Source organism: Chionomys nivalis, chromosome 20 (assembly GCF_950005125.1).
Source record: "Chionomys nivalis chromosome 20, mChiNiv1.1, whole genome shotgun sequence".
In the NCBI taxonomy this organism is placed as follows: Eukaryota; Metazoa; Chordata; class Mammalia; order Rodentia; family Cricetidae; genus Chionomys; species Chionomys nivalis.
The window spans coordinates 46,168,949-46,241,037 of record NC_080105.1 but is presented as its reverse complement, the minus strand read 5'-3'; positions in this window follow the sequence as shown (position 1 = coordinate 46,241,037).

The window sequence follows — 72,089 nt, the reverse complement described above, 5'->3', positions numbered from 1 at the left end:
AGCTGGCAAGGGCAGCGGCTTGGGAGTGATGGGGGTGTGTGTGTGTGTGTTCCTGCTCCTTTTCTCCCAGACCAATGCCCTGTCACTCTGCGTCCTCCACTGGGGCTCTTCCTAGAAGGCAGCTAGGTCACTGGAAACACAAAAGTAATCAGCCATGCTGTCCAAAAGCCCGTGCTTGCCGTCCCCCCGTTAGCCAAGAGAGACAGGAGTAAGAGGGAATCCCGTCCTAAACATCCTGAGTCTGGAGCCGTGGAGACTTTTTCATCTGTCAGCATTAAGCACCCAGAACACAAACATGGCAAAATTTATGGGCCACATGCATCTAATCCCCACTTCAGACAGCCCTACCTTGCTGTGCTAGGGGCCTGAGAAGAGCCTTGGAACTGGGCAGAGCCACCTCAGAGCCCAAGGACACACACACTTGTTCTCTCTGAGTAAGACCAGTGTCAACCCAGAAATCTAGTCAATGATATCTCATAAAATAAAAGGAATTTAAAGGGTTCGAGAGAAAGAGCGGTTTCGGCCTTGACTAGACCTAAACACAACCCCACCACTCAGCTGTGTGAATGGAGGATTTTATTTCCCATCCCTGAGTCTTAGAATCCTCATTGTCAAAGTGAAGATTCCCGTGAGCAGCATATGGCAGACTCTGGTCAGCGAAGACCCCCCACAAACAGATGCACGGGATCCCGCACTTTTTGCATATAAACTGTCTCCCGTTCTTGGTGGAAGGTCAGATCGAGTGACTGACTGACTGAAATGACTTCCCTCAGTTATCACCTTGCCTGTACTCTGGGGACAGATTCCCCAGAACTTTAACCCACAAGCTGGCTTTTGTGAGTCCACAAGCTTGTGATTTAAGTGAGACTTGCTCTATACCAGAGAACCAGAGATCACGCCCCTTGCTTTGCATGTTTGCATCTCATGGAGGTGTGACTGTGGATGCTCTCTCACCTTCCACTGTCCCTGCTGTCCCAGGTTAGATCACTCCCTCCAGGATCCTTGCTGCCCCACCCCCGAGCTCAGGAGAGGGCTGGGAAACTGTCCCAGGTGAACTCCGAGGCCACCTTGGGAAGGATCCACCATATTGGTAGTCCGGGCCGTGACTTTTTCACCTGCTTGGGATGGTCCAAAGCCTGAGCTCTGGTTTCCAGTTTGTTCTTGAGCCTTTATGTCATGTTTCTGTTTCCAACATGACCTCCCTCAAGCACAGATCTGAGTATGACAAGCTCGGCGGGGGGGGGGGGGGGGGGGATTCCGTAATGACTTTCACCTCCAGTACAGAATTAGCTCATGCTCTTTAAGGGTCCTGGAGGACTCTACCATTTGTTCCCAGGTGACCTATCCAGCTCTGGCTCCGGACTCCCCCAACAGTGCCCCCAGGGCCCCAGCAGACAGATGCAAACAGCGAGCCTCCTTCACTCTTCTCAGCAGCTTGTCTGTGTAGCTGCCGGTCTACAAGCCACTGAAAGGCAGGAACCCAGAACAGCCAGAGAGAGACTGTTAGTGCATGCTCTTCAGTAGAGCCCCAGAGAGCTGAGCAGGAATCTCCTTCCCTACAGGCCTAAATGGTTTGCAGGCATGTCCAACCTTTAGATGGTGTCACCTACAAAGTTCATGCTCAAAACCCCTAAAAGTGAGTCACTGAAACAAAACAGAAAAAAACTGCAAAAAAAAAAATCTGAAAACATTTTAAGTAAGTTTATGAGTTTGTATGACACATCGTCCTTAGTTGTCCTGGGGACATGCAGCCCATGGGTCACAGGTTGGACACACCTCAAAGAAAGAACAACAGGTCTCAGAGCCACATAGGAGAATGGAAAAAGCCAAGGAGCCTGGAAGAACTTGAGGAAGCTTCCAGAAGGAGCCCAGAATTGGCCCTGAGACTCAACTCCAAGAGCAGGAAGGCCTTGAGACGCACAGGTGAATAAAATGCAGGATTTAAAAAATAAGTAATCAATAAGTAAGTAAAGCAGGTATTAGAATCAGAGTCACCCCAGACGTTCTCCGAAGAGCTGAGATTGGGCTGCACCCCCCTGCCCCCCCCCACCCTGGTTTTCTCCACAGGTGAAAAGTTCCTAAGCAGTTTGGGATCCTCCCTACCTTGACCTTAACCTCCCTCTTTCCCCAAGTCTATCCATTTCTAGGCAGCAGGCCCTTTTGTGAAGTTTGAACTTCAGGCGTTTGTCTGGGCTCATCCCATTCTGGCCGCCATTCCCTTCTAGAGCAAGCAACAGCAGCCACCAAGGCATAGGACTCTTCCGGGCCTCCTGGGTTCCGAGACTCAGGCCCTGTCTGTCTTGGGGAAAGCTGTCTTCCGCCTGTTCTTCTCCTCTTGTGCCCCTTTCCTTTCTCCCCACCCCTTCCCCCTCTCACCAAACAGATGTAACTATTTATTCCTTATGTCCTAGTTTTCCTGTAATTTCATAAAGTGCAAATTTGCTGTCCTGCTCCCAAATGCCGAGTCGGTGGTTTGTCATAACAGTCATCAGTAACTGTCGCTTTCTGCCGCGGGCTTAATTAACCCACTCTCTCATTAGCATGTCCGTGCACTTGTAGGGAATGAAAGCCTGATTATTTTCTACAACAGTCGCAGCCAATTACTGCATCCAAATGGAACCACATTAATCAAATCTTTAGTACGGTGGCAAATTCAGAGATATCAGATTGCAAAAGACTGCAAAACTAATATGTCACTGTCAGCAGGGCTGCGCAGGCATTTAGCGAATTGCATTAAATAGATAGCTTCACTGAAGCCGCATGAATTTAATATGTGACGGGATCTGGAAGCTATTAGTGTGACATGGCGAAGTAGTGGGAGCTTTGGCAGCTCTGGACTTTATCCATGAACTCGGGAAACTAATATGAAAACTTGTGTGTGTGTGTGTGTGTGTGTGTGTGTGCATACTTGCAGCCTCGAGCTTCAATGAGTACACGCATGCGCTTCCTGGGGTATGTTCAGCAAATAGGAAATCTCATAGCCTGTGGACTAGCAACCATTGTTTTATTTGCTCACACGCAGATCAAAACAGAAGACGTCTACAAACAAGGTAGACGGGAGCAAGCATAGACCTGATCAAGTGTTTTCAAACGTATCTGCAAAGTTGACTCAGAGTCCTGTGTTCCCATTTTCTGGATCCCAGGGCAAAGGCACAGTGTGGAAGTCAGAGACAGACTATGGGACCAGAATGGAACCATAGAACCTAGGGGACTGTCATGGACCACACTTGAGTTTGTTTACCTACCAAACTGAAGAAAGATGGTTTATGGGTTGTCCTACCTTGCAGATGCCAAATCTGTGGGTATTCAAATCCCTTACCAAACACGGCACAGTATTGCATCCTTCCCTCTGTAAAACATCCCTCCGTTACTTATAATACTCCTCGAGGCAATATGAGGACTCTATAAATAACTTAGAAGATAACAGTAAAGAAACAAGTCTAGCCATGCTCCCCATAGGCTCAAATAGGCCTAGTGATATGCTTGCTCCAAGACTGGTTGAATGCAGAAGCCGTGTGTGTATGGTGAACAGGTGTTGATGGATACAGTGTCTTTCTCCGGTAGCAACAACTTTCCCAAGTGCTAGCCCACGTGGATCCAGCGTCTCCGCTCCCTGCTACCTTTGCCCTCACTAGACTTTCCAGAGACAGAGCTAATGGAAGCGTTCACCCACAAACACGACCGCACGGAAGACTGTGGAGTTCTTCAAACTATGATGTCTTCCTGTAAAGGGTGGGACCTGCTAAGAAACAAGAAGTAGCTCCTAGACAGTAAAACCAAGGTAAGAGGCCAAGGCCGGCTTTTGAGAGGGTCCTACAGGAAACAGAACAGAACGGAACCATTTGTAAGTCTCTTGGCCTAACTAATAAAGAAAGTGACTTTCCTAGGAAATATACTCACTTATTTCCAAGTATTCTTGATTATTAGTGGGCTCCACTCACTCTGAGTCTTAGAGTCTAGGAGCTGAGTGTCCCCCCCACCCGAGAGTTTGCACAGTCCTAGCACTAAACACACAGTACGCATGTGCCTGCTTGCTGCCAGGGTCCCACTCCACGAATAAGACAAAGCAAGTCCCACAGTGCTGGAAGTTGAGGCCATCAGATGTTTGTCCTTCCTTCTGGTGCACTGGGTCTCCTAATGATGGTTCATCTAAGGATGCTCTGACTTTAAAAGGGTATGAAAGTGACAGCATCCAGAAGAAACTGCATTTGGGGTTTTGAATTTGGGTCTTTTCCCAGGCTACAATGTGCAGTGAGATCCACGCTGGGCAGTGGTACCCAGCATAGCCCAGCAGAGAAGGGATCTGGTCTCTATGCTGTACTACAGGGCTGCTCAGATGGGATGGTCTGCAACCCGTTTTTGACTTGTGATATTTCAACTTACATAAGCCCAACATGTGCAGGAAGTGCCCGTGTTTGTGGTTAGACACAACGTGGTGTTAAAGGTGAGTCCTCGTTGTCTTGAAACGGTTTAGAGAGGTTGGTAGTTGTTGCTTTTAAGTATAAGAAGATGGCATGGAGTTAGAAAAGTACGTGTGTGCATGCGTGCATGCGTGTGCATGTGTGTTGCCTCTCTACTCCACAGAGCATGGAAACATGGGGTCTCAGGCAGAGATTTTGGTCAATATGTTAGCCAAGAATGAGTGATTGTCAACAAAAGGTACTTGTCACTTTTGCTAGGCATACCATAATAAAAGCTCTGGGCCCCTGAAGAGTATGGAGGGTGACTTTCAAAAGGTCATGCCAGGGCACAGGACAGACAGACAGACAGAAAACCGCTGACCTTAACAGCTTTTCTCCTGACTCCCCTTCTCCAATGGGAAGCTCTGCCTCTGGGATGCAGTGAGGCAGGATTCCTGCAGAGAGAGGAAGAAGAGGAGGGAGGCAGACATGTGAGCCCAGACAGCTCACTGCTGCACAGGCAGACATGGAGAGAATGACAGAGGAGACAGATGAGCCCCGGCAGCTAGGGCCTGCTCTTACACAAAATGCCTTCATCAGCAACTCACTGCAACCATCCGTTAATCTTCCTGCAAAGGTACATTTGTAAGTTTCCTTCCCCAGTAACCTAATCTACCATCTCCTTTACGCATACATGCTCTGAGGTTTTGGGGCTTTTATTTTTTTTTTGAGGGGGGTACACCAGGGGTGGTGTACTCACCAAGAACCAATCTACCCAGCTAGGCTCTGCAGCAGAATTTAAATCCAGAGACTACATCCCATCAGATAGACTACAACGGCCCCACCAACCTATACTCCCCACCTGTAGAAAAGTGGATCCTCAAATGGCCTAAAAATTATAGACAGATGGATAGATAGATAAATCTATTATTAGAAGTAATGTGTAACTAATTAAGACAAGCAGTTTTTCTGCATCTGTGTAATTTCTAAGATAACTTACCAGAATCATTTCAGTTGCAGCAGAAATAGAACCAGAGAAATTGTGAGGTGAAAGACATCAATCTATTTATACTCTACCTCCAAATCCAGCCCAGGGCACGGACGCACGCATGCTCACCTACCCGCCTGCCCGCATGCACGCACATCTGACTAAGAGCATTTGAAATACGTCTGATCCTTTTAATTCATTTTTTTTTTTTTAGAAAACAAAAACTATTTGGTGATAATATTGTCTAATTCTGCAAACCTCTTTCTGCTTCCAGCCTACAAAGACAGATTTCTGAGCGTGACTGAGACAGGCATATTGGCAAAAACATGAACACGGCGCACATGCACACAAACACAGACCTCCGCACTCCCACTCAAACCGCCCACACATCCTCGCGTGTCCCATGTGCCCAAACAGAAACACAAAGACACAAACATTCTGACGTCACTGGGAAGCCGGGCTGTGCTTCCTGCAGCGTTAGCTGCTGTCTCCCCAAGGCTTCCAACCTGGGAAGTTTCCAGCCACGTTACAGCGATCGAGCAGAAGAAGAATTTCTACAGATACTGTGTCGGACCCAGTTGAAAGCAAGTGTGGACAAGGACAGAGGATTCTGGAATAGGGAGGGCAGACAGTATACTTCTCCCACCTCTTGTAGCCCAACTTGCCTTGTTTTCAAGTCTGACCTGATCCGGTTCCTTCCCTTCTGGTCTGTTGGCTAATTGCCAGACGGTGTTGTGTGGTTAGGCGAGATGCTGGAGAACATCTTTTCCTTCAGTCTGTGGTTTTGGCCTCATGGCTGGGCAGAGGGCTCTTCACTTCGGCTGGGTCCTATTGCCCTACTCTTGACTTGGACGTGTGGTTGGCTTCGACCTATATTGGACAGCTTGAGGGTTTCTGTTTGTGCTCCTGCTCTTTGGATCTATCCAGAAAGACAGGCCGCTGGTCCCAGGAGGAGGTGGATGGAAGAAATGGGGACCAGCACTGATGAGACCCACAGACAGCTCCCAGTTGATCTGTAAGACACTGAGAAGAAGGCACTATTAAATCACTCATTGTGGGTGGCGGCACAGGGCTTTAGGGCCTTCGGGTATCTCTTAAGACATACCACACAAGAATTCACTTTCCTATAGCTGGGACAGCTTCAAAGAGCTCATTCTGTAGGAGTCTCACAGTGGAAAGAAGTGACAGCCACCAGACCCTGGACACTCAGAGAATGACCTATATGGCAAGGAAACATTTCTGTTACACTTCCTACTACAGCGTCTCAGGCATGACTTGCATGGAGCCAGGATCTAGATGTGTGATATAGCCCATCTCTATTGCGATGGCAATAACATTTCAAAGAGATATTCTTATATAAGATCAGAAGTGGGCATCCTACCACGGATGAAACATCCCAGAGAATCAGGCCCAGATCCCCTTCTGCCAACATCTGATGAATGAGGGGGTCTTTTCAGGGAGGAGAATGCATACAGGCAAGGGGGGGGATGGGTAATCTCCAGGGACACACAGCACAGCTTTCCAAGACACCAGAGCTCCTAAGATTACGCCTGGGCCCAACTTCTCTTCTTAATACTTTCAGCACAGCTCACCCTAACAAGAGGTCAGGAACAAACCTGTACCCGGGATACCAGATATCCAAGAAGCTTTCTCTTTTCTTTGTTTTAGATGTAATTTAACACAATGGCCTCAAAAGAAAGGTAAGGGTCGGGGGGTTGGGAGGGGCAAGGCGAGAAAGCAAAGCTGGAGAAAGCCGACTCTACTTCACACTGTGCGCTCTAGAGCCTGTGTCGGTTATCCAAGCAGGCTGCAGAAGGAAGAGAAGGAAACGACTCGGGGGTACTTCAGAGGGACTGCGACCTTCCAACTGTATAAACTGGGTGCTCGAGACCTAACAAGCTAATGTTCGAAGTCTTAACCTCCAGTGCGCGTGTCTTAAGAGGCGGCATCTCTTTGGAAATAATTAAGGAAAAATGAGATTCTGAGAGTGAAGCGCTGGTGGGATTATATTAGTCTTCTCCCTGGAGACACCAGAGTGCTCTCACTCTCCCATGTGAATATACTCTAATAAGATGGCCGTCCCCAACCCAGGAAAATAGCGTCACAAGGAAACAGATTGTGCAGCGCCTTCATCATGGGCTTCTGGCCTCCAGAACTATTAGAAATGGATTTCTGTTAAGTCTATGGCACTTGTTATAGCGGCCCAGGATGATGGCGGGACCTACAGGTCCACAGTTTCAATTTCTGCCTTTTCTTGAAACCGTCTCAAGACCTGGCTCCTAAGCTTCATGTGCATGCGTGTGTGTGTGCATGCGTGTGTGTGCGTGCGTGTGTGTGTGTTTAAATGGAGCTACCCTAGTGCAGCCTACATAGCCTAAACAGCCTACACCTTCCAGTACTATGAAAGCTAGCTAGCTATCAGGGAGGATGCTTCTCAGACAGTACCGACTTGGTTTCTCTCTGCTCCTCCCAGAAGTCATAGATTGTCAAATAAAAAGTTCAATGTCAGGTGTGGGATTCCTTCCCACAAGCTATTTGTCAGGGGTAACTCTGAGACCTCCCACAACAATTAGGCCATTGCCACCGTCCTTAGTCATCTACCCAACTTGATGATGCGAGCCTGTTGCTGAAGTCACCACATGCTTTGGTCACAGGACATGGGGAAAAGGAGTTGGTACTACGCACAACGTCTCCTCTCTGTGGGTTAGCTCTCATAGGACTAGCTATGTGGGCTGCTGGTGGGAGGCTCATCCCTTATCCTGCCTGAACCCTGAGAACTACAACAAGAACAGACATTTCCGTCGGTACAATGGTAGCATGAATCTTATGGGGGTAATCAATCTGTTTCTGACTGAATTTGAGGCCCTATCCACTAGAGGAAATGCATGTCTAGTACTGTAAGTCTGGCTAAGAAGCCATAATTGGGGGGGCTTAAGGCCCCAGGAGGTGAACTCAACCACTGTTACTCTACTAGGTGGACAAGGTATTAGACTGCCCTTGACATTTGTGTGTCTATACCGTTAGAGAAGTTTAGCGATCAGGGAAATCTCCTTATGAGGAGGACAGCGGTTAAGGCAGACACCCATGACTTATGAAAGTGGAGAGAACGGGCGCCTGGCGAGCTCAGTGTGGAGCGCTCAGCCTGTTTCACTCCCTCTTCAGAAGAGTGGAAACCTGCAGGAGCCAGAGGGCAAAAACCACCAGAAAGAGAAAGAGAGTGTTTTCTAGACGTGACGGGACTGCTACGTTCATGATCTTGCAGAGATCATGGTTTGCCCACAAAAGATCAAGCTCCTAAGCATTCAGGCACAGAGGTGGGAGGGATATGTGAGTCCCTGCCCTAAGGAAACAGTGACAGTTGATGGCTTCTGGGAGAGGGAGGGCCAGTTTTAAGAGTGAAGCCCCTGGTGGCTAACCACGCTCTAGTGAATGGGCCTTACATCCAAAAAGAAATAAAGAAAGAAAAGAATAAAAGGACAGGACGATGATCAAAATACATTGCATGCATTTCTCAAAGAGTTAAAAAAAGTATTATATCAAAAACCTTTTAAAACTCCTGCTTCCTTCAGGCCTTTGAGCTCCTCATATTGATGGGTCTGGAGGAATTCCTTCAGATTCCCCAAGAACCACTTAGGGGAACAGTTCTCAACGTGTGGGTCGCAACCTCAAAGGGATCAAACAACCCTTGCACAAGGGTGGTATATCAGATACCCTGAATATCAGATATTCTAGTTGAAATTTGTAACAGTAGCAAAATTACAGCTATGAAGTAGCAACAAAATAATCTTATGGTTGGGGGTTACCCCAACATGAGGAACTGAATTAAAGGGTCTCCGCATTAGGAAGGTTGAGAACCACTGACTTAGGAACTTTGAGAAATAGCAAGATGTTTCCAATCCTGAATGACAAAGGCAGAGGAAACCCTTGAAAGTCAGGATGAGGTCCCTGAGAGGAGACCAAAGGTCTTGGTGTGAAGAGAGATTGCAATCAGTCCAAAGATCAGTCAGAGAGAACCATGTAGGGCAAAGTGCACAGCAGAGCAACCCCAAGAAGAAAAACAGGAAAACATCAACATTGCTCATATGGCCAGAAATCTACCTGCAGGCCCGTGGTCTGGCACCCCTGATTGGCAGTCACCTTCAACACACAATTTCTCTTTCTTCATGTTCAGGATACAAATGTATTCAGGGTTCTCAATCACTGGAACCGCTCCCTTTCTCCCTCAAAAATACTAGATTAGTATTTTGTGTTTTGATCTATACACTAGATTTTCTAACAACAGACACATAATTAAATATTTTAAGCCAAACTGTGTCAGCTATGGCCCATAAAGCAGATTCAACCCACTATGGATTTTTATATAGCCTATGAGCTAAAAATGGTTTTTACCTTTTTTTTAAGTAGTTGGGGAAATCAAAAGAAGAATAACCCTTTGACACATGGAAACTGTGACAGTCCTATTTCGGTGTTCACCAATAAAGGTTCATTAGAATACTGCCCAGCTGGCTCATCCAGGAATTGGCTAACACACCACCACACCATAACTGAGTGCCTGTGCCAAACACTGCCGGGTCATAAGGACTAAAGCTCTCACTCCCTGGCCATTTACAGAAAATGTTTCTTGACCTTGATTAAGATACTAGAACAAGTTGCCCAGAGTTGGGCATGGTGACACGTGTCTGGATGAGAGAGAGAGAGAGAGAGAGAGAGAGAGAGAGAGAGAGAGAGAGAGAGAGTTCAGAATCTCCCATTTCAACAGTAGAAATAAATCCTTCATTCTAGACAGGGAACAGAGAGGGGTCTCCGATGGTTGCTTACAAGGACAGAAGTTGTCAAGTGAGGTAAACTGTCTTGAGTGGCAGGTACCTGCTGAGATTTGTTTTTGGAGATTCAACGCAGAAGCAAAAGGACAGAACTGGAGGCCAGGCTCTTTTAATTTTAAGTTGTATCTCCTGTGACAGTCAGTTTAACTTCCCGAGTCTGTGTGTAAAATGAAAGCAATGCCTGGTTCTTAGAGTCAGGGTGTGGGTACCAGCACGAGATGATGCATTAGAAAGGTACACCCTGCTTAGACATTGCCTGCCCTGAGATGGTTTTAGTGGCCATGGTTGCAGTCGCTGGAGCAGATAACGAGGTTGGGTCTGCCTAGGCTGCAGTTTCTTCATTGGGAAACTATATGAACGAAGAGACCTGCTCTCAAGATTTTCTATGAGAATTCAATGAAGTCGTAAGAACTACCAAAGCTGGCTCAGGAAAAGCAGACCTCCTTAGCGACTCCATAGAAGACTATGTAGATGATCTTGGAAGACTCAGTATGGCTGAACATACTTGACAGGGTACATCACCAGGGCCAATGTAAATTTGAAGGTGTTTCCTGGAAAGCCCATGCCTCCAAGGTGGGTGTGCTGGCCTTTCAGTCTCCCTTAGCTTCCCGAGCCACAAGGTGCTAAGAGATTTTCAGCTTGGGTCTAGAGTGGGCCCCACCATCTGTTCGTGGGAATGATATCATTTGCCAGGCTAAAACAGAGATACGAAGTGCCGGGGGACACACAGAGGGATCGAGCACAATTGTCTGTAAGGGTGCAAGTTCAACTTGGATGGGCACCAGGGCTAATAGTTATGGATTAAAGCAGACAACACCATCAATTTTGCTGACTTTCTTATGCCTGCTTTGCATCTTACTCCCCGCCCTCTTCGATTGCAAAAATATTTCTAGGCTTTGGGGAATACAGACTCTTCAGCGTTTGCTTTCACACCCTGACTGGTGTGGTACTCCTTTTATTTTTGGTAAGTACCTCCCACAGAAAGTTCATTTCTGAACCGTAGCCTAAGTCATCTCTGGATGTGATGTCGGTTGGTTTTGTTTCTGTTTGTACTTCTTATTTTGGAGAGGGAGTTTTTGTTTTGTTGTTTTGTCTTAAGTGGCTTGGCTGCAGTCTGCTGCAGGGCCAGAAGGGGGAGGCTGAGCGAAGAGGATTCACAGCTCTGGAGGGAGGAGAACCAGCAAGAGAGAGAGAGAGAGAGAGAGAGAGAGAGAGAGAGAGAGAGAGAGAGAGAGAGAGAGAGAGGAGGGGAGTAAGGGGCTGTGGGGAGGAGTGAGGCAAGGGGAAGGCTGAATGAAGCAGATTCATGCAGATGTGTAAGATAAGCAGCTGGGGAGGAGTGAGGGGGGAGAACAGAGTGAGGGTAGAAGAGTGAGGGGAAGGAGAGGGGTGGGGGAGAGGGAGGAGTAGGGGGAAGTGGGAGAAGTTGGGGTGAGGCAATGAGAGGAGTGAGGTAGTTAAAAAGACAGAGGGGAAGGGGAGGAGTGGTGAAATCAAAATAATTATAATAAAATAATAATTGCAGCCATCACTTTCCTGTGCTCCGTGCTCTACATACATAGTCGCACTTAATCTTCACAGCAACCCCAGGAGGTGGGTGTTAATATCCCCATTTTTCAGATGAGGAAATCAAAATGCCAGAAAAGAAAGCCTTCAAACTTTCAATCTGTGCACTAATTTTCAGGCGGTAGGAACTGGGCTATAACCAAGTCGTTTCATAAGTAAATACTGGCAGCTTGAATTTTTTTTTCCTTTTTTTGAATTTTTAATGTTCACTATTCCAAGCCGCGGGTCAGTAACAGAATACGTGCGAAGTCTTTAAAAAAAACACCAGCGAGAGCTTTTGAAACGGCACCGCTGCAAACCGCCGCTTTCACACTGGGCTCCATTCAGAGTTCAAGGTTGTACATTTTTTCTCCCACACAAATTCAACAGAACAAGAAACCACAGGCATTGAGTGTTTTCCAAGTCTGATCTCGGGAGTATGAACTTTTAGAAACAAGCACCAGGAGAAATTTATTTGAAAGCACTTCTCTGAAAACCCTGTAAGCTCTCCGTTCCAGGCTTCCAGGCCCTTGAAGAGCTCAGGATGTTTAGCATACACTCAACTGCTGGTGGCATTCAGCAAAGACTCAACAGTATGGACGCTGTAGTCAATTTCCTGGTGGGTGTTAGGCTTGTTAGACTCTTCCAGTTCAATCAAGTGTTTCATCCAGATCGGGTGTCACAACCAACCGTCTCCAGCCCTGTTCCCCCACAAACTCCACAGATGGCTCTGATGCTCTGGGAATGTCTGGATCCTTCTATCTCTGCTACCAGGCCACATGTGCTCCCAGCATGAGTCCTATAGGGGTTTCTCTAGAGTAAGTATCCTGAAGAATAAACAGATAAATGAACCGCACAGCCCGTCTAACTCTACATTTAGGGTTTGAGGTTTTACAGGGGTGGGAGGGGATGGTATTTTTGTTCTTTTTTTGTTCCCCATTGTATTTCAATTGAGTTTGTCAAGAGGCTTGGAGTTTTATTTTTCCAACATGAATCACTGATGATCTAACGAATTAATTACCCATCCGTCTTGCCCTGTGTGAGTGAGGTCATGGGAGAATGGCTGGGCTCTGCTGACCTCCTCTGGACTGGAATGTCACAGTCCCCATTTAAGGACTCAAGTTCAATACCAAAATTGCCAGTTTAGGTTAGAATCAGACCTAAATGTATCTTATTATACACAGAGGCACACAAATGCAGTATGTCATCTTTAATGGTTCAGAACAGAGCCTAAAAAAAATAGTGTCCTAGCCTAGATGAGTTTTATAGCCTTTGATATATGGCTTTCATTATTAACAATAATTTCTGTAACTGCATCCAAATTCTGGAAGACACACGGTGAATATTAATTTTATTTTTTATTTATTTTCTGCTCCCAGTGGCTCCCTCTAGGGCAGACCTGCCGTCCCCTGTCTCCTCGGCCCTGAGATCTTGCGTTCTCCTGTGTGAAGTTCTCATGGCTCTGGGGACAGCCTGCTTGCAGGAGTACTGTGCACTGGCTTTTGCAGTTCTGCTGGAGACCAGGATCTTTGCTCGCTGGGTTTTCTTAGCTCTTTCTATTTTGCAACGATTTCCCCCCCCCTCACATACCCTTTGTCATTATATTAAAATCTAATTGCAAGACAACTCTCCTCACCTAAGTCATCAACAAAGCCCAATTATTTCTAATGCATGCAGAAGGGGGAAAGTGCCAAACAATAAAAAGGCTTGCAGTAACCTAAGCCTTTTTCACAGTCAGGCTTCAAGTTCACATGTGAATTTATGCCAGTTTTGACATTAGCCGAAAAAATTAACAGTTCTCAAAAATGAAACTCTCACAAAAGGGGTTTTGTGTTTCAAGCAGAATAAATTATAGTGTGATGTTATTAAAACACTTAGTTGTTAAGTTGCCAAGAAAATCCAGTATATTCACACAGACTCGAGGACCTGTCTCCATGCAAAGTAATTAAATTAGATTTATGGGCTGCATTACATCAGTGTTTGATAGTTCATTTTTCCTTTCTTCATATTTTGCCCTGCTTTATTAGAGCATGTGACAGATGGTAAAAATAGTGTGAAGTTTCTTGGCCCTGTGCTAAATCCCCTTTCGGTTGTATATCTCTCTCCTGTCAGTTCTCCCCAGCGATGATAAATTAACCTCTCTCGTTGTATCCCAAGTGTGGCAGTAAAGCTCTCTTTGACACAGCGCTATCACTTCATCTTCATCTGCACTGTTTCTAGAAGAGAGGAAGATGATGCAATCGCCGCCGCGGGTTTAAAAGAGGAGATTTATTATGTCAGAAAAAGGGAGGATGATTAATATAATACGCATCATTATAGTTTTCATTTGGTCTCATTTGTTGCCTTCGCCTCGTTGGAAGTCAAGAAGTTCGTGGGGTGGGCCACCTTCTAGACCACCATTAGCCTCCAGCCCTGCCTCGTGGGCTGAGCCCGGGCCCAGCAGGTAGAGGGTGACCTGCTCCCCTCGGCTCTCACCTGGCCTCTGGGGAACAGGTGATGGTTTTCTCTCTGGTGACTGGAACCAGCTTCCTGCCTTTACCAAAGAAGATCAATGGCGTGCCTATGAACAGGGGACATAAATAAGGTTGCAAGCCATTGTTTGATACGGTAGGTCAAGTCAGGGTGAACCATGAAACTAAACAAGAGGTGAGGTCATCAAGCCCCTGGAGACGCCCCTGGCAGGACCAGAAGAAACAGTGCCATAGGAATGTTTGAGCAAGAAGAAACATATTGTTGTGATTATTTCTCCTATATATAATAAAGCTATAGTCTCCTTTGAGCTGCTCCTTGGCTGTGAATTGCTTACATCTGTACACTAACTTTTTATTCTGCTCAAAAGGACACTAGGCACACAATGATGAATTGTAGAACTCTCCTGCTCTAGACAAGGGACATCCATTGGCCAACTACAGAGCCCATCTCATTTTCCCAGGAACTCCCAACATTTCGAGTACCAGATAAGGGGTTCAGCTCAAGGAGAAGCCCTGGCCCCTACAACAGGACAGTGCCTCAGCCACAGGGAACAGAAGCATTGCTGTCACTCTGCGTGCCATTAGGGGTGGGACTGGAAAGTGTCCAAAGTGGAAAGAGTTTGTGGTATATCTCCCCAAAAGTCAATAGCCTTTGGCCACAAACCAATCCTACTGAGGTACAAACTTAGGTTGTTCGGTGTTTGCTCCAATTGTGGTAACTGCCTCCCAGACAACTGAACCATTTTCATCCAGTTTTCCTCAGTGACTCTAGAAGAAACAGAGAGCAGCCTTGTCCTACACATCCTTACCTATTTCTTCCTGTCCCTACACCTCTATCCTTTCACTCAAGTAGGGCACAGCAGCCATATTTGTGGTTTGTGCTGTACTGTGTGACCTCAGCCAGTGACTGAGGGGACTAGACGTGAGTCTATCAGGTTCTTTCTGTACTAGTAATATGAAATTGAAGGAGAAAAACAACCACTGGGCACGAAAGAGAATGAAAGAATTCAAGACAAAGGGCAGCTCTAATATGCTGTTAAGGCTCCAAAATCAAGATGCTACAGCAGAGGCAGATAAAGATGTCGGTGAATGAATATGAAAGCTACAGCAAGGACTTCCTGGACCCTGACGTTCTTGAGTCCCATGACACCCCCTGAAGCTTCCAAATAAATCACCCTCCATTGTTTTGGTCTTTAAGATTTTTTTTTTTAAATTATGTGTCCATATGGACATGTGCACATGAGTGCAGGTGCCCATGGAAACCAGAAGAGGTCGTTAGATCTCCGAACTCGAGACTCACAAGCAATTATGATCAGCCATCCCACATGGGTGCTAGGAACCAAATTCAGATCCCCTGCCATCTCTCAGCCCTGCTCCTTGTTTTTAAAGTAAAGCTCATTACTTCAGTGTCTTCTGTAGCTGTCTTCAGACACCTCTGTTTCCTACAAGGCCTTAGCATAATTCTTCTTTTCCACCCAGGCTAATTTCTTTTGCATGCTGCAACCATGCCTTGGACATGTCTGTGTTCTCAATGTGCTGACGTTGGTTCCTTTACCCACAATGTTCTCTCTCCCTTTCTCAGAACCAATCCTGCCCGAATCAGGTGCTCTAGACTTTGTTAATGACCGTTCCCTTGGGTTTCTCTTAGATACTCTATGAAACAACATTTAACAACATTGTATTCTGCAATGTGTGTTACATTGTATTGTAATGTTGCCTTGTCTCCCTGCCTCCTTCACCGGGCAAGAAATTTCAAGTTCTTGAAGGTCAGCAATGAGCAACACTGGTATTGTGGTCAGTGCTAATAATATAGGGGAGTTTCCCCCAGATGTATTCCTACATATAGCAAGGCTCGGTAAAAGGACATCAAAAGCAGGAAGGTTGTAGTTTAGATGGAGCCAGAAGTGGTCTCTGTCTCTTCCTTTTCTCCCCTGCAGAACGGAGTTTCTTGTCTAAAGTGAACAGGGTGTGTGAGCACATGTTCAGAGCAAAGGCACTGCCCTGGGATATGGGAGCCCTGCTCCCATTTACAAAAGGATCTAATTTATGGCTTCGAGAAAAAAAAGTAGGGTCCCCTAGCTGCGATCTAGGGTGATATGCATCAACCCAAACTTTGGATGAACTAAGCATGATTTCAACTTAATTTCGGAAATCTAAATATATGGAATGCATTAGCTGATTTTATTTTTGGCAGCAGACTTAACCATTCTAATCATGTTTTGCTCCAGCGAATTTTAAAATTAGTTTGCATTTCCTAAGCACACATCAGCTGAGTGAGGGCCGGGAGGGAGGGAAGGAAAGAGAGGGGGATGCTAGGAGAACACTTGGTGGAGATTAAAACTTTCTTGGCAGCTGCTTCAGCAAGTGGGTGATCCACATAAGGTATGGAAGCCTACTAGAAATGACTTTTTGGGCCTGGAAGAATGTGGTTGTAAAATAAACATTGGTCCACCAACCCACCTTCTGAATGTGGTGTTGAGTCAAAGGAAGTAATGGAAAGGCATCTTTTGCTACCTGTGTTTCTTTTGGGAAAAGTTCTTAGTTAGATACAAATTCAAATTTTCTGTGTAGCAGTAAATTGCCTCTTCTTATTGTAGAGTTGCTTAATATGTTATTCTTTCTAATAAAGTGGTAGTATTAGTGATTGCAAAAATCCATTCCTTCTGAGAGCTCAATGTCTTTTAGACATTATTTCTGCATCCTCAGTTAGACCTAGGAGGTCAGGCCAAACACAAGTCTCTCGATGGCTGACACAGGTCAAAAGACACTACTACAGTAATAGCAATTACCATCTGTAGGATTGTCTACTGTGTAACAGAAACCACGTTCTATACAGGGCATCCCCATCACTATCCTGAAAGTTCTGTTGATTAGTTTCCCTCATTGTATATCGGAAGAAACTGAGTCAGGACATTCAGTACACTGGGTGTGGTCACATAGCTGGAAGTGGCATTGTGTTGCCTAAGCCAATACTAACTGGCAGTGCTCCTTCCCAAGAAATACAGGTTGTGCTTTGGCCTGAGCAGTGGAGTAATGATGTTGCAATCACAAATCCCTTTTAGGGGTTGGGGACAGAACTGAAGAAAGCAAAGGCAGAATGCTACCCAGGGCTCCTAGGATTCTTGTGCAGGCTCTTGATGGAAGCATGGGTCTTTGGGATCTAACAAAGGGTAAAGGATTCTAGAAATACACAGGACTTTGTGGCCTCTGGAGTTGCTCTGAACCAGCTCTGAGGGCAAAGAAACAATACACCAGGCAACACACTCTGTTTTGTGTCTTGAGCTTCTGCCTTGAGGGCAGCCTTTGTATGACACTGGGCCAATGGTAGGTAGAAGTTTAGATGGTAGGGGAACCTCATCACGGGAAGCATAGGAGAGCCTGTAAGCAATTGAGTGTGATTAAGCCAGCACTGTGTTAGAGACTGTCTAAAGAAGAAAAGAATAATTGAAATGTAAGTCATCTGTGTTGACCACTTTTCATCTCTGGGACAAGAAAAGAGAGTATTTGTGTGACCCAGTCTCAGCCCATGGTGGCTCCACTCATCTGGACCTGACATGAGGCAGGGACATCGTGACAGAGAGGACAGACAGGAAGCAGAGAAAAAGTCAGAAAGCCACGAGAGAAGATACAGATCCCAAGACAAGACCCAAACCTCTGAATTCTCTGTAATTTTTCAATAATACCATCAAATTCTGCATCTGTCAGGAATGTACACCCTGTATAGGTCAGCACCAGCATCATTTAACCACTTCCCAACATTTAGGATGCAAAGATTTCAACCATGAGGCTTTGAAGAGTCATTTCATTTCTAAGCCCCAAGACCGTCATTATGACTTGACTGTCTTAGGGTTTCTATCACTGTGATCAAACAGCATGTCCCAAAGCTACTTGGGGAGGAAAGTCTTATTTCATTATATAGCTTGCAGTCCATCATCCAAGAAAGTCAAGGGCAGAAACTCCAGGCAGGAACTTGGAGGCAGGAACTGAAGCAGAGGCCATGGAGGAACACTGCTTACCAGCTTTTTCTTCATGGCTTGTTCAGATAACTTTCTTAAAGTACCCAGACCCACCAGCCCAGAGGTGCACCACTCACAGGGAAATGGTACCCATACGGACCATCAATCAAGAAAACCTACAGGTTGGTGGTCATTTTTCCAGTTGAGGTTCCCCTTTTCCTGATGACTCTAACTCGTGTCAAGCTGAAAAAGAACTAGCCAGCATAGCGGCAAACCACCTAAAATGATCAATTTAATAAGGGAAAAGATTCATCTTCATTTATGTTTCTAGTGGTTTCAAATGATGGCTGCTGGGCTCTGTTGCCTTTGGGTCCACAGTGGCACAGTGCATCATGGGTACTCGGATGCTTGGCAGAACAAAAGGAGAGGAAGAGACAGACAGAGAGATATAGTCCAGGATCGCCTTATTACAACATGTTCCTAGGCATCTCCTTCTTCCCACTAGGTCCCACCATGACAGGTTTCACCTCTCCCGAGTCGTGGCCCAGCTTAGGAACCCAGTTTTTACTACATGGGTCTTCCAGGCACATTTTAGATCCAAACTGTAGGAGTCGATATTTCACAGAGAAACAGGACCACGAAAGGAATATATGCTGTGCACGTATATATAGGTAAAGAGGCTTATTGAATTGGCTGAAACTACAGAAAAGGATGGATGGACTATCTAAAGCCCAGGGCAGGCCAGTAGGCTGGAAACTTTGGTTAGGAAGTGATGCTGCTGTCTTGATGCAGAAATTCTTACCCTCCAGAAGCTCTCACTGTTTGCTCTTCCAGCCTTCTACCTTTGTGGTCCAACTATATATATTATTGAATACAACTCCTTTCATATGAAGTCAAATGATTATAGGTATTAAACAGAGCTACCAATACCTAGGTCAGTGTTTAACCAAATGACTGGGTTCTGGGGCCTGACCAAGATGATATAAAATGAACTATCACAGTTGGATTTCCCTAATACAGTTTTTTTTTCACCGTGTTCTCTTCCAATAACCATACATATTTTGCATAGTTATAAAGACTGTATTACAAGAATTTACTACTTTTATTGCACATATAACACATGTTCATTATAGAAAATTTGTATACATAAAAATTTGCTGTTCTAATTTCTTATGTAATTTGCAAACTCTTCCTCATATTTATGAGGCTATTTCTCTTGGGAATTATAGACATGAACTCCTTCATTCTTTCTTGTCTGTCGTGATTATGACGCCTGGTAATTACCAGGTGTTCATATATATTGTTCAAAAGAAATGGTTTTTGATGCCTAGTGCCAGCATTTATTATTTGTAATAACTGCATAATAGTCAGAATTGTCTGCTAAAATTATTGTGAAGCATTACTTATTATTAAACATGTAGATCGTTTTCAAATGTGCCTCTGTGGGTTTTAATCTCCGGCCCTAAAATAAGCCTTCCTTTTGGTAACTTCTGTGTCACATACATCCTTCTTCTATTTGAATAATTCAGGAAAATTTATTTCTATGTGATTTCCTGAAGGCAGTTTGCTCTTAAGTAATCACACTGGTTAGTCAAAGCACTAATTAATTTAGGGAAAGTATAGGTTTTACAGTGATTGGCAGGTCCATTGAGCCTTATAACAATATCTGGAAATCACGTGGTTGTTTATGACACTACCCCCAAACACAAGCTGAGCTTTGGCTAGCGTGTATCTTAGTCACTGTTCTGTTGCTATGAAGAGATACCATGACCACAGCAACTCTTATAAAGAAAAGCATTTAATTGGGGGCTTGCTTATAGTTTCAGAGGCTTAGTCCGTTATCATCATAGTGGGAAGTGTGGCAGTGTACAGGCTGCCATGGTAGCAGCTGGGAGTTCTACATCTGGATCTGCAGGCAGCAGGAAGAGACTCAGGACTTGGCATGGGCTTCTGAAACCTTAAAGCCCACTCCAGCAACATATTTCATCCAACAAGGCCACACCTCCTAATCCTTTGAAATAGTGCCACTCCCTGGTAACTAAGCATCAAATAATGAGCCTAGGGGTTCCAAAACTTCTCTCGATCACAATGGAACTGCAAGTCACCATGTACATTTCCCAGGTCTCTTTGGCCATTGGCTTCCCACTACATTTTCAATGAATAGCAGACCAATCCAGAGGAAAAAGAAAGAAAAGTCATGTCTTCCCCCAAGGAGCCCTGAAAGGCTCTGGTTTTCCCTCATGCATGTCTCTTACCACCCGACCCAACCCTGCTGCTTCCGCTGTGGTCCCATGTGGCAGGCAGTGACCTCTCCTCTGGCATCTGAGGGCAGCAGTCCCTTCTCAGACCCCATTCCCATTACCTCCCGTGACCACGTGACTTCACAATCCCATACCCAGGCAGCGGGTTTGTAGAGCCAGCAGCCGTGCTTCCTGAACTCCACTTCCCGTATTACTCATGCACTGAAGGATTTCAATGGGTATTTCTCAGAGACGGGTTCACGGTGCAAAGCATTCAGGAGATGCGAGACTGGAAAAAGTTCAGCTGTATGGCTGTAGGACGTCTTGGAGCCCAACATACATGAATACTAATATTAAGGCACACATTGAATCTCTAAGAGTTTTCCTACTTTTCTCAGTCATGTAGCCACGGTATGTTGTTATATTATCCAGGGACAATAATCTTCCAAGGAAATGCTTATCAATACTTTTATCAAGAAGAAGAGAACAAGAGGTTATTGATAAAGACGAAACTCTTATTTGTAGTAAAAACTAGATAGTCCCAGTACTCTGAGTTCCAATTATATTGGTATATATTGGACAGCAAAGGTTATGTCAGAGGTGGAATCCTCCTCTCCAGGGATACAGTGATTATCCACAGCCAGCACAGGGCGTGGTTTCAACCTAGGCAATGCTTCCTCCTGTTCCTCCAACCACAGCATCAGGCCACCTTCCAGAAATGTCTTCTACACTCTGACTTCCGGAGCTCACTGAGAAGAAGGTCATGTTTAAGAATGAAGTCGTCACTCTATGTAGTTTCCTTTCTTTTCTCAGGAGGTTAAACCGGGTCATTTGTAACAATACAAGCTGAGCCTTAAGCGGAATTTTCTGGAAAACAAAGGAGCTGACCAGCCCACTGGGCCAGGGCTCCTAGGAAGTGGAATAGGGAGCTGCGGAGGCCCCAGGAAGTGTGTTCCCTTTCTCCCGCCTTCTCTCCTTCTTATGCTGAACCCACTTCTCTCTCTCAGGCTGTCTATCCTCTCTCCCCAGCAACCCGACTTTCCTGAAATCCAGTGCGCATGCGCATGGCTCCTGCTGGCTAACCCGGGCTTGGCTCCTCTCCGCCAAGTTGCTTGCTCAGTCTCTCTGCTTTCCTGTGGCTCAGTTCCTGCTGGTGGTTTCATTTCCTCCTGTGCTCAACAAAATGCTGACTGTAGTATTGGGCCTCCATCCCAAACCTGAAGCCGGTATTGTTATAAAATTAATAGTAGTAGTAGTAGTGGTAATCTTAAGTGATTCAAGAATTAAGTTCTTTCACAAGATGAGTTTTTTGTTTTGTTTTAACTCCCAAAGTAGAGTTTGTTTAAAATCCAACGTAAACTACTCCCTGGCATGGTCTGTTTCGCCTCTACACTGTCCAATGGCAGCTTCTGTAATGCTCCATCTCACAGTCTCTAAAATGGCCTTCCCGGAAGTCTCGCCCTACCTCCCCATCTGCTTCCTCCCGCTCTCAGCTCTGCTGACCATTCCCCCTGGAAACGTGACCTCGTGACTCAGGACCACCCCATTGCAAGTCCTTGGGTCAGCACACTCGGCTTTAAGTCTGTTGGAGAGTTCCTCCCCTTGTTAATGCAGTGGGGGAGGCCAGAGGCCCCAGCTTGTTTCCCTATCATTGTGCCTGGTACAGCTTGCACCCATCGAAAAATTCCTGCTGCCTCCACTCAGCCCCAGCAAGCATACTGTTTATTCCTCGGCTTTCTAATGACATGCTCTTGTTTCAACACTTCGTGTTCCTACTTCATGGGTGTAATGTCCTCTTTAATTTTCTCAAGGGCATGAGATACACTGTTTTTTGTTTTAAAGGCCTGAGCTGGTGGTTCATTATAATTGTGTTTTTCCTCCTTTGTATGAACTAGCTTGTTTATACGGCTTATTTTTATGCCTTTTCTCTAACGTTTGGTATTTTTTTTATTCAGCATTCATCTTTTAAGGCAGAAGTTTCTCCCACGTTACTAGACTTGCTGTCTCGGGGGCAGGGGTAGTTGTTGACTTAACTCACGCCTAAAATTCTACAACATTTTCTTCATCCACTTCACCTGAAGTTGTTCCCAGAAGAGCTCCAGGTAGCAGGCAGAACATGCATTGTTCTTATCTGCGATTGCCCAGTGAATAAACTAAATAGCTGAGATAGTATCTTCTCTAAAAGTTTGCATTTGATAAACTAGCAAAACCAGACTCATACCTGACTGCCCAATTTCATAGCTCACATTCTTCACCACATTCAGCTGCCCTTCCCGTGGATCCGCTCAGAGATCGGCATTTCAGTAAGGACTTCCAGCTGTATGTGAGCCACCCCTCCGGCCCCGTGCCAATAGAAGCAAAGGAAACCACTTATACACCCAAAAGCCAGAACTTGACTTTGCAGCCTGACTACCACGCTCTCAGGATTCTCTTCCTACATCTCCTGCTTCTGCATGTGTTGGGCTCATCCGGTTCTACAAGTTGTGTTCTCTGCATGGAAGAGGACGTGGCCTCCAGGCGCCCAGGATACACATCCCAAGAGTTCTGCCCACCCACCCACCTACGCACATGAAGTCTGGCTGCTATCCCAAACAATCACTGTAGTCATGGAGATAAGGTATTTTCTTTGGCCTTATCTAGGCTACAGACCCACCTCTGGTACTAGAGAGCAGGGTCTGAAGGCTGTCTCACTCCCCAAATCATGAGTGACATCTCAGAAAGGCAGTTTCAGTCTGTACTGATGACAGTAGGCAATCGGGAGAGTGGATGCAAACAACCCCAGTTGCATGTTAGGAACACGGGTCATGCTATAGCTGGTGTGTGGGTGCCATGTGTCTGAGGAGACAAAGTCCAGGTTCACATCCCAGTGCTATTGTTTAAGAGTTGGATGACCCTAGATGATATATTTAACCAGACTAGAGTATTTTTTATCCACAATTTTCCATTATTTTTCTTGTAGGTGGACTTACCAACTGGCACGCGTTTAGCTACCATGTAGAAATTATTTTGCCACCGTTATCTTTCCTTTTTGCTAAACTCCAGTTGACATCAGCTGGGGTGTGTGTGCAAAACAGTGCTTGCACTTCCTCCATCAGTGACTTCTGTCACCAAGAAAGGGACATCCAGTCCCTTCCCCAGTCGCTCTGGGTCTAAGAGATCTGCTTTCTTTCCTCGGCAGCATCACCACTACCTGGGAGCCCTTTGGTTGTTTAAGCATTTAAATTCTAGAACATAAAAGCTACACCTCCTTCTGTGCCCATGCCCTCCTCTTCTTTCTTTCTTTCTTTCTTTCTTTCTTTCTTTCTTTCTTTCTTTCTTTCTTCCTCCCTCCGTCCCTCTCTCTCTCTCCCTTTCTTTCTTTCTTTCTTTCTTTCTTTCTCTTTTCTTTCTTTCTTTCTTTCTTCCTTCCTTTCTTTCTTCCTCCCTCCCTCCCTCTCTCCCTTTCTTTCTTTCTTTCTTTCTTTCTTTCTTCCTTTCTTCCTTTCTTCCTTTCTTCCTTTCTTCCTTTCTTCCTTTCTTTCTTCCTTTCTTCCTTTCTTCCTTTCTTCCTTTCTTCCTTATCTATTTATTATTTTGAGACCTGGTCTTGCTATGGAGCCCAGGGTGGGCTCAACCACCTTCCCATAGCATGGAGATAAGAAACCTAGAGCCTCTTTGCTTAGTGGATAAATAAATGAAAGATAAACCAACTGACCGGGAGATTTACTCTTTCAATCGTGCCTCCCTCACGCTCATCTGGATTCGGTTCTCTTCCTGCAGCCAGAAGTGCTCTATGCACGTGGGGATGCTCCACGTTCACGCTTGTGTGGAGGAAAATAACACATGGACCAATGGCACAAGCTGCCATTCTGCCCTTCCTGCTGGCATGCTGCATGGCAGGGGCCTGCGTGAGTCCCTGGCAGCAGTAAGAAGCAATTATCTACTTGCCTGTGGCACTGGAGTGCTATTTAGCTGTGGTTCTGGGACTGGGAGGCCTCCCTTCGTTTCTGAAAGCTGAGCTCTGACTAAGAGGGGAGGAGGAAGCCTCTGATCGCAAGGCTGGAAGACTGGCACACCAACCTCACCTTGATGTCTTTTGCTGCATCCCAGGTAAGGATGACAGCCGGGGTCAAGTTCCCTCCTGGCACACTGCTTCTGTGCCTGGAAGGAGGCGGCAAAGGGAAGGTCTTGAAGAAGTGATCCTCACTTCTAAGTCTCCCAGTGCGACCAGCTGTTGTCTCTGGTAGAACTGGAGAATTATAGGGGATGGATTTGAACCCTGACTCTGGTTTTTCCTAGACACATGACCCTGAGAGGGAGAATTCCAAACTGGGAGGCAGACACCTCCTGCTGCCTGACCAGATCCATTACTGTCTTCCCTTCTTTTCTTCAATCGCTGAGAGGGAAAGGGACACAGGCTAAGGAGGCATTGGTGAGGACTGGACACTATAGACCATGTAAAATCACCAGTCCGTCCTTCCACACATCAGGTACTCAAATGCCCAGAGTTCCTGGCATCTCTAGCTGCCCCTTATCTGACACTGAGCAAGTTCTCTGGAGAAAAGGAACGATTGGCAGTTACGGAGAAGCCCCATGTGGCAGAGCCTGCACTGGGTACTGTTCACAGACGGCATCTGCCTCCCCAGTTATGCAGGGAAGGAGCAACACATAAGCTCCTCAAGTTTAACCTCCTCCATGCAGGGAGGATAGTCAAGGACAACCCCTGTGAGAGACTTAGGGGGTTTGCTCTAAGGAGCCACAGAACTCCAGGGGTGCTCAAGATGACCTGGGACACAGACGCTGTGAGATTTTCCCAAAGGTCATGGGGTCCTCCTAACTTTGGAGGCTCCCAAAGCCCAGTGTCAGAATGTAACAGCTGCACTGGGAGCCTACAGATGTCGTATCTATTAATATGGTCTCCAAGTAGTTTTTTGTTTCTCTCAGCGTTTCTATTCCACTCCCACCTGCTACCCAGTCTTCATGGTCAAACCACGAGTCCCAGGCATGCGCACTTTTTTTTTATCTTGGTAGCATGGATAATCTGGTCGTGCCCATTTTTACCTTGGTACTATGTATGATCTTGGCATCATTCACTGGATAGGAAGCAGGCCATGAGTGGGTGACGTCATCCTATTCCAGGTCCAAAGTAGACGGCCTCCGTGAGCATCAGCCACCAGCTTGGTGACAAGCCACAAACTGAGTCCCAAGAGCACAGGAAGCCTGCTCAGCCCTGCTTTTGACATAGTTCATAACCTGGGTCAAAAAGGAGTATCTTTCGTGGACTCCCTAAATGTGCGGGCGCTGGAGGCAGGAGGGGCCACGGTCACTGACCTGAGCATCTGTGACCATGTTTGTTTTGTTTGTGGTTCTGACACAGTATCTGGATGGCCTCAGACATGATGCCCACCCTCCTCTGCCCCTACACACACACCTTTGGGCTCTGTGTCTGCGCTAATACACAGAGAATGAGCTTGTCTCCAGCTTTTAGCAGTAGTAGCAGTGATTGATGGTCACAGTGACCGTTTTCTGAAGCCCTGTATATCTTTAACGTGTTTACGTCATTCTCAGTTAGGCTTCACAACAGCCCCAGGCGCATAGGCGGAAACAGACTCTGAGAAGCACCACGGCCTAAGATTATCAAGCAAATGCACTTTGGAGCCAGAGTGGAGCCTAGGCAGCAATTCCAAAGGCTGGATTCTCTCTCCTGTGTCCCTGATGCTTCTAAAAGAGGAACGGAAAATCTTTCCGAGCTCTACCTGGTGGAGGCTGGTCTTCTCTCAGAGCCCTGTGGAGAATAGAGGGGAGCCAGACAACTCTCCCCTCAACACACACCCCCTGCTATAAGTGCTTTCTGCTGAGTCCTCAAAGAGGCCACGCCCAGGTCTACCTATGCACACAGAACCAATAGAGGTCTTCCCTCCTCTCCTGACAAAGTATTTCAGTGTTTGTGGGGTTTGGAGGAATACGTTCGGCCCAGACCCGGCCCAGCTGAACCCTTTCTTTCACTCTGCCTTTCTTTCTGGCCTCAGATGCTGTTTAGCCTCCGCAAGAGTCTTGGGAGTTTCTCTACCTGGAGACCTCCCTTCCTCCTTTCTTCCTTCCCTCCTTCCTCACAGGCTCCCTTCCCGCCCTCCCTTTGGGCAGCTTTCCCTGGTTTCTTTACCACAGGAAACTTGGGCCGGCTGGGAGTCACTCCACCTACTTTCCCCCTCCCACCTCCGCTCTTCCCAAACCTGGGGAAATTATTTTCCTCTCGCCCCTCAGGGCTTCTCCCTGCTCCACTTCCCTAGCCTTCACAGAAGAGGCTGCGGGTTGAGGGTTTTCCATTCCATTTCATTTTTCATCATTTTTACCCCTTTCGGATGGTTCGCATCTGAGGGTCTCGGTGGATTAACTGGCCAATCAGATTTCATTATGAGCCCAAGTAGTTCTTATCATTAAACCTGTAATTTATTTCTTCTGTGTTTCATAAAATGTGAAATATTACCGTTCTCCGGGAGCTTGAAGAGAGCAGGGATGCCCCATTAAGTTCGACACTGCTCCTCCGTAAGAGGCCCTAATTATATGTGAAATTTTTTTTAACAGCTAAGTTTCTACTTGCAGATGCTAACAAAAGAAATAAGCTTTTAATCCAAACATAATTAATATGAATTACCTCCCTAGCACACACTGGCTTTGCACCATTAAACTTAATTTTTGTTTTGCATGGTAATTGTGTTATCATTGCCGTTTATAGGAGAACTCGGGGACCCTTGCTTTGTTTTCAGTCAAGACCGAAGGGACTGGAAATGACTTCCTGCCCCTACGTTAGTCTGAAGTCTGCTCGCCAGCTTCCTGACTGGTCCCTTCTAGACCCTATGGCTTGAGGGACCTAGAACCACGAGCCACGCTGTTAGCCATAGGCCAGGTCTTTGCTGCCCTGGAGATGGGCTGAGCCGAGACTGATAGCGTCATTAGTGTCATTGTCATCATCACCATCATCATCATCATTGTAATTACTGTTATTGCTTCTAATAGTAATGAATACCACACAATTCCTCTGCAGCATGTGTGTTCCGGCTACCCTGCTATTGTTTGTTTCTTCCAACTATCTGGGGACTATAGACTTGAATTATTTAGTCAAAGCCCCTAGAAAATCTTAGATGGAACTCTGAAGCCCCAGGTTTTATTAAGTTCCCATTAAAGGGCCAGTGGTAAGGCAATTAATTGCCTTGTATACATAAGACTTTGGGTTCAATCCCCAGCACCTCACATACACAGACACATACACACACACAGGGAGAGAGAGACAGACAGAGACAGAGGGGGCAGAGAGACTGAGAGACAGAGAGAGGTTGGCTCCATAAAATTTTTCTTTAATAATGACTGGGATCAAAACTGATTTTTTTTTCATCTTCGACCCCTCAGCCTTGGTCTTTTTATCTCCCACTCTGATATGTATTTTTTTTTTCAGACTGAGAAGGAAAGCAAAATTGCCCTTCATTCATTAAAGAATTGTTGGAAATCTACTCTGGACTGGGTATGGTCAAAAATGACCTCTGAGATTACAGAATTTACCGTCTAGCTGGGAGAAAGAGGATGCGTCAAATTGTGGCAGCAGATGGTAAAAATGGTAATGCTGAGGATGTCAAATAGCGTGTCTGTGCACGAGGAAGTGGATGAAAAATCAAAAAGGCTCTCGGGAAGCATCCAGTTAGAACAAGAGCTTGAGCAGGCCTTTGAGTATGAACACAGGATGAGGTGACTTGGAGAAGTGAGTGGGGAAGGCTTCAGGGAGCACTACACTGATCCGTCTAGAGTGGTAGGGAACCAGGCTACGGCAAGCCAGGAAGCAGCCAGAGACAGGCTAGGAAGGTCGTCTGGAACACAGAGCATCCTGAGTGCTTGCCAAGGTGACACGACTTCACGAAATAATTTTTAAATTATTTATGTTTATTTTATGTGCTTTTCATGTGCTTTGCCATGGGTGTCAGGTACCCTGGAACTGGAATTATAGGCAGTTGTGAGTTGAACCTGGGTCCTCTGGAAGAGCAGTCAGTGCTCTTAAGCACTGAGCCATCTCTCCAGTCCCTCAAAATAGTTGTTAAACAGTAGTGAGATGGGGTGGATGTCTTAAAAAGTGGCATCTTCAGCTGGCCAGTCTATTAGCAAACCAAGGGAATCTTACATTAAAAGGCCTGGGGGCATGGAAACCAAGAAATCATGGCAGCAGCAAGGTAGAGTGGCTTAGAAATAGTATTAGAAAAAGAAAAGAAAAAATTACCTAAACGAATCCATATAGCTTGGAAAGAGATAGAGATGAGAGAGAGAGAGAGAGAGAGAGAGAGAGAGAGAGAGAGAGAGAGAGAGCACGCGCACACAGGACAGAATAGCTGGTAACTCACTTTTGTTTTCTGATTAAAAAAAACTGTCACCAGGCTCCTGCAGTGACTCAGATCTTGGCACAATTATGGTTTGCCTATCCCAGACCAGTACCTGAAGCCATTTGCTTCTGCCAGCTAGTGACCCTGTTAGCATTTACAACACCCACACAGTTGTACAGGATGCAGAACTACATATATTATACGGCTGGACCAAGGAAAGACGACACTGAGAAGTTCAGAAATATTTGGAGTATGACATTTTTTCAGTGGTCAAGAGCAACCACTGGCTTCCAGATCTTTCTCTTCACAATATTGTTTTATTTTTTTTTACTTACTTTTCTTTTTTTTTAAATTTATTTCTTTATTAAAGATTTCTGCCTCCTCCCCGCCACCACTTCCCATTTCCCTCCCCCTCCCCCATCCAAGTCCCCCTCCCTCGTCAGCCCTAAGAGCAATCAGGGTTCCCTGCCCTGTGGGAAGTCCAAGGACCACCCACCTCAATCCAGGTCTAGTAAGGTGAGCATCCAAACTGCCTAGGCTCCCACAAAGCCAGTACGTGCAGTAGGATCAAACCCAGTGCCATTGTTCTTGACTTCTCAGCAGCCCTCACTGTCCGCTATTGTTCGCGATATTGTTTTAAAAGTTATGATGGCAGGGCTGGGGCTGTAGCTCAGTCAGTGATGCGCTAGCCTTGTAAGCATGAAGACCTGAGCCCAATCCCGGGACCCCCATACAATAGGCTTCCAAGGGATGACAACACCCAGCGTTTTCCTCTGGCCTCCACATGCATATGCAAAACATGCACACACACACACACACACACACACACACACACTATGATGGTGACAATATTAAGTAGCACAAGGTAAACCTCACAAGCAGTGACAAGGCCATATGCTTCCTCAAATGCTAAAACCTTGCAGCTGCAGGGGACCCCTTCCTCTTAGCCCTCTCACTGTCCTGTGTTTGTTCAGAGCACAAAGTGGAGCCCCTGTCGGCAAGCGCACTGGACCCTAAGAGCCGAAAGGGTTTGCTGGAGCTTCTACCATGGCAGTGGCTCCTTTATTCCCCACGCTCCAGCTACAAACAATTAGATGCTCCATCCTCTAGAGAGGTTCTGACTTCAGGGATAAGCATTCTGTGAAAGCAAAGCTCATGTGTGACCCGGAGCTCTGCACAGGAATGAAGATTTAGATTAACTCAAAGACCCATCTACAAACTGTGTCCTTGCTCCAAAACAGCCCAGGGAAGCTCTGTAGTGTAGTCAATACAAAATTTTCAACCTACTAAAAAGGAGGGAAGAAAATATCGAATATGACCCATCCGTTAAATAACACAGGTAAGAATAAAAAAAATGAAAGGAGGTGAAAGGCTACAATCCAGTGGGGGAAGGGCTGCCACACACAGGGTGGACTGCACAGTGGAAATAGACTGACCAGTGGGGCAGCCCGGTTCTCCGGCCTGTGCAGTATGATGTGGAATTTCCCAGGATACCATGCATGGTGGCTGAATGAGAAACTGAGTTAAACAGCCGAGATCCAGCAAATGCCCAACCTATGACATTCTAGTCAGACACTGATAAGCCCTGCAACCACTTGGCAGTGGTCCATAATGTGGACAGGAACATGACCTGTGGAGCTAAGCACCTGCAGAACCAGAATCTAAGCGCTGAAAGCCTGGGAGGAAGGAGCAAGGGGAGCTGAGTAGACCTAATGATTGCCCTTTCTTGAGATCCCATTCCAACTGCTCTTCTCCAGGCTCCATGAAGAGTGAAGATCCAGCAGGGTTCTCCCTGAAATGTAGCAAGAATTCTTCAAGTCCAGATTTGTTTCCTTGGCAGCCTGGGTTTTTAAAGCTAATAAAAACCAGTTTTCTTCTCTGGGTTGTCTGAGGTCTTCTGCCTGTCTCTCATACCCAGGAAATAGTTTCCTTCTAGGCAGCAACTTGCTTGGGCCACACTGTTTTTGACACTTGATACCCCAGACACCTCAGGAGGTAAAGAAAGGAAGTGACCTTGAGTGTACTTTCAGCCTATCCCTCTGCCTCTGGGCATCGCAACTACGGAAAACCAGTTTCTAAACTTGGTTGGTGTGATGCTTAATTTTAATTGTCAACTTGACGGCTCAGAGTTCAGTAAAGCACACCTCTGGGTGTTTCCAGTAATGATGGGATCACGAGGACTCTGACCTAATCACCAGATGACTACCCGATGGAAAGTGTCCTGGCATGACTGGGGAGCAATAAAACAGGGGGAAGAGGTAGGGTGTAGTTGGATGAAGTAGATCACCGGAGGGCTGGATCTTGTCCTGGCATCTTCCTGTAGCTTGCTTTCTAGCTCCCATGAGCCCAAAAGTAAACAGTCTGACAATTGCTTCTGATGTCATGGTGTTCTGCCCATGCACACAGGGCCAAGCTACCACGGCTTTAACCCTCTGAGACAGCCAAAATAAACTCTTTGACCTTCATTTGTTCTCATGGGTGTCTTTGTCATCCAGGCAAGAAAAGTAACTAGTACAGTTTACTTTGCCAGTGGAGACACAGCCCACCTGGAGTGAAGCCTCTTCCAAAAATACCTTCAAACATATCCTACCTTCAACCTTGCAAAACCTCTTCTGGGCTCAGCAGGTGAAGGCATTTGCTGCCCAAGCTTGATGGTCTGAATTCAATTCCCAGGACCCACATGGTAGAAAGAGAGAACCTGGCCCGGTAAATTGTCTTCTGGCCTGTGCATGTACACACAGACACACACATAGATAGACAGATACACACACACACATGCCTATGTACACACATACACATGCATGCATATATAGACACACACGCAAGACATACACACACAGAGACAGACAGATACACTCACAGAGAGACACAGGCACACACATACACATGCATGAACACACACAGAAACACATGCATGTTCATACAAACAGACAAACACATATACACACAGATAGACACAGACACACATGAAGACACAAATGTAATGCAAAATCTGCATTTTTAAGTAACCATATTTAAAGTCCTTTTGAAGGGAAGTAAAGAAATGAGTGAAGTATAAAGAAGAGCTAAAAATAAGGAAAAGATATATCGAAAGGAGGCTACAGAAAGTCTCACCATAGTATATACAAAGAGCTAGAGAAACCAGGCTAACTCCTGGACCTTTGAGTGGGGGTTCCTATCTTCCAATCATGAAAGGTGATTTTCCAGAAGGTGGAGAATATGGCTAAAAGAAATGAAAGGTCTATTTGGCTCCAAGTTACCAACCCGAACTGTTGGTCTCTCAGGCAGGAATAGCTTTATTCAAGGTGAGAGCCTGGCTGTTGACATCTGCGAAGAAAGACTCTCTAAGCTGGAGGCATCATGGGATGAGTGTCAAGACTCCCATCCCAGCTCTGGACACAGAAGAGGCCTCGGAACGGAGGACAAGTCACCTGACCTCCCTGGCTTGTCACTCAGCTGTGAGATGAGGAGCAAACAGGTGCCAACCTATGATGAGCCGCCACGAGGATTGGTGAAGCTGCTGTGTGCAGAGATCTGGCAAGGTCCTGGCACACCCTTCGCCGTTATATAAGTATTTACTAGTTCATTTGGTTTTTGTTTGTTTTGGATTGGTATAGGAAGTAATAGGCTGTAATTATGGCATTTTTATATAATGCTGGTTTTCATTGCTCCTGCTCTTCCTCCTCCTCCTCCTTCTCCTTCTCTTCCACATCCCTCCTCTTCCCCACCCCTCATACCTGCCCATGGCCCGCGTTCTCCCTTCCATTTCATGCCACATGCATCCTGTTACCTTTCTGTCTTCCTTAGGACCACTTTTTTCTCTCATGGAGCTTTTCCAGTTGTGGGGCCTAGAGCCACACTCACACACAGAGGGATGAAAGGCTCAGAACTGTACTGAGAGGCAACAACTGGTTTCATTTTGGACGTGGAGAGCTAGGTATTTTCCAAGTTCATGTTCATACTCTGAAATTTTCATGATATTGCTAGGATTATTAGTCAGCCAGCACACTCTTCACTGATCTCATGTACCCCTGAGCTGTATGGACATCTCCCTGGTAGAAAACAAGCGCACTGGGAGCAGCGAATAAATCAAAACACAATGATGTGGGAAAATGCCATAATGAAACCCATTACTTTGCATGTTGATCATAAACATGAATTTATAAAAAGAAAAGCAAACACACTCTGGAACTTACATTATAAACTTGCTCATACAGAGATCTTCGTAAATTATTTAGTAAACTAATATATGATTATTGAAGACTTTCTGAAAAAGACACAAAATAGGAAAATATTTTACTGCCTTTGCTACTCATGGTTCCTACTTACATTTTTTTTCATTTTCATTTCTTCTACTCCTTTCTCTGTATTTTGATGGATATTTTAACCTAATAACCATTTGGTCTGTCACCATCTCCCAAAGCTGTGCCATAGAACACTAATGCCCAAGAGGACCACAGAGATGTCTCAACAGTTAAGAGCCCTGACTGCTTTTGCAGTGAATCAGTGTTCAATTTCCAGCACCCATGTGGTAACTTATAACTGCTAGTAATTCTGCTTCTGGGGGATCCGACATTCTTTTCTGGCCTCCATGGACACCGAATGCATATAGTCATTACACACATCTAATGTAGACAAAAACACTCACATACATAAAATAAAAATAAAAAGCCTTTTAAAAGGGACATTAATGCACAAGGATGGTGAAAGATGTTGAGGATGAAGGACTCCAGGTGATATGCATAGGTTAAACCCCAGAACTTTCCAGAACTTAGGTGCTGATTGCACGGGAAGCTCTTCAGGAAGCCAAGTATTTCCCATACAAACACACACTTAGAAAGTGCTGTCTGTGGCTGTGTGTGTGTGTGTGTGTGTGTGTGTGTGTGTGTGTGTGTGGAGGGATAGAGAGATAGAGATAGATGATAGAGAGATAGGTGGATGGATAGATAGAGTGAGTGAGTGAGTGAGTGAGTGAGTGAGTGAGTGAGTGAGTGAGTGAGTGAGTGAGTCAGGGTCTCACCATGTAGCCCTGGCTGGCCTGGAATTTGCTCTGTAGCCCAGGGTGGCCCCAGACTCTCTGAGATCCACCTGCCTCTGCCGCCCGAGCGCTGGTATCAAAAGCATGCACCGCATGCCTGCCTGATGATTTCAACATCCTATCGAACCTATTTCTACATCTTTCATAAGATTCTTTCATGCCCTTTTAAGCTGCTTTATAATAAACCACCAAGAAGATGTGTCCCAGAGTCCTTAACCACCCTGTTTGTATTCGATTAACTCCACTTGTGGTAATAATTTAAAAACGAAGCTTCCCTGAGCTTTCACCTTGCAGGCTGATGAGAAGTGGAAGTGTGTTCAGGTTTCCGTGTTCCCAACAGCCCCAGATGCAGCATTACTGGGTGGAAGGGCAGGAATGTTGACATTCATCAGACACAGTGCCAATTTGTTTTTCAACAGGTCTGTATCCATTGCCACTGTCCATCAGCTTGTGATAAGTGCCCGACCAGGAGAGAGGCGAAGGCCAAAGGGCTAAATGTGGGACTGCTGACGGCTTCTTTCAGCGGCCTTCGTTAGCACACCTCCAGTGGTATTCAGGGCAGCCCTGGGTCTGGTGCCAGTCCTGTTCCCCTCCCCGGCCTGCCTCTCCCTCCCCCAGCTCCTGAAGCACAGAGTCCCAGAGAGCTTGGGTTTATGCCATGCTCCTAGTATTATCACAGAGTAAAGGACAACTCACTTTCCACATTGCCACCAGAAATGTGAAGGGCTATAAAATGTTTGTCAGTGTGAAACTCCAAGGAGGAAGCCCGGGGTTTACAGCATTTGGTAGCGCTTGCCACTGGCTGTGGTATATAGACCCTTAGTTAGCAACCTGCCAATAACAATGTGACTGAAGTTGGAACTGGAAAGATATGTGTACAATAAGTTCATCCTAGAGGCCACTGTCTGCTTGTTGACATTGTCACGGGTGCTGGATTTCTCTTCTCTCTTACCTGCATGGCTTCTCAACCTTGTTCAGATTCTTCTCCTGATCTTACCGTACCTAGGAGCAAGTACAGCAGGGACCTTTCCTGGGTGCAGAACCAAGTGAACTATTAGCCTGTCCTTACCCCTCCGATACTAACGTTACATCTGGCTGGAGTCTGGACCAAGTACCTACAGATTCCTGACCTCTTATCCAGAACACTGAAGACAAGAGCTCACACAGGTTTGCAAAGGAAGCTTGCTGAGTTCAGAGCAAAGTGACAGCATAGGCTATAGGGAGAGATGCTGTCAAGATCTACAGTGGGCCACGCGAGTCACAGCAAGCAAGAGTCCCAGGCTACAACCTGGGCTCTCTTCTATGAAGTCTAAATGAAGGAGACACCGATTGCTGAGGAGTACAGCCTGTGTTTGATTGATAGATGAGGAGGTGTGATCATTTTTCCTTCTGCTCATGTCCCTTCTCATAATTAATAAAGATATAAAATGGTAATAGGTGATTTCCCCCAAAAGTTTACTTAAACAACACATTTTGCCTTACTGTTCACGCACGCCACACCAGTGTGAGTCTGGTGAGCCTTTCTATGCTTCATTCAGGATACCCTGAGAATATTCTCGACAGCCTCTCTTCTCATTCGATTGCTACTGTGGGTCGGAGAAATCTATACCGTCGTTCAGAGATGAGTTTTTGGAGCGCAATAAAACAAAAGGTCCTGGGGTTGCCATGTGCTTTGTCTGGTAAGGTGCGGGTATATAAACTGTGAAGATGAAAAACCAGACTCCCAAGAGCATTATTATGAGGGATGTGTGCATAATCAAAGTCAAATATGGTTCCAGGCCAAGCTATCTCCTTTGCTTGCCTGCCTGACCAAGATTTCTGGCTCACCCATTGCTGAAGTCAACTGGATTCGACTACCAAGTATTCTCGCCCACCTCTGTGGAACTCTGCGCCGTCAACTTACATTGATCTTGCTGTGCGGCTGGTCCCTCCCCATCCTTTCTGCTCTGGCTACAAAGCACAGGCTGTCTTGACTCATGCCCGTTCTCCCCCTTGGTATTTAGCAGACTCCTCTCCTCATGTCTAGTCTCCAATTTCCCATCCAGTAAGTACCCCAGAGGATCTAATAACAAGTACAATTTCCACATTAGTGAGCCACAGTGGATGCGATCTTGAAATCAATCCCTCCTGCTTTTCCCTTTCATGCCTTTCGCTTAACCCTCACTGAGGACTCAGGGTTCCACAACTCCCACTGGTTAGCCCTGAATGAGGCCATCCCTCCGTTCCCAGCACCAGATAATTGCTGTCCTCAGTGTGTCCTCAATGCTGTGTTGGTCAGAGACTTGAGGTTCTCAGGTTTTCGTGCCAAGCTCTTCGATGCAACGTCGTGCTGTGTACTCTAACCGTCAGACCAGATAATCCATGAGAGCCTGTTCCAAGATGACACTTGGGAGTCACATGTCCCTCGAATAACCCAGCTGCCACAAGGGACATGCACAATCTGTGTTTCCCAGTATCAGGAGTCTCAACAAGAAACACGTGCACCTGTCCAGCACACAGTCTCTCTTGGACATGCTCCCCCAGTCCCTCCCACTCGCTCTCCTTCCCAGTCAACACAGACAACCCCGTAGTCAAGTGTCAACAACTGCCAGGAAGATAAAATAGAAGAAACAGGTGAAAGGAAAAACTTAAACACACACACAGCAAAATTGCAGTATTCAATGGAAGGTACGAAGGAGGACGGAATGTTGTATTTTCCAGCATTTCATGGGGAGCTCTAGACCCTAAAAAAACTTGATCTATGGACAGAGAAATGAATGGGTTCCTTTCAAGCTCCCTACCAGGGCCCATGCACCAGTCTAAGGATGCTATTAGCCCATGCAAATGTGTATGAAATAGTTAACAGTAATATTCCTGAGCTGAAGCAGGGCGTATACTTAACAGTGTTACAAGGAAGCATATGGATCCCCATATTTTTTACCAAAGGCAATCTATTCTAAGCTTGGACTCAATCTGGAAATTGCTTTCCCCAAAATGAGCTGAGCTCAAATACCTTCACCCTCTCACACTGTGGGGCAAAATGATGAATCCGGGAGCAGCAGGCAGGGAGGAGGCAGGGAGGAGGCAGGGAGGAACATGCAAACAGAACGCCCATATTAAGTAAAGCTGGCGTTTACACTTGGCCCATCAACGTGGAGCAAGCACCCCTCCTACAGAGCATCAGCAGCAAAGATAAAGTAAACTCTGAAGATTTAAATAAGGGAGTGATGAGGATCCTCATCCAAGGAACACAAAACTCTCATCAAAAACCAAGTGCTGCACAAGCCATGGTTTGGATAGGCATCCCTGAGAACCACATACTGATGGCTAGGAACCCAGCTGGTAGCTTGAGATGCTGGAAGACCCAGTAAAAAGTCAAGTCCCTGGGGAGAATGGATTTGAAGGTGATATTGGGGCCCCCGCCACTTCCTGTTTCTCTCTCTGCTTTCTCTCCCACTGCGATACTTCATCACAGAATCAAAGCAACCCCAACAGCCGAAACACCAAAACAATGGGCCATGGCAATCCTTTCCTTTTTTAAAAGTTGGTTTACCGAAGGCATTGTTACATGTATGGAAAGCTAACTACCATAGCATAGGAGGAAAAGATATATAATCTAACAGAAGAAAAATACAAAGTAAACCATCTTAAATCATCCCCTTCACCCAACTCCAGCTACACATGGTTTGGTTAATTCTTTAATGAGGATGGATTATAATTAATATAGAACTACACAGTATAATTATTGCATATAATTATGCTTGAGCTAACAGCAGAGTAAATCACATATAGTTTGCGCTATATAGTGCGAATTTTCAGTTAATATTTTTTGAGGAGATAGGGAGGGTATTTCGTAATATCCTCCAGGAATGTGTACATCACATGCATCCCTCTGGATATTTCATTTGAGACTGTGATGCTCAGTGGTACCCAACCCAGCAGCTGCATTACCAGATTCTGCCTGGCAGACCAGCCCAGAAAAAGAGTAGCGATGGTAACATAAAAGAGACCCGTGGCTGGTCAGAGCCTGCAGAGCCAAGGGTTAGGGTAGCCTTGCCATCCTCTGGTGAGGACTCTTAGGAGAGCTCTCCAGGCTGTTTCTGGGAGGCTGCCTGTCTCTAACCTGTGCATCTCTTGTCCCACTTTCCCACTACATCCCTGGCCCCTTCCTGCTTATCCCTTTCCACTCTTTCCTGGTTCTCTGAGAACCTGTGCCCCATTGATGACCATAGGTTCATCAGAGGAAGAATTACAGGCCCCCAGCTGCTCCAAAAAATATCGCAAACAATATGGAACTGATGGAACTTAGGGCAATGCATCGCAGGCTGTGCTTTATATGAGCACACACAGGTGTGAGGAGGGTGCAGACAGATACTGGGGCAGGCTAGCAAGTCCTCAAGGTTTGGGGTTGGGAAGAGCTGGCCCACATCCTTGTTTTTCTGTCTTGCCACCAGTATCCTGCATAGGTGTTTCTTACCTAAAAACTTTGCAACCACCTTGGAACAGTAGCTTTTTCCTCTAGGCACTGTTTCCTCCCCTGGCGCTTCCCTCCCCTCTGGGCCATGTATCCTAGAGTAGCTGACAAAAATCTCTCCAGGAACGCAAGGCTTTCTCTAGGTGAGAAGACACTATTAGGGCTAAAGAAAGCAGGTAATCTTGAAGACACCTCTCTTTCCCCTCATTGACTTGGTGGGCTCCTTCTGTTAGCTTTCGATGGTGCTTTCCTCCTCCCCATTCTCTGGACTCTTGGCAATTTCCCTTCTTACCAGAAATCACTCCTGTCTTGAGTCTCACGCAGGGCTTGTGTATTAGCTTCCGTAGCCCAGTCCAGCCTTTTGCTACTTTTACCAGCAACCTCAACAGTGTGACCCTGGCCCCCCACCCCCATTGATCTTCTTAAAGAATTGCTCAAACCTCAGCCCCCCTATATCTCTAAAGGGAATGGGGGGTCTCCCTTAGCATTCAGGGTGCTGATTCACCCTCACTCAGGGTGCTGCCCCAAATACAGCCACCGGGTGCTCTGGGTTCAGAACAAGGAATCTACCCCCACCCCCAGTCTCTTGTCCCCCTCATCCCGCTTTCAAAGGCCACCCCGAGACAGAGCAAGTGACACTAAAACTAAAGAGTCTTCCCCCACCCACCCATCCGCTGCAGCCCCGCCTGCCCACTGATAATAATGGGCCAAGACACTTTTATTATCATTATTAATTAGCACTTTCAAGCAATGGAATTAAATCAATATGGTGGACTGAAACTAATTTTAACAAGCCATTGAGATCAATCATTGGGACTTTTATCTACATAAATGCCACTAAACTCAGCTCGTTAGTGTAACATTAGCTGGAAAGAAAAAGAAGGGAGACTGGCGGGGTTTTAATTAGGAAGACATAAACTGAGCCACAATTTTTCTTCTTTGATTTGCTTTTAATCTCGCCTGCAGAACTCTTCCAGGGCTGCTCTGGCTGATTTTCAGTCCCTGGCCACTGGGACGAGAAGGGGAGGGGGGGAAATGGAGAAAGGAGACATGAAGGGCAGGCAGCCAAGAACACTGCAGATGGCCCCTCCCCTGGGCCCACCCCTAGCCCAGCCACCACCCAGGGGCCTTTCCAGCTCAGCTCTCACCTTCTTTGTCATCCAACCAGAGCAGCCTCTGTATTCACCTTCACTTCTCACTTATCCGTGTCTGCGTTAGATGAAAATGATGGATGTACACATATGAATTTAGGCAAATAATCAATCAGTGGACAGCAGATGAGCACTGGCTATGAGTCAGATACCCTACTCCTAAACTAAATTTGGATGAAAAATTTAGCAATAGATGGCCTGTTCCCCAAAGCCTGCATTTGTTATTAGTCCTCCTTGGAGCCCCTGGAGGCCAAGGGCTGGAACTTATTCTCTGAGTGATCCCTTCCTATCTATCCTTATTTCTGAATCTGTAAGAACCTATAAATGTTTGGCCTGAGTGCTGATCCCTTTCCATCGATCTAAGAAAATACCCGAGATACTTAACTTATAAAGAAAAGGTGTGGGGTTGGCTTGGTGATTAAGAGTACTTCTGTTCTTCCAGAGGACCAGAGTATGAGTCCCAGCACCCACAACTGCCTGTAACTTCAGTGCCAAGGGATCTGATGCCCTCTTCTGGCTTCCACGGGTACTGCACTCATACACACATAACACATACAGAGAGATTCACACATATGCATGTAATTCAAAATAATAAAAGCAAATAAATAAAGCAAGTATTTATCTGGCTCAGAATCTTGGAGTTTCTTGTCAACGATTGCTTTGGATCTGTGTGAGGCAGGCCATCCTGGTGGACATACATGGTGGAACAAAGCTGCTTGCCTCATAGGTAGAATGCAAAAGAGAATGAAAATGGGCACACAGACCCTTTCAAGGTTGTAGCCCAATGGCCTAAAGACTTTCTGGTAGGCTCCACCTCTTGAAAAATCCCATCATCCTTCAATAACAACCAACCCTTTAACACACAGGCCTGTGGGGAACAAGTGACTAAGATATTCCTTCTTACCCATATTTTATTTCTTCCAGTACTCAGACAGGGACATCCCACTACAATGAGTCTTCCCCAATTCTGACACATAACAAGTTTACATACATACAAGGTACCTGATGGGTTTCTTTTCCCTAAGCCTCACAATAACCTTTTAGCCTCTTCAAACCAGGACAAACCATGGCTTCTTATTCTTCTGGACCCAGTTCTAAGCCGCCAGTGAATGGCAGTATCTGAGTTCGCCCAGACACTCCATTCTGTCTGTGTGACAGCCATCACCATAGAGGTCTGTACCTTCCTATCTAGCTTGCCTCCTCGACAAGTTGTAACCACTGTGAAGGCAGGGTCTGGACCTCAGTGACTCCACCATCCTCAACGCTGCCCAGCACAGGGCCAAAACCCTCTTCACAGCTGTGCACACGTGTGGTGCTAACCACTAAGGAGAGCCATGGCACCAAGAAAACTGAGCACAAGAGAGAGGCTGTGGGTGCTGCAGGTGCCAGAGCTGGAAAGAAAAACCTGTCCAAGGTCATTGGAATTCAGATCATTCCATCATGAGCCCCAGATGCCAGGCAGGAAGCTACAGAATTTGGTGTTTGCCATTTTGGGTTTCAGTCTTGCTTTGGTCTGATCTTTCCTTATTGGATATTCCCTAGTCTTCTTTTTTAGATTGTAGATGTTTATTTTTTGCCATTGTATGTTGGAAGCATGTAAACTTGTATTCTAAATTTTATATATGATCACAGTAAAGAAATTGTCTGAGTCCCAGAAAAGATACTTTTGGGTAGCATTGGAACTATTGAGCATTATGAGATGAACATAAGGATTTGGATGCCAGGGGCAGAATTGTGTGGTTTAATTGTGTTTGGTTGTCAAGTCAACAAGGGGTGAGCTTCTAATGGCTACATTTTAGTCAACTTGATTGAAATCTCCATCAAAACATACCTCTGAGTACATATACGAGGATTTCTAGAAAGGTTTGACTGAGGAGAGAAGACCCATCTTCAGTGGAGATCACACAGTCACATGGACTGGAACTATAGACCAAACAAAAAGGAGAAATCTAGCTGAACAGTAACATCCCCACCCCACCCCACCCCATCCCCCGCACACGTGACCAGCTGCCTTCCCCGTCTGGATGGACCATATCCTCAACTGGGGACCAAAATAAGCTCTTCCTTGCTTAAGTTGCTTTTGTCGGGTATTTTTTCATAACAGTAAGAAAGTAACTAACAGCATCATTGTTACCTATTACCACCAGTCGGGATGCTCTGATATCATCCTTACCCAGAAAATCATTAGAATTTGGCATTCTTGCAAGAGATCCTCCATGGCCTATTAGCAGTCTACATACCAGATATTGTTCACATTACAAATTAATAAATTAAATTTTCTGCAATGGAGTTATCTCAGAGTAAACCAATGCATGGATCCAGTCCATGCCTGCATATGCTAGAACTCAGTCTTAGGAGACAGGGGTCCTAGATCTTGGTGACTATGCTAAGGCTCCATTACCTTAGGGCACTGTATCCAGCAGGACTTAGTGAGTCCTACGGAGTTGGGTTCATTGTTTATTCCTTTATAGTGAGTTCCTTTACAATATCTAAGCGTTGAATTGCTCATCTGTGAAATGGGGCAAGTATGATGACTCCTGGAGCCCACAGGTGCTGTAATGACTGGGCGAGACGATGGATGGGACCGGGGTCTTGCACACAGAAGTTCTCAGTAATCATTAACTCCCAGAGCTTTGATTATTCTACTTCCAGGTACCTTTTTCACGTTTGCCATAATTTATAGGGCCATTTAATATGCATTATGTACTCGTGAAGACCAACAACCTCCCCATCAAACAGAGAAGACCTGCTACAGAGTCGTCTCTTGAATGGTGTTTTCCACCAGCTAGGGATTCAGGAGGTAGAAAATAAGTTGGTCAAAAGACACAACGTTTCAGTTCCACAGGGCAATGTCTGGAGAGCTGTGTCACATCTTGGCGACAACAGTTGGTAATAATGTACCCTTTTAGAAAGTGTTCTTGTAGGGGGATAAGAAGGATGCAAAGTGATAAGCATGTTAGTTAGATTGATTGTAGTGATCATTTTGCAGTAGACACATATATTAAACATCACATTGCATTCATAAATAGGTACAACTTTCATTTGTTGATTTTGTACTAGTGAAGCTGGAAAAATAAGGTCACTTTTTAAAGATTATGTTTTTTTTTTTTTTCTTATGAAGTTAGACCTCAAGCCCAGGGTGCCTAACGATCTGGTAATAAATAACAATAAAAGCTTTGCTATCTTTCATTACACATTAACACTATTTTGGAATTTTGGCCTTGCTCTTGATTTCCTCCCATGCCCTGCCACCTGCGGCTCTGTTAGTCACACAAATAAGCTGCCCAAGTCTTTTAACCCTTGCGTCATAAAATGAATCTGTGTGCTCTATGGCGACAACCCAGGATGGGCTGTGTGAGTCTGAGACCAGTGAAATTCTTTACATATTGTAAACCTAGGGACACCTTGTCCCTGGAGATCCACTTTCTGTGTTAATCAGAGGAGGAAGTTGGATTATGACAGACTATGGGTAAACATCAAAGATGCCTTCGTAATGATTGCTTACCTGTTCTGTGTCATTAGGCAAGTCTCTAAGGCACAGAGTTTTGGAGTGGGGATTGCATCATACCCTGCATCTGCAGAACTGTAGATGGTGAGGTGGCTTAAACTAAACAGTTTCCTCTCAGGAGACTCTTTATCTGAATCACCCCAAAATGTAGGAAGCCCATAGCTCTTGGGGTAGGACTCCTGAGAGGGGTGAACCAGGCTTTCTCCCAGGGGTTCAGGCCAGCAGTTCATGTGCATGAGAAGCCTTGCTACATCTTCCCCTAGAGGTTGGACATCTCGGGTTCCTTAAAGACTTCCTAAACCAAATGAATCACCATCCCCACACCCCACGGTCTCCATGCCTTCACCCCAGTCTTAACTTCCTGACAATGGCATTACTCTCTTATGGCTCCCCAGCCTCAAGGCCCTGCAGTTCTTTTTCAAGTTGTTTCCTTGGGATTCTGCGGACTCAGAGATCTAGATGTGGGTGTCCATGATGTGGTCCATCTTATGTCATCTTTGGAAATCTGTGTCAGCTCCCAAATACATCTCCATGGTGATTATCCTAATTGAGGATGTGTTAGCCTTCTGACATCGCTTACAAGAAAGGACTTGCAGTTTGGAACTTTCTAGCATCTGGTGAAGTGGGCCCATCATTTCAGGGGGTGTCAGATGGCAACAGTGGGGAGTGTGTGGTGGAGCAAGGCGATCACTGCAGAAGCCAAAAGTCAAAGAGAAAGATGGTACATGGAGACCCCTTCAGTGATGTGTCCCCAACGGCTTGAAGACCAGGCCTGCTGTTAGCTGTCATCTCCCAAAGGGCCACAACTCACCAGTAAATGCTACCCAGGGGACCAAGTCTTTAACACATGGACTACTGATGGACACTCAACATTCAAATTCAAGTAACTATAGCACATCCTGCTTCTTAAATAGAGAGTTCATTGATGTTTGCTTGTTTATTTTACCTTTAATTTACATATATGTATATTTCATTAATAAAAGGCTTTACATTTCCCTCCCAATACCTGAAGTGCACACACATTTTCAGCCCTCCCACAGCCAGGCATGCTTCCCTCTCACCCCTGCCTTGTCTGGGAATTTCCTATTGCCACCTTCCTGCTCTGCCTTACTGCCACCAAAGGCGCCCACGTTTTCAAGACGATGTTCATTACATCCCTCTCTCTGTTTGCAAATGCAAATTCTATGGCTCCTGAAACAACAGAAATGAAGCAATTTTTCAGGCATTGGGCGTGTAGCACAGAGGCTGTTCTTTCTGAGTTTACCCAACAGAGCGTGTCTCCATGTCTAGTGAACTAGGGAACTCATTTTATAGACGCATTTGGTGCTCAGTGTGAGAGACCTTTTCTCACGCTGACCAGTGAACTCACTTCAAGCCATAAGAAGCGGTTATGTCTCTTTCATCCTCTGGAGAAGGTGTGGCCTGAAATCATTGCCCACTTCTCAGGTAACAGACTCTTGCAGAGTCTAGGAACCGCCCCACCTTGCTACTCGGGCCTTTCAGTTGAATCCTACCTCACACCCCTTTCCAATTTAGCTACTTTTTCTCTCCCTGTTAATAGCTTCCTGTGACTTTTTAGCCAAACACACGTGGTCAAGATTCAAGGCAAGTCAAATCCATAATCCACAAAAGTTACGAAATTAGAACACATTGACAACCTTCAGAATTGCTCACAAGAGCCCGGCGGTGGTGGCGCACACCTGTAACCCCAGCACTCAGGAGGCAGAGGCAGGTGGATCTCTGTGAGTTCAAGGCCAGCCTGGTCTACAGAGTGAGTTCCAGGATAGGCTCCAAAAGCTACACAGAGAACCCCTGAAATGAAAAACCAAATCATCATCATCATCATCTATGAATTGCAAAGTGAAGCGAATGATTTGTAGGTCACAACCAGCTCTCTCCACAGTCAAAATGCGAAGCCAAGTTTCAGCTCTCAGGACACTGTTCTCATGGCCGTGTTCGCTCACTGGCATTGCTCAATATTGCTTCTAAATGGCTTTCCCTCCTGCGTCCTCATAAAGAAGTCTGTGATAAAGTATCAAGTATTAAAACGGGGAATGGGGCTGCAGTTCACTAGGCAGAGTGATCGCCTAGCAGGCATGAGGCCCTGGGTTTCATCTCTAACACCCTATAAACTGGATACGGTGGTGTGTGCCTGCAATCCCAACCCCTGGGAGTGGGAGAAAGGATCACAAGTTCAAGACATCCCCAGGTGTATAGAGAGTTCACAGCCAGCCTGGGCTACATGAGACCATGTCAAAAAGAAAGAAAGAGAAAGGGGGAGGGGAGGGAAAGAGAAGGGAAGGAGAACGGAAAAGGAAAAGGAAAGGAAAGAAGCTGAGTATGAAATTGAGGTAGAGAAATATCCAGAAAGCCTTTTGCAAGATCTGAGAATAAAAGTTTGGATCATCCCTATGCTAAATACGGATGCTCTTATTAGTCTATTTTGCTAGTAGACAGCTGCAAGCTGAAGGGTGTTCATTTATTCAGTAATCAAATAGATATCGAGTGTCTCCTATGTGTCAGGCTTTGTCCTTGGCACTTAGGGAAATGGCAGTGCACAAGGCAGATAAAAACCCGGCCCTGTGAGGGCTTACATTACTCATTGACAAGGAAGTAAATAGGTCAAGCGTGTTTTACATCAAAGGCGGATCTGCGCTCTGGCTACGGGTACAGACGGAAGGACATTAGAAGTGTCAGAGCTCAGGGTGGACAGAGAAGTCCACAGCCACCCTGTGCATAAAAGCAGGAATACAGAAAGAATAAAGATGAATGCAAGGCAATTTGCCAGCAGCTCCTGGGTAGCCCTCCGGGCTTGATTCCTTCAGATTTTCTGTGAACCAAGAAGATAGCAACAACAGAGAACTGGCAAGGGTCCCCTGTGAAGCACAGAAGTCACATAACCTGGCATGAGCAAGCTGCAATCAAAGCTAGCGAGTCCTGCCTTACAAGAGGTAAACAATTGGATCCGAGGCCTCAGGAGCCAGCTGGCGCTTTCAAAGGGGTCTTTTTAATTCCTTGGACTCTTTCTGCCTCACCAGTGGTTTGTATGCACATATGTGTATACAGGTCCTCAGGAACCATCCACCTTGTGTTCTGAGACCTGGAGTTTGCTGGCCTGGTTGGTGCCAGGGCTCTGCCTGCTTTCCTCGGTCCAGAGCTAGGATTACACATGCACAGCCCCAAGGGCAGCTTTTTTCCTCCAGTTCTAGGACTCCATCTCTGGTCCTCACGCTTGCATGGCAAGTGCTTTACCAACAAAGCTATTACCCCAGCCACATACACACAATTGGTATTGAACAGAATAGTGGACAAGGCAACACTTCCCTGCTGATTTTAATAGCATGGAGGCAAGTCTTAGAACTTCGGGGATTTTAACAAGTGAGGTGACTCAAGGCCAGAGACATTGGGTAGAAAGTTAAGGGGAAAGCTACTTGAACATGGGGAGTATGAGGTACTACACCTAAAAGAAAGGAAAACAATCCCATGAAAGTTTCTGGGCTTTCTCTGGAATCTGTCTCTAGAATTTAGAACACGTGATGCTATTTGGGAACGGTCCAGCCACAGGGACTGACCGTGGCAACTTACTTCTCACCATCCTGAACTTAGGTCAAACATAAAAGACATGGGCTCAAGCGTCAGGCTTATGATGTATGAGAAACTCTTTTCTTGATTTTCTTGCTCTTATTTTCCCACTTACAATCTCCCCAACTTCCCACATATTCCCTAGGGAGACATCTGGCTTTCTCAAAAATATTATTTCACTAGGCATGTTTTATGAGGTCTGAGCCCCAGTGGATGATCTCACACTGTTTGCTAAGTGTCTTCTGAAGAGCTGTCTTTTCCTTACCAGGCCCATATAACTCTGCCATCTGAAGAAAGGTCCACCTGCCACACCATGGTCAGCAAAATGGAAGACTCATTCTTTGTTCTTTGTTGCTCTAGCCAACAAAGGCTCAGCCTAAGATGGCTACAGAGTTGGAGCAACTGAGTCTGTTATAGACCATGAGGTAAAAAGATGGGGATGCTAAAGAGGGTCCTCCAAGATGAGTCAGGTTCTGCCAAGGAGCCTGACCAATGGCTCCATGGGTAAAACCCTTGCCAGGTAAGTGTGAGGACCTGAGTTTAGATCCCTAGCACCCACATAGATGCCAGGTAGGTGTGGTGACCTGTGACCCCAGCACCCACATAGATGCCAGGTAGGTATGGTGACCTGTGTTCCCAGCACCTGGGAGACAGCAACAAGGAAACTTCCAGAACCAACTCATCAAGCTCTGGGTTCAAGTAAGAAACCCTGCCTCAAAGTATGATGTGGGGAGCGATACCTAATGTCAGTCTGGTGCACCCACACACATGTGCCCACACACATGCATGCAAACATACAAAAACAGAGGGAAGAGGAGGAGGCGCCACCGCCTGTTCAGAAGGTCCACTCATACATCCACTTATATCTCACTGGCTAGAGACAGAGTACAGTTACCATAATACACTTTGCTCCAAGACAGATGGAAACCTTGCCCCTCCCCCAAAATGAAACCCTAACCCGGAAAGTAGTATGTGATGTGGAGTAAGTCAGAGTCTGGAAGACAAATACTGCATGTTTCTCCTACATGCAGAACCAAAATTTAGACTTAAGTACATGTGCGAACGCTGATGTCATAAAACTGGAAAAGTGATGGTGAGTGGGGAAGAAGCCATCCTAGGGAGGAGGCAATGGAGAATGGGGTGCATGTCTTCCCCAGAACCCCCACTAGCTATGGTAAATGTTACTCGTTTACTGTTAACTATTTTTCTCTCCTCTTCGTCATTTCTGTTCTTTATTTCCTTTGTTTTCAACTTTCCCCCCTTCTTTTCTCATTTCTGTGATCACCTCGGACTGTTTAGAGATATTTGGCCACCACTCCTCAAGCCTTCCTGAGAAACAGAGGGCAGCATATCCGGGATCTGCTTGTCCCCGTGTGCACACTTCAAGGATGCTGATGCCTTCATCACTAATGTAACTCCTTATCTTCCTTCCCCTTAACAAAAGGAATGGCTTCCAGGGCCTCCTCAAGGCTGTAGAGAGCAGAGGCTAAGCATGCGTGGACAAGAATGTACAATTTGCTGGTGGTTATCTGTCCCAGCATCCTCTCTCATCAATCACTTGCAGTCAGTGTTTCTATACTATAGCTTAGCCTCACTAGAAAGCCACTGTGGTGTCAAAGTTTCAGTCAAAAAGAAGCATTTGCAGAACCACCTCCAACATCAGGAACATCATCCCTGGTGTTATGTGGACCAAATCAACCAAACTTGATCCATTTTACAGACTGTCCTCCTCGTTTTTATACCCGCAGAATTCATCCCCACATGCAGTTTCACCACATGCATGCTGATGGAAATGAGCAATATCTTGCATTCATTTTGAAATGTGAGAGGTTTTCTAAATCAGATAAAAAAAAAACTTGAGGAAATTGACATACTCATGTAAGGCATCTGCCCAGTATGGTTATTATTACTTCTCCAACAAAGCAAAACTATCTCATCAGCCCCAGAAGATGAGGCTGCTTCTAAGAATAAGGGGAGCTTAGCGAGACTAAGGAATTCAAAATCTCAGTTTCAAAGGCCAAGATAGAGACTTAGGGTGGCTGTCGACTTCAAATTATGTTATGATTCTGCAATCCACAGAGCCAAATTCCAGGTTTAATTTTCATCAAGATAACAGAAAGAGCATCTTCTGAAATTGCTACAGAAGTGCAACGTCTGGTTGAATTTGAGCTTGCCATTGTCCTAAGAATCTGAGTCCATATAACTGAACAAAATAGGACTAGAGATCATAAGGGCAGGAAAGCTGGAACTCAGACCTCAGAAGAGGCAGTGGGAGGCTGGTTCTAGGAAAGAATTAATTGCACCACCCTCCAGGTACAATATTCTCAGTGAACATTCCTTTGTTGATGTGTGATTTCCCTCTGTATTCTTTGATTACCATTAATGAATTAAAATACTGCTTTGAGCCTATAGCAGAGCTATAGGGGAACATACCTAGGTGGGGAAAACTAAGTTGAATGTTGGGAGAAAGGAGACAGAGTCAGGGAGAAACCATGTAGCCCTACTGGAGACAGACACCGGAACTTTAGCTGGTAAGCCACAGCCATGTGGTGATGACAGATTAACAGAAAAGGGTTAAGTTAATATGTAAAACTTAGCCAATAAGAAGCTAGAGCTAATGGGCCAAGCAGTGTTATAATTAATACAGTTTCTATGTGATTATTATGGGGCTAAGTGGGTGGGAGTGACCAAGCGGCCTTCCCACTACACTTTTTGTTTTTCGTCTCTTTCCCACTGATGTGGGAAGTCCTTCTGTATGTGTGTTGCTTTTCTTGGTTAATGAATAAAGCTGTTTCAGCCAATGGCTTAGCAGAGTAAAGCCAGGTGGGAAATTTGAACAGAGGGAAAAGAGAGAGAGAGTAGACAGAGTTGAGAAGACACCATGTAGCTGCTGAAGAAGAAAGATGCCATCACGTTACCAGTAAGCCACAGTCTTGTGGCAATACATAGATTAATAAAAATGGGTTAATTTAAGATGTAAGAGCTAGCTAGGAACATGCCTGAGCCACTGGCCAAACAATGTTGTAATTAATATAGTTTGTCTGTGATATTCGGGTCTTGGCAGCAGGGAACTGAAAGCAGTCTCAGTTTACAATTCACCATAGAGTGCACCAGGAAGCCAGAGAGCAAAGGAGACAAGTTGTGGACTCCAGACTGGCAGCAGAAAACAAGGATCGCTTGGAAATCAAAGGGACCTGCCTATGAATGAGTACAAGCCAATTCTAAAGCTTACAGGGGAAAAAAATAGGTTCTGTGTGTTCTGATCATTACATAAACTGGAGCAGAAGTCAAAATCACCCTCCAATGAATCTACAAGCCCAGATGTCTTCACAGCTGGATTCCAATGATGCAAGGAGGAAGTCGTTCCAATTACACACACCCTCTCTCTCTCTTCCTCACTCACATGAACTGAGCATAAACATCACTCAGCAAGGGTACTACAAACAATTCTATATTCGTACCTTAGTCCTAAACATAGATTTTTAAAAAATATAAACAGAAGGCTGTCAGAAAGGGTGGTGAGGAATGATGGGAACACCTATGACTTGAAACGGGGAGGGGAATGGTAGAGATGGAAGGGCACAAGCAGACTTGGGGGTGGGGGGGTCAAGTTGCTGGTGAACCAAAACCAAGTAAGTGTGAAGATATAGTGTGAAACCTGTTGCTTTGTATGCTAATTAACATAAAATAAAAACAAAAACATCTTCCTGGAAGAGTGACTGTGGGGTGAAATTAATTAGCACATGCAGTATATCCAGCTCTTTGTAGATCTTTAATGAAAGCTGATTCCCCCCCACTAGGAAGAAAAAAGTCCTAATCAAAAATGCTACCTACATGAATCTAGTAATGTATTGAAAGAAGGATAATAAATCTTACCAAATTGAATGTGTTCCAAGACTACAATGTTGATCAAATGTTAGAAAATTAATTAGTGTAATTCAACACATTAATACATTAAGTAAAACATCATTCAACATTTCCATAGATGAAGTAAAAAGTATTTGATAAAAATTAATGACAATTCATAATTTTTGAAATACTTTCAGGGCCAAGAAATAGGAGTAATTTGCTTAGTATGATAGTTTATTTAAAATTGGACAGTGTATAGCTGTATCAATCAGGTTTGTTTGGCTATAATGAAATACTGGAGGCAACTTGATATATGAACATGAAAGGCTTATAACTCACAGTTTGGGAGGTTCAAGTTCAAGATCAAGCAGCTTCTCGGTTTAGCATCAGGCCGGTGTGATATATGATGGCAAGAATACATTAAAAAGTTTCACTATGGAACCAAGTCATTGCCATGCACGCCTTTAGAGAACGCTGTTCTCTCAGTTTCTTTTCCTGAGGCTCTGACAAAGTACCCTGACAAAAGCAACCTAGGGAGAAGTGACTTTCTTGACTCACAATTCGAGGCAATAGTCTATTATTATGGGGAAACTGAGGCAGCAGGAACTTGAAACAGCTAGTTACAACATACCCACAGTTAAGAACGAAAGCAATGAATTAATGCATGCACACGGGGGACAGAAAGCATTTTCACAGGAATGGGAACCATAGGCAGCTTGGTAACTTCATTTAACTTGCCTCTTCAAGACCTTCTTGAGCACAGCTATGTATCCACCACTCCCATTTGAGGATGCTTGCTGTTGTGTAACCTGCATTTAACACCTAACTTATGATGAGCAGCTCGGGTCACATGATAACTAATCGGTCCACTATCAAACCTTCAGTTTACACTGATACCCGTTAGCATGCCAATAACTGTCTTCCAAAGTGAGAATAGTTTCTATGAGTAAAGAAGAGCCTTGCTCTGAAGTCCCCAGGCATTTCCATAATTCACCTCTAAAGTCCTGCCAAAGATTCCAGATAGCATCCCCTGTCTGCCACTGATAACTCAAGTGCCATTCCATGTGCTAGATCGTATGGTACAAGTGGTTCAGCAGCTTGGACCTGATGAAGAGTCTTCTCCCATTCTGGGCCCCACTCAAAATTAGCATTTTCTACTTTATTTGGTATATGGGCTGCAGTAACGCACCCAAGTGAAGAATGTGCTGCCGCCAAAATTCAGATTGAACAGCCAGGTGTTATGCTTTGCTCTTGATGGTGGGGAGGACCAGATACAATGATTTCTCTTCCACCTTAGATGTAATACTTCTAATTCCCAGGGAACCGACCGGCCACACCAGCCAGAGAAGCAGGCACACTGACTTCAGACTTTACCTCTCTCTTCTCTCCTCCAAACCCAACCCCCAGTCTCACTCCCTGCCGCTGCTGCAAACACCTGCTGCTATCTTCACTGCCTTCCTGCCTCCATCTTCAGCAGATCACTGCTAAACCACTGACGAGGACAGGAGACCCACAGCTGAGGGTGGTGGGCTCTGAAAAGGGATTTGCTGAACCGAGTCGTAAAAAGGATGCCTCACAGAATACCAGTATGAACACATGCTGAGTCCAGGCAGCCAAGACTGGGGAAGGACAGCGAGGAAGTTGTAACTGTGAGAACATCAGGCCTGAGCAGACCCTGAACCCATCAAGCAGATCTCCTTCCACCTTCCTGCCAACTCCTCCCATTGTCTCAGCCCCCAGCTCCAGCTGGTATTCACTGGAACCTGCCAGCTAGAGAAGTAAATAGGCCAGCATAGCAGGGAGGTGAAGTTTAGGAGGAAAAGAAGTAATACTTCTGCATCTCCACACCACTGGACTCCTAGAAATTTTGCTAACATAAAAGGGCTTTGAGTTTTAGTTGGATTTACTCCCCATCTTTGATACGCATGAGCTGTACCAAGTCCAAAGTGGTTGCTATCTCTTGCTTACTGGATCCAGTCGGCATAAAGTCATCAGTACAATGAACGAGCATGATACTGTGCGGAAGTGACAGACAATCAAGGTCCCTTATGAACTAAGTTATGACACTGGCTAGAGAATTAATGTATCCTTGAGGTAGGCCAGTAAAGGTGTACTGACAGCCTTGCCAACTAAAAGCAATTTGTTTCTTGCTGTCCTTAGGGGCAAAAATTAACAGAAAAGCATCCACAAGATTAACAGCTACAGCCTGGGAGAAGTGTTAATCTGCTCAAGTAAGGAAACCACTTAATAGTGAAGCTGCAATTAGAGTCATCTCTTAATTAGACTTGTGATGACCAACTGTCATTCCCCATGATCCACTTGTCTTCTGCACAGATCATATAGAACGGTTAAAGGGAGATATGGTGGGAACCAGCAACCCTGCATCTCTCAAATCTTCGATGGTGATGCCGATTTCTCTAATCCCTCTGAAGAGGGAATACAGGTTTGAGTTCACTATTTTCCCTGTTAGAAGCTGCTCTAATGGCTTCAATCTTCCTCCTCGATCTGGCAGTCAGGGAACCAACATGGGGATTCTGGCACCAAGGAAATGACTAGAGGATGGAGTTTGAGGACCCACGAGACCCACAGTAAGTCAGACTTGGCTAAAACTCCATGGATCATCTGACCTCCCTGCTGTTGCTTTAATTGCAGAGCCATAGTGCTTGGAGGGTGGGGGTCTCTTGGAATCCTTGTCGATTCAGAATTAGTTTCTAGTAGCCCCTGGAATGTCTAATTATTTCCTTTTTCCCAATAAGTTATCCTGATAGAAGAACATAGATCCTTTGGGGGTAAGGATGGGCAAAAGATTAGACGTTGGAGAAGGATAGGAAAAAGACTCATAGTAAAACTTGAAGCATTGTACCAAGGTCCTGAGGAGAACCTGGCCTTGGCCTTCCCTTCATCCAGCAGGTTCTGTATTTACTGGATCATCTAGAAATTGGCTGACGTCCTTGAGTCGCATTGGTTCATTTTAAGATAGCCTTTCATTAATTTTTTTCTGGAATGTTTATGCATATCAAGCAAGGCCACAGTAGACTTCTTATCCATTTCACTATGGGGACACCATGACTGATAACCGGAGCCGAAGGTCTCCACGAGTCAGGCCATGAGAAACACGACTTTGACTGTGGTGTCCCTTACAGTAAGTACACTCACCTTGCCTTGGATGATTCAGTGATGCCGCTTGGCCCCTGCTACTCTGGGATCCAATTAGAATCTCTGCATTTAACTCATACAAATGAGCAGCTGCACCTCCCCCATAATGTCTGACACAAGGAGAAGACCAATGACAGGGCTCTCCGACTGTGCTGGTGGCCCCTTCGCAAATTTACATCTTATAGCCCTAGTGCAGACTGTACCTTTCAGGCCCGTCCCCTGTTTAAGGTTGGTTTAAAGCAACAAAGCCATTTTCTCCCAATTTCTCCAAGCTTTAAAATTCTTCCATCAGCATCAAGCCAGGGGATATTAAACATCCCCAGTTTATTTCATATTAAGGCATCTTTCAACCTATATATGGGCCAGTTAATCAAGTAAACTCTTGACATCTTTTATTAACTGGGTGAGCTACAACATTAAACCTAAACTCTCTACTCAATGGTCCTATAGCAACAAACTCAGACTAAATCCCGTCTTACGGTCTTTCCAACTCTATCCTACATCCTTAGGATAAATTCATTCCCACTCATATTCCCCAGACTTCTGCTGGAATGAATTAGAAAACTCATTACATTCTTTAGTGATATAGCACAACTCCTCATGGACCATACTTTCTACCTCATCTCTAGGGGATTGCCTAGCTTTGAATCTTATTATAGGTCTGGAGGCCCAGATGGGCACTGAGGGACATCAGCACTGTCTTGCTCAGCATCCTCTTCAGGAAAGACCTCTAATGGTCTCACAAACAAGGCAAGGACAGAGAGGGCAGTACCAAAGAGGTGGGAATGCCTCCTCTACGAAGAATCGGGAAACTATTTCCTTAGCCTCAATAAACCCCATCTTTACCGGGGTCCCACCACACATCTACATCCGAAGCTACTGGACCCCTACACTTTTCTAAGTGCTTCCCTTACTTTAGGGGCTCACATCCTTTGGGGCTGAGACTCAAATTTATGTTGTAAGTCACCCAGTCATATGAGGAGGGTCCAGGTTTTATTTTTAGTAGTGTTAACACTACAACTGCTGGAGATGCCACCTCCCCCCACTGCCTGCTTCCAGGGCACAGTTAGGAACCTTTAGACTGTTTATGCTCATCTATCTCTCACAGACCTTTCATTTTTGTTTATCCAGAGATGCTAGAAGTAACAAGTCGGCATCATTACTTTATTTACCTTTCCACAAATGCTCAAGTCTTATAGTCAAAGTCACCAGCTCCTTGTGTCTCACAAGAGGTGAGGCAGGAATACCAAAGGCATGATCTTGTGTAGTCCTTAATGAGTCTGCACTGAGTTTCCAGTGCTCTCCATGCTACCAGAGGAGTCTTCAGTAACCGCAGATTTCAGAGAATTGGAAAACCGGCTGCAGGTACCACTGAGTCCACTAGAGAAATTTATCATTACAATTCTCTTTCTCTACTACCAAAATCTGTATTAGTCTAGGATCTTTAGAGAAACAGAACCAATAAAATGGGACTTTCTAGACTGACTTCACATGATAGGGTTTGAGTAGCCCAGTGTTATCCATCTCGTATCAAAGATACTACTCCATTCAAGAGGATGGGTGCCTCAGCCAATCTTGTATTGGAGGCCTATAGAGTCTTACTGAGTCAATGGTCTTCAGTCCTCGTTGGGAGACCAAAGAAACTGGGTTCTGATACAAGTGAAGGATCGCAGCAGCAGCAACAACAACAACAGAGCAGATGAACTTGCCAGTAGGAGTTAAGGCAAAGGGTATAAGCAAAGCTTTTTTCTTTGACCTCCTTTTGCCTGAGCTGCCACCCGAAAGTGGTACCCATATGGGGGTGGGGAGGCCTTTCCACTTCTGATAAACTGAACAAGAAAATCCCTCAATGGTGTGTCCAGGTGGCTTGTCTTTTTTCCAGAACCAGTCAAGCTGCCAAACAAGATTAACCATCACAGAGACCCTTATTGATACCATAGCAACAATGTATGCATGAAACAGATAAGAGATTCTTCCATAGTCACTGTTTCAACAATGATCTAGAGATGCCAGCCCGAGAAGGGGCAAAACACATAAATTAGAAGGGAGTGAATTAAAAAGAATAAATAATGCTGTGATTATGGACAAAGTATAACTGTGCATATGAAAACCTTGAAAGAATCCATGAGTTATTAGAATTAATAAGAAAAACCAGATGAAATAGGAAGTAGCCTGTATTATTGTAAGATAAGAGAGTGGTTTGTATTGATCCAACACTCCCATAAACAACATTAATGACATACATTTTACAAAGCCAGTGATTTGGAGGTACTAACAGGGTGTGGTGCAGGGAGCAGTCACAAGCTAACAGAGTCAAACCTTAAAGGAAAGAAACCTCCTGAGTGTGTTATCTATCCAAGAACACTCTATGATCCACGTATGTAAAAGCAGCTAAAACCGAACAGAAACGCTTCTGGTCTGTTAATACAAGGAGTCAAGAAATGGAGCTCCAGAAGAGCTGCAGGGTAAGGGGTGAACCTGGAAATAGTGAGAGAAGAGAAGAGTCATCGAATCGACACATAACTCCACCCAAATCCTTGACACTTGAACTGCATGTGTGTGTACAGCAAGGCAGGCAGAAGCTATGGGGATGAAAGAGCTGAACATGAGCTAAGCCTGACTCTAAATGCATCTCCTTCAGGGAGACAGCCTGGAATTTCAGCTCAACTGAGCTCACCACCTGCAAAAGCAAAAATAAAGTTTCTTCAAAGGAAGATAGCAGAACCCAGAGTCTCTACAGCTTCTCAGTGATATCTAATCCATCACCAGAAAACTGACATTGGGAAAGACATTTAAAAAAAAAAAGTGGCCTAAAGAAAAATAACGAGAAAAAAATTGCTTGTAGAAACTCATTTCTGGGTGACTTGGCGTTTGCATTTGCAGAAACAAAACAAAAAAGCAAAACAGAAAACTGGGCAAACATCAGAAAAATGTTCAAAGACGTTAGGCAACTAAGGTGATCATAAAGAAGTAGATCTGATCCCTGGCAGAGAAATAAAAACTACAGAAAGACCAGATGAAAACTTTAGAACGGAAAAGCACAGTGTCTGAAATAGGATGATAATTCAAAAGGTTTAAATGGTATATTAGAAACAAGAGAGCATTTGGCCAGCAAGCTTACAGATAAATCACTAGGCAGTCTCCAATCTGAACGAAAGAAGTAAAAAAGATTTAAGAAAGGGACAGACACTGTGTGCGGTGGTGCATGCCTACATTCCTAGTACTTGAGAGACTGAGGAAAAGTGTCGTGAACTTGAGAACAGCCTAGGCTGCATAGCGAGTTCTAGGCCTGGGCTACAGAATCAGACATTGTCTCCAACAGACAAACAAGCAAGCAACAGACTTTAGGAAGAAAGAGGGTGGAGAGTTGGCTCAGCGGGTGAAGAGGCTGCTGTGCAGACATGAGGACCTGGGTTTGTAGCCCCAGCAGCTGTGCACAATGCAGGCGTGGTAGCAGACACGCATCTGTTCCCCTAGTGCTAGAGGACAGAGACAGGAAGATCCCAGGAGTTCACCAACCAGCCAGTCTAGCCAATTGGTGGACTCCAGGTTCAGTGAGAAACTGGCCCAAAATTATAAGGTGAAAAGCAGTAGAAAAGGTCCACCTCTGTCCTTCATTTATGTGCACATACTTACACTATATATACACACTAATAACGATGGTGTTTAGAAGGAAACAAGAAAAGATCAGACTTAATTACCTGACAGGTAATATTGAACATGCTAACACATATTTAAAATTCCAGAAGACAAAGAGAGAAAGGATAGAATTTTAAAGAAAAAATACCAGTGTTTGTGGTGATGCACACACTTAGCCCCAGCACTTGGGAGGATAACGCAGGGCTGTGAGTCCAATGCCAGCCTTGGCCATGCAGAGAGAGAGACACTGTCTAAACAGAGACAGACATTATTAACTTTTGGGGGAAGACCTGGCTTATAGGTACTGGGAATTTAGCAAGTCTTAAAATTGAATTCAATCAAAAGGAAATAAAACATTATTTTTAATTAAGAAATTCTGTTCATCAAACAGTACCACAAAGGTTCTTAAAAAACAAGACACGAAGCAGTGAGGACAATGAGCCAAACAAAGAACATGTTCCAGAAATACGTAAGCATTCCTAGGGACCAATCACAAACAAGGCCTACCAGGAAGTGTGAGGAGTCTTAGACATCCTGAAACAGGAAAGCTATGTGGCAAATAAACTTGCACAAAGAGCTGGTTCTCATCATAAATTCACAAAATATAAGTGTGACAGTTATTCTTGCTGTCAACTTCACTACTTCTAGAATTAACTAAAATCCAAGTGGCTGGGAACACCTGTGAGGGATTTTTCTTTATTGAATCATTTGAGTTAGGAAGATCCATCCTAAACTCAGATTGTTTGCGGTGGGAAGATCTACCTTAAATCTGGGTCACACCTTCTGGTAGCAGCCTATATAAAAGGACATAGAAAAAGAAGCTTTTACTCTTGCTTGCCCATTCTTTACGAGCATTGGAGCCTACTTCTTCCAGATTCGAGTGTATACTGAAGAACGGCCGAGACAGCCAGTCTCCTGGACCCAATATCTACTAGAGTCTTGGAGTTTCCATCAGGGGGAGCCATTGTTGGAAGAGTGGACCATAACTTATAAGCCACTCTAATTAATCGTATATCTATATATAGATAGATATACATATATATACATATATGTATATATACATATTCTATCAGTTGTTACCCTAGAGAACCTTGACCAATACAATGAAATAAAACTATGATGAAAATGAAAATGTAAAACTATAAGCCTTCTACAAGTATATTCTCTCCCACATGAAGACACTTGCCTATTATATACACATATGTATATGTATGTATCTATATACATATATATGCATATATCTAAACAAACGTGCATGTGGGCACAGTATAACAGTAGAAATAATAAAGGGTAAACGTCAGGTAATGAGAAAGGACTGGATGCGAGAAAAGGACACGTATGTTGTGAAGGAGGACATAAAGCTAGTTGCTTCTCTAGTGTGAACTTCGTCATGAAATTTTTATTTTTTTTTTGATAGCAAATGAAATATACAATTTTGGTGGTATAAAATATATTCAATAGTGAAAGTGTAAACTCCAGTGTGAAGCTCCACAGCTTCAGAATGGTTATTCTAAGCATATAGATATGTAGATTTGCTGAGCTATGGTAGCACACACCTTTAATTCCAGCACTCAGGAGACAAATGCAGGTGGATCTCTGAGAGTTCAAGGCCAGCCTGGTCTACAAAGTGAGTTCCAGTACAGCCAGGGCTACATAGTGAGACCCTTTCTCAAAAAACCATAAACATACACACACACACACACACACACACACACAAGATATATAGACTTTGGATCTGGTCAATTTTATTGTGTGATGATTTTTATTTGTAAGTTTTTTTATAATAAAGTTTTAATTAAAAAAATTTTGAAGAGAAAAAAATCTTCATGATTTGAGGTAACCAAAAAATATTCGGAACACAAAAAGTTCAAACCATTCAAAAGATTCATATATTGGACTTTAAAATTCCAAAATTCTATCTAAAAGCACTCTTAAAATTATGAATCAAGCCATGTCCTGGAAGAAAGTGTTAGTGGACTATAGCTGATGAGGAGCTTGTACCAGGATAAAGAACTTTCAAAATTCCATTATATATAACAACTAGACTTTTAAATTTTTAATAGGCACTTCATAAGAAGATAAACAAATTTCCAACATGCATATAAAAATATGTTTAATACCTCTAGTTAAAAACATGCATTGTGTAACAGTAAATTAAAAAATATAAGCCACCACTGCACACAATAGGGTTGCTAAAGTTTAAAGACTGAATTGCTGTGTTGGGGCAAGAATGTAAAACAGGCAGCACTCCCACAGGCCGCTGCTCTGTCAGATGTGAGATGCAGAAACCACTGTGGAAGGCTGTTGACAGGTTTATTTTTTTTATAGTCAAAATTACACCTACCCTATGACCCAATGATGCCACGCCTACACATTTATCCAGGAGCGACGAAAGCCTATATCCACAGAAAAGATTTTCATCAAGTATGTTCTAAGAAGCTTTGCTCATAATTGCCGAATGGTGGAAGCTTTCCAAATTCCTGTCGAGGAGTTGATGTACAAACTGCGATGTGTTCGTGCGATGGAATACTACTCAGCAATAAACAGGGGAAACTCCCCAAACACACAAGAACACAGGCGACTCTCAGAAGCATTGCACTAAGGGGAGGAAGGCAAGCACCAAAGAATACATTCTGAGTGAGTCCATCTGCCGACCATCAGGAGAAGACAAAACTTTAATAATAGAAAGCAAGGAGGCAGCGGTGGGGCAAGGTTCAGGGGCCATCATGGGGTGATGTAAAGAACCTGTGTCTTGACTGTGGTATGTAATGACTGTCTGATGCTATACAGCTGTTGAAGCTCCCTGACCTCTTGGTGTCGAAAGGGGAAGCATTTTACTCTGTGTAAATTATACACCAATAACTAAATTTTTTAAGTATTTAATGTTAGGGTTAATTTATGTATTTGTTATTATTTTATGTTTCTTCATGTGCTCAGGCCACTGACAACTTTGTGGAGTCAGCTCCCTTCTTCCATGCTTTATGGGTTCTAGAGAGGAAGCAAGGTCTCCAGGTTTGCACAAAGCCTTGACACACTGAGCCATCTTGCTAACCCTAGGGTTTAGTTTTGAATATTTGACGGGGCGGGGGGAGGGGGTTCTACAATGAGCTACCTTACATACCAGACTGAGAAAATTTTAAGCCCAACCAAGTGTTGACAAATGATGAAGAGCTGGGTGCTGGGCAGGAGAGCTCCGAGTTATCTCGGTAGAGGACTCGCTCCTAGGGATCAAGCATGAAAAGAAGGAAAGGATACAGGATGAGGACAGGGAACAAGGCCGAGTCTAGGCCGTTGTTCTGGAGTGAGAAATGCCCATCTACGGGCAAATTAAAGCATCTTTAATTGTGCGCACTGCCTCTTAGACACGGAGTTGCACACGGTCCTTTAGTGAGTCGAGAATTTTCACGTACGCTGGGACGTCAAGCTCTCACACAATTTTCTATCTTTGAGAAGTTTGTTCTGCTGCAACGGTCTGGAATCGAACCCACAGCATCTCTGAAGAGTGTCAAATATAAATACTAGATCTCTGAGGGAAAGCAACACAAACTGTACAACATGGCTATTCTGCAGGGCAGGGGGTTCTGGCCCAGGGAGCGGGACCAGTGGGACCAGAGGCAGCAACTCAACCTCCGTCGCTTTGTGCGTGCTGGCTTTAGACCTATTAATCAAGCCCTACCTGGAGGTTAGGGCACTTTTCGTTTTGCATGTTATATTTTACAATAAAGGAGAAGGGAATGGTACATGCATAATGCTTTAAAGGAACTAAGCCAGTTTAGCCTGGAAAATAAAAGAAGGCTTAAGGGTCAGTTAATAGTCATCAATTGTGTGAAGAAAGAAAGTAAATTTTCCGTGTGTTTCCACAGGGCACAGCTAGGACCTTTGAAAGCAAGAGTGTTCTAATCATTCGGGTACTCATAGTGGGTACCCAAGCTCAGCCTCCACCCCTGGGCAGCTCCATCAGTGGCTGAGGTTCGGTGAGGGCTCTCATCCTCTTGCAGCTCTGAAGCCTCCATAGATAAATAAAAGAGGACAAGCTGACACCATTCCTCATAAAGGAACAAGCAGAATAACTAATGAGAATGAGTTTACTTCTGAAATGCCTGTCAGTTAAAAACAGGGACCCTGCCAGGCAGTGGTGGTGCACTCCTTTAATCCCAGTGCTCAGGAGGCAGGGGTGGGAGGATCTCTGGGAGTTCAAGACCAGCCTGGTCTACAGAATGAGTTCTGGGACTGCCAGGACCTCACAAAGAGATTCTGTTTTTTTTAAAAAACCTAAACTAAACAAAACAATAACTACGACAAAAACAAAAAACAGGAACCCAGATCTACTCTGACTGGGTCATTCTTTCACCTTCCTTCTCTGCTTCCCTGTTGGCTCTGGTGTTTCTTTTATTCAGATGGTTCTGTTTTGCTGATTTCTGTTGTTTGTTTTGTGGTGCTCAGAACCCATCCCAAGGCCTCACCTGCTAGGCCCTTGCTCCACCCTGAGGGAGACCCCATATCACCCCTTTCACTTTCACCAGGGTAGAGTCACTTCCAGGTTCTGGTTCTGGCTGAACTTGCTCTGCTGTGGCCCTCCAGGCAAGGGCCTTGAGAAAGGGACAGCTCCCAAGCAGGAACAGCCCAGGTACTGCTCAGGTCATTTGCAGCCACCCTGAGGGTCACTAGCTTGCACTGTTCTGAGTTAGTTGCCATCTGGAGAGATAAGAAGCAGTTTCTGCAAGGCAAGGAATCACAGATGATAACAGCCCTCACTGGCTGTGTATTCAAGGCATTCGCTCTTTCCATCTCTGGTGTTTTAGAATAGAGTACGAGCTGGAGATAGGAGGAACTAACGGAAGAGGAAAAGGGAGGAATATGGAAACACACAACTGAATCAGGCAGAAGACGTTTGCACAGAGTTCGCAGGAAACCGAACTGTCTTCAAACCATTTGCCCATAAAGGGCAATCTTTTGGGTAGTATTTCTAGGGTACCAATGCCCTTGCACTTGGAGGATGCGCTTTGTGCTTTAGCAGCAAGGAGAATGTGTCCAAGAGGCAGGAGAACAAGAAGCAGGTGGTTTGAGTGAGGTGTGCAGTTCCATTGCGCTTATGAAGTCAGCTGCTATGACAGCCACACTCTTCCTGCAACCCAAGCCTTTGCAGCCACAACAGCAACAATGATGGAACCAGGGCTGCTGGGTTGCAATGTTCAGTGCCACTCAGTGATCAGTACCATATCCAGGCCCCCCTCTGGCCAAAGAGCAAGACAAGGGCTTCTCTCTGGATACACAGAATAGGCGACTGCGTATCCAACCACTCATGCCAGGGACCTGGAGTCAACATACCCCAGTGGTTCTCAACCTGTGGGTAGCCACCCCATTGGAGGCCAAATAACCTCTTCACAGGGCTTGCACATCAGATAACCTCTATATCACATACTTACATTATGATCCATAGCAGCACTAAAAGTACAGTTATTAATTAACAATGAAATAATTTTATACTTGTGAGTCACCACAACATGAGGAGCCATATTAAAGGATCGCAGCATTAGGAAAGTTGAGAACCACTAACTTACACTGTTTCCTCTCATTTCTGGTTGCTAACTCCCGTTTTACCTCATGTAAATGACTAAGCTCTCTGTGTGCTTTCGCTGCACACTGCCGAGCCGGAATGACTCAGGAGACAGATCCACTCATAGTTACCATCAGTAGTGAGGTGACAGCTGGAGAAGGTGAGGACTCTCAAGGAGGGGTACAGGTGATCTTGTCCCTAACTGAGAGGAGGAGCAGCCCAGTCTGTCCTGCCTCATCTCCTTAGCTGCCCATAAACAGCGTCCAGCTGCTTCTACAATGAGAAGATGTGAACCTGGACCGTTCTCCTTGGTATTTCATGGAATCAGCACTGATTTCCTGACCAACAGACCAGAGCTCAGAGGGCTCTAGGACCCCACATAAGATCTCTGGGTGAAGAGAGAGATGAACAGACTTCTTGCCCAGTCAATGTTTTGCATCAAGCTGAGCCCCGCCCCCTTCCCCCGTCCAGGGAGAAAGCCACCTTCCCTTCCCTCCAGTCTTTTCTTCCCTATTAGCTGTCAACACTTTCCAAGGTTCATAATAAAACCAAAACATCTTCTTCCTCTGACAAACCTCTCCGACCTGTGGAAAAGTATAACCTCCCCCTGTTATTTTCCTGCCTGATGTTTGTGATATCCTTGCTATTAAAGGAGCTTCGATCTCTTTCCCAGACTCCACCCTTCCTCATTAGCATATGTGCTGGGGCTCAGCCATAGCAATGCGGTGGCTATAGGTGTTCTGTGGCCCACACCGCTCACACCACAGTGGCTATGACCCATTAAAAGCTCCCCAAGAGCCTGCTGGCTTGGGAGTGGGGAGCTATTTCCCAGAGCACATCACGCCTTGTGCCTAGTTTACTGCATCCAGGGCCCTGCTGGGTGTGCAAGGCAGGGCCCTGGCCCACTTCACACACTCTGAGTATTTCCCAACAGGCACTCTCTGGCTGGGAACTTAATCCTGCTGGAGCCTGGCTGGGAGTGCCCCACGGGGGGGCCCCCTCCTGAAGCCCAAGTTCACATTCATAGAGATTGCCACACTACCAGACAGGCCCTGAATCACGAGTGTGACTCACTTGTCAGCCGATTTCTCTACAGAAACCTCTTAGCAGTTCATTTCTGGCTAATTTATTATCCTTCAGCTTAGCCCTACAGCGCCATTAGCTAGGCGCCTGACACGACTGAGTGAAATATTGTCTAATTTATTATCTTATTACTCCTCTGGAACAGGATCAATTAATTACCCATTAAAGTATTTCAGCTGCGGAGATTTATTAGCGGCCCTCTGCATTTTAGCAGATGATTAGTTATACATGTTTGTTTGCTTGAAGAGCAGAGACTAGCAAATGGAGAGGAGAAAGGAGAGCAGAAAGAGAGAGAGAGAGAGAGAGAGAGAGAGAGAGAGAGAGAGAGAGAGAACGGGTGCAGCCGCAGGCAGCTAATGGGGCTCCTCTGCCTGGTGAAAATGGAGCAGTCGGTGACAAGAATTATCGACTCATTCACTCGCGGTTTTGAGATAACCATATGTACAGGGGAAGGGGAGGAGGGAGAAATACCCTCACTCAACTGCTTTTTCCATTCAATAAATTCGCTTCAGAATATATTGGATTGGGGTTTGATGGCTATTTCGTGTTTTGCAGAGTGCTGACACTGGTATGATTCAGTAATTATTGTTTCTTTTAAGTTATTGCTGTAATTTTGCTCTCTAAGATCCCAATCAATTTCTGCCTCTCAAGGGCACGCTTGAAAAGCGATATTTGAAAACAGCCCTCTGATAGATTGTGCTGCTCGACGGTGGCTGAGACAAATAGCCTAATCTGGCACAAATTAGCTTGGCTTCCACAGATAGTTTTATACAGCAATGTAAATTATATTGTCAGGCCCAGTCACTTTCCTGCTTAGAGTGCAGCTAACAAGGAACCATGGAGACTTGATTGGTGCTGCTGCACCCTCCCAGGGCTGCTTTGGAGCCATTTGTAAGAGAGAGAGAGAGAGAGAGAGAGAGAGAGAGAGAGAGAGAGCATCAGTGCCTTGGGTAACAAAAAACAAGGTGGTCCAGAGTGCTAGAACAGGAGGTGCGGATTGGACAAGTTCTGAGCACTCTGGGCTGTATGAATCTAAACCGTTTGAAGGAGATGCTCTGGAATGTGGGTTGGGCTGGTCCAATCCCTGGGAGGGATGCAGGAGAGGGAGGCATTGCTCTGTTGGGAAGTAGCCACAGAGGGGCCAAGACCAACCACCACCTCTTCTCCTCCAAGAGAAATAAATGGTTTCAACTGATCTGGGTGGGGGTGGGGGGATGAGATGTGCTGAGCTGAGCTGAAGTGAAAGCCATGCCGAGCAGAGCTGGATGAGAGTGTGCTGAGCAGATCGGCCAGCTGGCTGCACTGACCGCGGGGAAGAGCCTGGCAGGATGCACTGACCAGCACAGGGCAGGTATTGCCCTCCCCCCCAGGTCCCTGTGACAGAACTTCTCTGGACACTATCCTCAGCAACTGGCTAGTCCCTTCCCCTTTCTGTCACATCTGGAATCCTAGGTCCCCTGACTCTGTTGACATTTCTATTTCTCTACGCCCTTTCACCAATTGCGCCCTCTCCAAGTTCACCCACAGACCCCATTCTTGGGCTTGGCTTGAAACACACAGCCTTGTTTTCATTTAATATCTGCCTGATTGGCTCTTAATTCTCAGAGATCCCCGAGTTCTAGGAGAGGAGCAGGACTCCACCTCAAGGGCAGGAACTAAGTAGCGTTCAGAACTCTGTTGACCTAGGAACAGAGAAGCCAATGGGGGGGGGTCTTTGTAAAGTTGCCTCGTGAGTCTGGGAAGGAAAGGTAAGTGGGGGAGGCAGGGCAGAGGCAGGTCATCAGTGAGTACAGAGTGGAAATACCTAGTCTTTATGTAAGGGCTGAGATACTGAGGAAACACTGGTCTTCCCCAGAGCTCTGGTACCCAGGTGATATAGTTTTGGATACTTGCTGCTACACGGCCCCACATCCTCCAAGGCTCAAGGCTGCACTGAGACTACCCTTCATAGTCAAAGGCTCATCTTCACATAATGTCTAAACTGTATGTGTGACACAGAAAGGTTCTGGCAGAAACAGCGTCTCCATAAACAATAGCCCCAGCCCCCTTGTCTGATAATGGCCCAAAAGCCTTCACTGATTTCAAGAAAGGCTTTGGAGTTGAATTTAGGTCCCCCTGTCTGGACCAGTCATCGTCTGCTATTTTTGGAGATTCTGAACCAAGTTCTTTCACCTTCCTGCTTTGTTACTTCCTTCTCAGTATCTCTGGGGGATGTTGGATTGCTACCTCTGCCTCGTTTGCTGGAGAAAGGAGATGCACAGGACTGGATGGCAGAAACACAAGCCTTGGCAAGGGCCACGTAGCCATCAGATCTGATGAAAGCAGTGTTCGCAAATAAAAGAGCACTTTTTCTTCGTTAAGCCTCATAAATGACAGTTGACCCACGCCAGATGCTTTGCATAACTCGTGCTTCCTAAACTAATTAGCTAATTCCGTAAAAAGAAAATGCTAAATACATGATAACGCAAACATAGCAAAAGTTTATCTGACACTTATCCTAATTCCAAAGTGGCACCCTTAATGATCAGGACAGCTCTCTTTCAAGCAGTGACAGAGGCCCAGCATCCTTCCACCTTGTGACTCCTTCTTCTTCAACATACAGGTTCCTACTTTAAGTGTTCCGCTGCATCATGTCTGCAAAGAAGCAACATGCAGATTTTTCCATGGAGAGGAGGTGTTTTCTGGGCCATGATGAGAACTATTTGTAAACATGCTTTGCGCTGGTTGGGAAACTCACATAAATGTGTTTGTACCACAGGAAAGAAGCAAGAATGACAACTGATGACCCTGTCACATCATCTCAATATTATTTGGTTCCAGATCAGGTATGGAAACTGGGACATCAGATCCAAAGTAAGACAGTGGTAGATAAAGAGATAAAGTAGAGATAGAATTTAAATATGGTTATTCTACTCTGCCAATTTATACCACACAAGAAAACAAAACTTAACCAAGAACAAAGATGTTGCACAAATGTCACTCATTTTCCCTAGGACTCAGCTTGGAAACATGGGGTTCAATCACCTGCTTCTAAGTGGAACACAAAATAGACCCAGGCAACAAAGTTTGATTTATTTCCCTTAAAAGTCTTGGTAGAGTTCACTACCCAGTGTTTGATATGAGACTCAGAGAAGTGACTGACTTTTTTAAAGTTGCACAGCTAAGTAAGAACCAAGCAAGAATGAAACCTACTATTCTCAGTCCACATCAAGGGGGCAATCCTCAGACCTGCAACCTCCTTATCCCATGGGGCCTTTCACACCATAGCAGGAAACAAAATCAGAGCCCATCATACCTCCATGCTTGCTCTGCTTGGACGCCTATGCCTTGGTAGCTTTTCCTGAGGGAAACAATCCCACATCATGTGCTGGTCAGGGAAGTTCTGCTGGCAGAAGTTTGAGGCAGCTGGTCTCACTGCACCTTCAGGCAAGAAGGAGAGAGAGAGAGAGAGAGAGAGAGAGAGAGAGAGAGAGCGAGAGAGAGAGAGAGAGAGAGAGAGAGAGAGAGAGAGAGAGAGAGAGATATGAATGTTCATTCCTAGCTTGCTTTTTGCATTACATGCAGTCTGGGACCCAAGACCAGAGAAGAGGTCCTTCTACATTTAGGGTGGTTCTTCCCACCTCAATGAACCTAATCAAAACCATGGGCTAACCTAATCAAGATACCTTCATGTGTGAACCACAGCTTGTCCCCTAGGAGACTCCAAATCCCGTGAAGTTGACAATATCAACCATCACAGCCCAGTCGGTGCCTCTGCCTATCTCTATTCTGCCCTGCCAGGTCCAAGACAGATTCTTTATTAACCAATGGTATTTACAACATACAGAGGGGAATCCCACATCAAGACACCATGACCATGGCAACTCTTATGAAGGAAAACATCTAATTATGGTGGCCCTCTTACAGTTCAGAGGTTCAGTCCCTTACTCTCATGCTGGGACACTGTGGCACGCAGGCAGATACGGTACTGGAGAGGTGGCTGTGAGTTCTACATCTTGTGCAGGCAAGGGGAGGTGGACTGTCTCACTGAATGGAGCTTGAGCACAGGACATCTAAAACTCCCACTCCCACAATGACACCCTTCCTCCAACAGGAACACACCTACTCCAACAAGACCACACCTCCCATTAGTGCCACTCCTTTGGGAGCCATTTTCTTTTAAACCACCACAGACTACATTCTTAAAGCTAGCCCCTAAGGCCTATTCCCTTATTTGGCCACTTCTTCCTCCTGAGGCCGACTACCAAGGCCCAGTTATTAAAGTACTGAAATTCAGCAAACAAATTGGCTATACTAATTAACCTACACAATCAAACCATCTCATCCCAACACAGCGCTTCCCCTTTCTCTTTACAAACCACCATTTACCTATAGGTCTCCTTTCTATGCAGAGGCTGTCCTTTGTCCCTTGGGGAAAAATATCCCTTCCCCCTCTCCCTTGTTCCTTCCTCCTTCTCCCTCATCCTCTATCTTCTGTCTTTATCTCTTGTTACCTGCCCTTTTCCCCTCTGAAGCAAATAAATCTCCTTTGTGTTGAGAACTTGGTCTTGGGGTGCCTTGTGCCAACAATGATCCTTTCATCCCCTGTTTCCCTATTGGCTGTTTCCATTGCATTTTTTTTTATTTTTCATAGAATATGAAAAATACCAAGTATCATAGAATAAATTAATCAACACAATTTAGAATTGAAATCATCATAAACTCCTTCATGGAACCATTTTCTTTTCTCTAGATACTAAAATGTACAGTCTTGTGAATTAATAGTACACTATTTATGCAACATATAAAAAACAATTCCACTATCTAGACCCCTAAACCATCTCACCCATTGCAAATGCTGATTCTATCACCTAGACACATCTACTGTACTATAAACCTTCAAGATGTGGCAATAATTTATAAAATGGAATGTGCATTTTAAAGAAATAAAATGTACTAATTTCTATTTATACCAGGTATTTACAATTTTGATGCTCTTCCTTCCAGAAGATCAATTTTTCCCATATGGTAGCATCTCCTTTGAGTCTAATGAATTGTCTAGCATCTGTTGTAGTGTGAGTGTGTTAGCATTCCATTAATACCTGAGATAAATTATTTTAAAAAGGGGAAAGATTTGCTTTGGGTCGTGGTTTCAGAGATATCACTCTGTGGTAACATGGCCCCATTGTTTTGGGCCTGAGATGACATAGAATGTCATGGCAGGTGTGATGCTGGAGGGAGTCTAGACATCTCATGGTAGCAGAAAAAGCAAAGACAGACACAGGAATAATCAATACACCCTCCAAAGGCAGACCCCTGGTGACTCAATTTCCTCCTGCTAGGCCCCACTTTTTAGTGGTTCTTGCTCCTCCCAGGACTCAAAGGCTGGAGGTCAAGCCTTCATCCTATGGGCCTTAGGGGTCTTTCAGGCTTCCTGAGTGCGAACAGTCTTCCTTAATCTAGAAGGGTCCCTGTGTTGCCTTTGTTCTTAAATAATATTCACACAGTCTTGGTGGACTGGTCTCTTGTTGTCTTATACACATCATCCACTTGGGGATGGGCTTTTTATCATTTTTTGGCATCCAGTACATTATTGGTCTACATGTAATACACCCTTTCTCTCAATATTTTCAAGATTTCTCTCCATTTTTTTCAAGGTTTGTTGACAGATGGACTGTAAGGCTCCACAGCACAATTTTCTACGTATATAGACCTTGCTTTGGATTTACTAAGATCCTCAAATGGATAAACTTAAGACATTTATAAAATTTGGGAAATCTGAGAAGACCAATTCTTACTTGTCATTTTCAAATTTTTATATTTATATTCATGTGATTTTGTCATTTTTACAGTATGTTTGCTCATTATTCCTTTTTTCTGATCCGCTTTTGCAACCCAGAGCATGTGTTAGACACTTTGACTTTGTCTCACAGTGTCTGAGATCCTTCCTGTTCATTAGTTTGTTTGCTCTTTTCTATTCTTAGGCCTAGAGACACTTTTTACCTTTCTCTGTAACAGCACTGACTCTTCCTATGCCGTGCACATCCTTCTTAAGCAGTTGCTGCATTTGCTTCCAAAATTCTGTCTTGCAGTTCTGTTTAGTGTATTGTGTCTCCATTAAGATTTCATATTTTTTTTATTTATTTGAATCATTCTTTCTCTTATCTTAGTGAGTAAATATTCAGTATTTGGATTATATAACCAATCTTTATGGACTGTGTTTTCTCTACATGTTTTGATCTTTCTTGTTAAATTCTTTTGATTATATTCCAGACGTTGTGAGTACTGTGTTATGATTCCTCTGAATTCTGTTCTCCAAAGATTATTGAGCCGCTGTTGTGGCAACAACAGACAAGCTGGATGGACTCAGACGACAAACTGCCTCCTGGGAGGACCTCTAAATCTCAGTTCAGTTCTACTATCTTTAGCTGAGCTTCTTGGATGCCAACCCCCACACACTTGATCCTGAAGTCAGCCAGAGTTCTGAACAGGGTTTATATTTAGCAGCTGTAGGTGCCCAAACCTCTATCATCTGCTTCTTCAAATCGAAGATACCACAGGTTTCCTTTGGGAATTTGAGCTAGCTACCTCATGTGATCTAACTTCAGATGTGGTCCTAATAACCAGAAAAGTCATCCAATATTCTTCCTTTTTTTCTAAAGAATCTTTCAAAATTTTTATTCATTTTCCAATATCTGTAACTACTTAGATTTTGAAATTTTATATAGAGCTTATGGATATTGTTTATGTAGGGTTGGTATAAAATGTGCCTACTTCTCCATATTATAAAGAGAACTCACCACCTCTCAACTACTTGTCCTACAAGTAGATAATAAGAGTTGCTGCTCTATTCACAATAGCCAGGAAATGGAAACAGTCCAAATGTCCATCAATGGATAAAGGGCTGATTTAAATATGTTATATTTACACAAAGGAATATTATTCAGTTGTTAATAAAAAATGAAACTGTACAATTCTTAGGTAAGGGGGTAGAAACAATCATACTGAGTGAGATAACTGAAACCCAGAAAGACAAACCTCAAATGTCTTATCACATTTGAGGATGCTAACTTTTAATCTTTAGATAAGTGTGTTTCCTATGGAATACCCACAGAGGTCAGAAAATTAGTAAGAAGCAATGGAGGGAGGGGCCATTCAAGGAAGGGAAGATAGAATACAGTGACATAAAAGTGGAAAGAGGAGCAGTGGAACAGGACGGATCAAACTGGCTGGGGTATGAGGGCAGGCTAAAGGAGGGTAACTATGTATCAAAAAGTCATGAAAAACTACTACAGAAGCTTCCTAAAATACAAAGATATTAGAGCTTAAAAACATAAAGACTTTAAACAGATCTACTCTGTAATAGGGCAACAATCTACCTACTAAATACCATAGGCTAACAGTACAAAGGTCAAGTGCCAGGAATGAGTTACCCCTGTTGGAGTTGTTGACTAGTAACCCCCCAAATATTGTTAGAGATTGTCTTTGTTCTTTTACCCTTCAGAACTTGACAATACGAGCATGTTACTGAAGAGACCACATACCTGAGCCACTCAGGATGGCAAAATTAAGCTCGTGACAACCTGGAAGTTTCATGCCCACTGGCCATGCATTATGCATGTTCCTGGATATGAAAAGTAACTGCCAATCTTATCCAGGTGTCAAGCATTTTTATCTTTAGACAAAACATACTCAGAAAATGTATCGATCTTCGTCATTTCATTTGTTTATTATTCATTGACTACCTTGCCTCTTCTAACTTGACTTCCCCACCCCCGAATTGTAAACAGAGACTGTACTTTCATTTCCCAGCCACCCAGACCTGAGTCTTTGTGAGTCTAAAGTTTCATATCTAATTTATCTTTTATCATAAATAAGGAAAACTATAACTGCCACTATTTGTCTTCAACTCCATCAAAGACTCCAGAAGGATATAATATTACCTAATAAAACAGGAAGTGCATTGTAAGCAACTTCCAAAACTCTAGAAATGACAGAGACATCTTGGTGCATTTACAGTAACCCAAAGTTCTTCTGTAACATTGAGTCATTCATCTTCAGCCTATAGGCCCATAATATCAGTGAAGCAGGAAATTTGAAAGACTGTTTTACCTATATTGGAAGTTTGTCATTCACTTTCTTCTGTCTCCTGCATAATGTCTGGCAGGCTCTTTCATGAAGCAGGAACCCTGAAGGACTGTCTCACCTCTTTGGCAAATTTAGCAGTCTTTTTTTCTGTAAGTTCTAAATGTCCAGTTCATATAGCACATCCAAGCAAGGAGAGTTTCTTGCCCAAATGGGTACTCTTGTCACATTGAAGGCAAATTTT